Consider the following 72,089-nt stretch of genomic DNA (forward strand, 5'->3'; position numbering starts at 1 on the left):
AGAAGATAGTAAGCAGCACGGGTGGCACTTAAATTTCAATAATCGAGGTTTTGAACATGATCTACTCACATTATTTTACTTGACATAAGCGTATAATTAAATATATTGTGAAGTGTATTGCTAGTGTACATGAAACAACCAAACTACCTTTTTGTATTCTGTAATTTCTTTGCTTTGCAATAAAGAGAACAATCACGACAGAGGTGAAAAGTGTTAGAATAATCCCGAACAATGTGACCAATAGGGAGCTGATGGTAAAACCCCACCGATGAATCCCTGTATAAATGAAAATATACAGTGAATGTTGCAAGCATCTATTGGTTTCATTTACAATAAACATAAACAATTACGTCATGCTTGATGTGTCATTAAAATTTCTTCGTCCAATCACAATTGTTTATTCCTCATTTTAAACATAGAAAAGAATCGACCGTGACTTCAGTGAAACTCACTCTGGTCAGATAACAAAGATATTAAAACTAAGAACACATACTGTTTATTTGTTTGTTTTTGAATTTTGCACAAAGGTACTCGAGACCCACCTACCCCATCTGTCCCTGAATTTGAGGCGATTGACTAGAGGTAAGGCAACTAATAAACAACACCCACAGCCAACTCTTGGGCTACTGTTTATAAACGAATAGTGGGATTTACCGTCACATTAAAACTCAACCGCAGCTAAAACGACGATTATACTCAGGAATGGGCTTTGAACATGTGACTAAGACTGAATGAACTAACCATTAGGCCATGCAAAACTAAGATGTTTATCAACCTTCACCAAATAAAACAATTAACATGTACTCTATGTCATTAAAAACAACAGATTAATAAAAACACTATAACTACAATAGAATGTTCTCCACTGAAAAACACTACATATATAATGATATGCCCTTCACCAAAAAACACTATATCTATGATGGGATACCCCCACTAAAAAAACACTACATCTATGATGGAATGCCCCCACTGAAAAACATTTAATCTCTGATGGGATGCTTCCCACTGAAAAACACTACATATATAATGATATGCCCTTCACCAAAAAACACTATATCTATGATGGGATACCCCCACTAAAAAAACACTACATCTATAATGGGATACCCCCACTAAAAAAACACTACATCTATGATGGGATGTCCCCACTGAAAAACACTACATCTATGATGGGATGTCCCCACTGAAAAACACTACATCTCTGATGGGATGCCCCCCATTGAAAAACACACTTATAATGGGATGCCTTCCACTGGAAAACACTGCATCTTAAAGGAATACATTCCACACGGTGGTTCTTCGGTATGTCTCAAGACTTAAAACACTAAAAATCGGGTTTCGATACCCGCGATGATCAGAGCTACTGTGTAGCTTTGTGCTAAGCTAAAAACAAACAGTCCAATGGGATTCAAATCGTGTTTGAAATGTAAATTTTTGTTTTAAATATAATCTAACTTTTAAAACATACTGTCGTATTTATACACCATATGAAAATACTTGTGCGAATACCAATTCATATTCGTCTGCATACTTTTTCAGCCCTTTATGTAAAAAAAAAACGAAACGAAAGCGTTGAATTATATCCGACTGTTGATGACTAAAACGGACTATATTAAACGCAGATATAACGTATTAAATTTAGTGAACTGCTGTGTAGAGTGACTAGAATTCGGTTTTAAAGAATGCCATGATAAGTCCTAATTTTAATATTTACATGGAAAGTTAAAACTTCGTAAAGATTTGAGATTACTTTGGTTTAATAATATTCGTTGGTATAGTCGGTTAATACTATTCAAACTTGTATTTGTAGGTTCAGGAGAGGTTCATGGACGAATTTAAACCTATCGATGCGAAGCGTTTACCTTACCGGTTCCAATACGTTACTTATTCTCTGGGTTCTATGTAGTTAAATCCAGTTAATATATTAAGTCACTTCGTTCTGTCTCCCCCATTTTAAGGAAATTCGTACTAAAGGGACAATAAACAAAACACACTATTTTGAATAACACTTTTCATATCAACGTTTAGAACACAGTAATATCCATAGATATATAACGTTAAGACACAATTATTTATAATACAGAAACATAATAGAAGTCGACATATTAATATATGTAACTCAAAGGTGTACTTTAACATCAAAGAATTCCTAGAATCAGAAGTTGATTGTTTTGTCTCTTAAAAACAGTTTAATATCTAACTTTATTTTCAACTGTTATTATCACTAATATTAAAGCAGAACCTAATGGTTGATTATTTCAGTTATAGTATTTTCTCCATATATTCGACTAAACTTTGTCCAAAGGTACCGCACTCTCAACATTTATTATGAAATATTCATACATAGTTGTATAAATACGTTAGTGTAGATCTCGTGTGATGTACTCCATTGAAGTTTTTATGACGGTAAACGATTAAAAAATAGTGCAGAGGAATTAGATTAAAGGTTAACTCTTTACTGATAATTTGTTAACCACCATGTTGATATTAATTAATAATTAATGTGCTTCATGTCAGAACAAGTATTCCTGAGTGACGTGTTATCTTTAAGGGAACACTTAATAACGTAGTCTCACGGGTGTCTTCCTCCACTGAAGAAAGAGTCCTAGCCTCCAACACAACAGCAGCGCTATTTCCTTGGGAATTTGACGAGTGGATGGATATCACCAAGAGAGTATCGGCAGGAAGGTGGTCTATGATGAAAACAGGACAATCAAAACTTGTAGAATTTACCAGCAACTGTTGGCCGTTTGTGGTGTATGCTACCAGGTGGTATTTAGTTTCTTCATACCTCGATCCTGGTGAACAAACAACTTTCATTGACTTTAGTGTGAGATTTTCCACACTGCAGTTCTGAACAGGCTCGGGGCTGGCTGTAGTTTCAATAAAAAGTGCAAGCGAGAGTAAATACCCCATTTATTAATACTATAACAAATGAAACTGTTTTCAAATATATTTTAACATATAACAATTAATAAGATCGTTTGAAACTTTAACTTCAATATGAATAAAATATTGATTAATACATTGAAACAAGACTAAGATAAGAACTGATCTACGCAGAGTAAAACTTAAACAATCTGCGTTATGATGTCTTGCAAGTCATTGTTAACATTTCTATTTAAACTTCGTCATCATCTGTTGTTCGTCATTGTTAACAGTTCTATATAAACTTCGTCATCATCTGTTGTTCGTCATTGTTAACAGTTCTATTTAAACTTCGTTATCATCTGTTGTTCGTCATTATTAACAATTCTATTTAAACTTCGTTATCATCTGTTGTTCGTCATTATTAACATTTCTATTTAAACTTCGTTATCATCTGTTGTTCGTAATTGTTAACATTTCTATTTAAACATCGTTAGTTCTATTTAAACTTCGTTATCATCTGTTGTTCGTCATTGTTAACATTTCTATTTAAACTTCGTTAGTTCTATTTAAACTTCGTTATCATCTGTTGTTCGTCATTATTAACAATTCTATTTAAACTTCGTCATCATCTGTTGTTCGTCATTGTTAACAGTTCTATATAAACTTCGTCATCATCTGTTGTTCGTCATTGTTAACAGTTCTATTTAAACTTCGTTATCATCTGTTGTTCGTCATTATTAACAATTCTATTTAAACTTCGTTATCATCTGTTGTTCGTCATTATTAACATTTCTATTTAAACTTCGTTATCATCTGTTGTTCGTCATTGTTAACATTTCTATTTAAACTTCGTTAGTTCTATTTAAACTTCGTTATCATCTGTTGTTCGTCATTGTTAACATTTCTATATAAACTTCGTTACCATCTCTTGGTAACCATTGTTAACAGTTCTACTTATATAAACTTCGTTATCATCTCTTGGTAACCATTGTTAATAGTTTTACTTATATAAACTTCGTTACCATCTCTTGGTAACCATTGTTAATAGTTCTACTTATATAAACTTCGTTACCATCTCTTGGTAACCATTGTTAACAGTTCTACTTATATAAACTTCGTTATCGTCTCTTGGTAACCATTGTTAATAGTTCTACTTATATAAACTTCGTTACCATCTCTTGGTAACCATTGTTAACAGTTCTACTTATATAAACTTCGTTATCATCTCTTGGTAACCATTGTTAACAGTTCTACTTATATAAACTTCGTTACCATCTCTTGGTAACCATTGTTAATAGTTCTACTTATATAAACTTCGTTACCATCTCTTGGTAACCATTGTTAACAGTTCTACTTATATAAACTTCGTTACCATCTCTTGGTAACCATTGTTAATAGTTCTACTTATATAAACTTCGTTACCATCTCTTGGTAACCATTGTTAACAGTTCTACTTATATAAACTTCGTTATCATCTCTTGGTAACCATTGTTAACAGTTCTACTTATATAAACTTCGTTACCATCTCTTGGTAACCATTGTTAATAGTTCTACTTATATAAACTTCGTTACCATCTCTTGGTAACCATTGTTAACAGTTCTACTTATATAAACTTCGTTATCATCTCTTGCTAACCATTGTTAATAGTTCTACTTATATAAACTTCGTTATCATCTCTTGGTAACCATTGTTAACAGTTCTACTTATATAAACTTCGTTATCATCTCTTGGTAACCATTGTTAACAGTTCTACTTATATAAACTTCGTTATCATCTCTTGGTAACCATTGTTAACAGTTCTACTTATATAAACTTCGTTATCATCTCTTGCTAACCATTGTTAATAGTTCTACTTATATAAACTTCGTTATCATCTCTTGGTAACCATTGTTAACAGTTCTACTTATATAAACTTCGTTATCGTCTCTTGGTAACCATTGTTAATAGTTCTACTTATATAAACTTCGTTACCATCTCTTGGTAACCATTGTTAACAGTTCTAGTTATATAAACTTCGTTACCATCTCTTGGTAACCATTGTTAACAGTTCTACTTATATAAACTTCGTTATCATCTCTTGCTAACCATTGTTAATAGTTCTACTTATATAAACTTCGTTACCATCTCTTGGTAACCATTGTTAACAGTTCTACTTATATAAACTTCGTTATCATCTCTTGGTAACCATTGTTAACAGTTCTACTTATATAAACTTCGTTACCATCTCTTGGTAACCATTGTTAACAGTTCTACTTATATAAACTTCGTTACCATCTCTTGGTAACCATTGTTAACAGTTCTACTTATATAAACTTCGTTACCATCTCTTGGTAACCATTGTTAATAGTTCTACTTATATAAACTTCGTTACCATCTCTTGGTAACCATTGTTAACAGTTCTACTTATATAAACTTCGTTATCATCTCTTGGTAACCATTGTTAACAGTTCTACTTATATAAACTTCGTTACCATCTCTTGGTAACCATTGTTAATAGTTCTACTTATATAAACTTCGTTACCATCTCTTGGTAACCATTGTTAACAGTTCTACTTATATAAACTTCGTTATCATCTCTTGCTAACCATTGTTAATAGTTCTACTTATATAAACTTCGTTATCATCTCTTGGTAACCATTGTTAACAGTTCTACTTATATAAACTTCGTTATCATCTCTTGGTAACCATTGTTAACAGTTCTACTTATATAAACTTCGTTATCATCTCTTGGTAACCATTGTTAACAGTTCTACTTATATAAACTTCGTTATCATCTCTTGGTAACCATTGTTAACAGTTCTACTTATATAAACTTCGTTATCATCTCTTGCTAACCATTGTTAATAGTTCTACTTATATAAACTTCGTTATCATCTCTTGGTAACCATTGTTAACAGTTCTACTTATATAAACTTCGTTATCATCTCTTGGTAACCATTGTTAACAGTTCTACTTATATAAACTTCGTTACCATCTCTTGGTAACCATTGTTAATAGTTCTACTTATATAAACTTCGTTACCATCTCTTGGTAACCATTGTTAACAGTTCTACTTATATAAACTTCGTTATCATCTCTTGGTAACCATTGTTAATAGTTCTACTTATATAAACTTCGTTATCATCTCTTGGTAACCATTGTTAACAGTTCTACTTATATAAACTTCGTTATCATCTCTTGGTAACCATTGTTAACAGTTCTACTTATATAAACTTCGTTATCATCTCTTGGTAACCATTGTTAACAGTTCTACTTATATAAACTTCGTTATCATCTCTTGGTAACCATTGTTAAAGTTCTACTTATATAAACTTCGTTATCATCTCTTGGTAACCATTGTTAACAGTTCTACTTATATAAACTTCGTTACCATCTCTTGGTAACCATTGTTAATAGTTCTACTTATATAAACTTCGTTATCATCTCTTGGTAACCATTGTTAACAGTTCTACTTATATAAACTTCGTTATCATCTCTTGGTAACCATTGTTAACAGTTCTACTTATATAAACTTCGTTACCATCTCTTGGTAACCATTGTTAACAGTTCTACTTATATAAACTTCGTTACCATCTCTTGGTAACCATTGTTAACAGTTCTACTTATATAAACTTCGTTATCATCTCTTGGTAACCATTGTTAATAGTTCTACTTATATAAACTTCGTTACCATCTCTTGGTAACCATTGTTAACAGTTCTACTTATATAAACTTCGTTATCATCTCTTGGTAACCATTGTTAACAGTTCTACTTATATAAACTTCGTTACCATCTCTTGGTAACCATTGTTAATAGTTCTACTTATATAAACTTCGTTATCATCTCTTGGTAACCATTGTTAACAGTTCTACTTATATAAACTTCGTTACCATCTCTTGGTAACCATTGTTAACAGTTCTTCTACTTATATAAACTTCGTTCATCTCTTGGTAACCATTGTTAACAGTTCTACTTATATAAACTTCGTTACCATCTCTTGGTAACCATTGTTAACAGTTCTACTTATATAAACTTCGTTATCATCTCTTGGTAACCATTGTTAACAGTTCTACTTATATAAACTTCGTTATCATCTCTTGGTAACCATTGTTAACAGTTCTACTTATATAAACTTCGTTATCATCTCTTGGTAACCATTGTTAACAGTTCTACTTATATAAACTTCGTTATCATCTCTTGGTAACCATTGTTAACAGTTCTACTTATATAAACTTCGTTATCATCTCTTGGTAACCATTGTTAACAGTTCTACTTATATAAACTTCGTTATCATCTCTTGGTAACCATTGTTAACAGTTCTACTTATATAAACTTCGTTATCATCTCTTGGTAACCATTGTTAACAGTTCTACTTATATAAACTTCGTTATCATCTCTTGGTAACCATTGTTAACAGTTCTACTTATATAAACTTCGTTATCATCTCTTGGTAACCATTGTTAACAGTTCTACTTATATAAACTTCGTTATCATCTCTTGGTAACCATTGTTAATAGTTCTACTTATATAAACTTCGTTATCATCTCTTGGTAACCATTGTTAACAGTTCTACTTATATAAACTTCGTTATCATCTCTTGGTAACCATTGTTAACAGTTCTACTTATATAAACTTCGTTACCATCTCTTGGTAACCATTGTTAACAGTTCTACTTATATAAACTTCGTTATCATCTCTTGTAACCATTGTTAACCATTGTTAATAAAGTTCTAGTTCTTATATAAACTTCGTTATCATCTCTTGGTAACCATTGTTAACCAGTTCTACTTATATAAACTTCGTTATCATCTCTTGGTAACCATTGTTAACAGTTCTACTTATATAAACTTCGTTATCATCTCTTGGTAACCATTGTTAACAGTTCTACTTATATAAACTTCGTTATCATCTCTTGGTAACCATTGTTAACAGTTCTACTTATATAAACTTCGTTATCATCTCTTGCTAACCATTGTTAATAGTTCTACTTATATAAACTTCGTTATCATCTCTTGGTAACCATTGTTAACAGTTCTACTTATATAAACTTCGTTATCATCTCTTGGTAACCATTGTTAACAGTTCTACTTATATAAACTTCGTTATCATCTCTTGGTAACCATTGTTAACAGTTCTACTTATATAAACTTCGTTATCATCTCTTGGTAACCATTGTTAACAGTTCTACTTATATAAACTTCGTTACCATCTCTTGGTAACCATTGTTAACAGTTCTACTTATATAAACTTCGTTATCATCTCTTGGTAACCATTGTTAATAGTTCTACTTATATAAACTTCGTTATCATCTCTTGGTAACCATTGTTAACAGTTCTACTTATATAAACTTCGTTATCGTCTCTTGGTAACCATTGTTAATAGTTCTACTTATATAAACTTCGTTACCATCTCTTGGTAACCATTGTTAACAGTTCTAGTTATATAAACTTCGTTACCATCTCTTGGTAACCATTGTTAACAGTTCTACTTATATAAACTTCGTTATCGTCTCTTGGTAACCATTGTTAATAGTGCTACTTATATAAACTTCGTTACCATCTCTTGGTAACCATTGTTAATAGTTCTACTTATATAAACTTCGTTATCATCTCTTGGTAACCATTGTTAACAGTTCTACTTATATAAATTTCATTATCATGTCTTGCTAATCACTTAAATCTAAAAACTAGCGCCTTCTCACCAGAAGAGACACAAGAAGACGTGTTAAATACCAAAAACACGATTAAATGAGATATTATTTCGGTTTTACTCGCTAATGGATCATCAAAACTCTACTTGAGTGACTATGTTTATTTTACCAAGCAGGAATGAGGAAGAAGATATGATAATATTGATTACGTTTTGCTTTTAAACAGAAAGTTAACGGAATCGTATTACAAAAGCTGTTTCCTACTTCGTAATTAATTTTGAACGTAAGGCACACACTGGGGCCAATAGAGCTGATACACAAGTTATTCATGGATATTTTAATGAACAGTATAACATCCAGTTATGGTATTATATTTCATTAATCTAAAAGCTGAAACAAAGACCATGGTAAGTTTTAAGCTAATAGCTTATACACTTAATCCAACGATTCACTTTTACTACACATATTGTTGAAATAGCCACACCACTTGTTCGGCTAATGAAATATTGTTTTATTTAACCTTGGTTCATTAGCAGTAATATACGTTTCAATGAAAAGAGACAATAAAATTTACTTACGCAGTATCACCAAACTGATGTTGTTGCTTCGACTTATTCCAACAATATTTTGAGCTGTACAGTGATATCTCCCTTCTAGTCCCCGTGTTACGTTTTTTAACTTGAGGGACTGTTCCCGGATCTCGATACCAGTAAGTTGATTTGAAGTTAATATTCTGCCATCGACTTTCCACAGCAAATCTCGAATTTGTGGGTTCGCGATTACTCTACAGTCGAGATAAACACATGTTCCTTCTTTGATTCTATGATTTCCGTTACTATTACGTAATGTAAGGGTCAATTTAGGCTTATCTGCAGAGGCATAAAAACAAAACACAGACTCATGTTTATGAATTATGAGTAACTACTAGTCCAAGTAAGCTGTACGCATAATCAGAATCACAATAAATGTTAATATATTAGAACTTCTTGTTTGTTTTGGAATTTCGCACAAAGCTACTCGAGGGCTATCTGTGCTAGCCGTCCCTAATTTAGCAGTGTAAGACTATTAATAAAATAGTAGTCCTAATAAAATAATTAGGTAGTGTAAATTAGAAGTGCTAATAGGCCCGGCATGGCCTAGCGCGTAAGGCGTGCGACTTGTAATCCAAGAGTCGCGGGTTCGCGCCCGCGTCGCGCCAAACATGCTCGCCCTCCCAGCCGTAGGGACGTTATAAAGTGACGGTCAATCCCACTATTCGTTGGTAAAAGAGTAGCCCAAGGGTTGGCGGTGGGTGGTGATGACTAGCTGCCTTCCCTCTAGTCTTACACTGCTAAATTAGGGACGGCTCGGTGCAGTGGGCTAACAACCTATTCACTTACATATTTTGTTAAAGAATCCGCAAGCGATTGCGGCCCTATGTTCCTAGATGGAATCTAATGGTGATAACTAATTATTTTATTACAGCGCCACCTAATGTTTAACCAGACAACGTTTGCCTTTGCACCCTGAAATCGATCCACGAGAGGATGGAATGAGATCTGCTGTTGGCTGACAAAACGTTAGGAGTGGATAATGGCTGTGGTGTATATTATCATGTTCCCCAGATCAACTCGGATTAAGGCCAGCTGACCATGAAAAATAAACTTATTTATTGTAATGATATTTCAATAAAGTATGGACACTATGAGCACAATGGACTGCTGTGTTATAATACTGGAAGAACCCTAGTTATCTATTGAGCCCCGAGATGTGGACAGTAACCTTCAATTCTTACCGATCGGCTTGGACGAGTTATCTCGTCTACGGCCCTGAACAGGTTAAAGAGATCCAGTACAAATTATCTGTTGACTGAGAACCCGGTCATCGCTAAAGAAATAGATTATTTGTAATGCACTTTGATACATTCTCAACCATATCTGTATGTCCTCTTTCTCAGTTTGCCACTAATAGATTGTAGTAGTGGTAACAAATGTGATTCTTCTGGTGATAGATGCTTGTGGACAGCCGGTTCTAGAAGAGAGTTCTAAATAAGACACTCTGGCTGGAGTGGCACTTTCTATAGATCATTGGTTTTACCCTGAGTACTGATACTATGTCTTTTATCTGGAGTTGTGTCAGATAACATTACACTAGCTGCTCAAACAGTGACTTGAATCTTACCACATAAATTGCTGTTTGCAGATACAAATAAATAGATTGTTGTTTAAATATGTGATGTGTGTGGTCCTGTTAATGTGGTAGTTGAGAGTAAAAACATTTGTACTGTTGTTACCTTGCAATCTAAAATAAACGTAATAGCCATATAACACTTGTAATTAATTTTAACTACAGTTATATCTTCACCTCGCGTTTAGAAAACATTATGTATGTGAGTATCCTGAGGGTAGTGAATGTTTTCACTTTGTGTCGTGAAAGTCGATAATGGAAATACTGTATTAAAATAATAGAACTGCTATCTTAAATATTGAAACAAAATAACAGAATCGCTAATGAAGCTATTAAATTAAAATAACAGAATCAATAACGTAATTATTGCATTAAAATAATACAACCAATAACGTAATTATTGCATTAAAATAACAGATACGCTAGATAAACTATTGAATTAAAATAACAAAATTTCTAATGCAAGTATTGAATTAAAATAATATAATCGGTAATGAAAATATTGAAATAAAATATCAGAATCGTTAATGAAAGTATTGAAATAAAGTAACAGAATCGTTAAGGAAACTTTTGAAATAAAATAACAGAATCGATAATGAAACTACTGAATTAAAATATGATCGTTAGTGAAACTATTGAAATAAAATAACAAAATCGATAATAAAACTATTAAATTAAAATAATATAATCGTTAACGGTTTATTTTGAATTTCGCGCAAAGCTACACAAGGGCTATCTGCGCTAGCCGTCCCTAATTTAGCAGTGTAACACTAAAGAGAACGCAGCTAGTCATCACCACCCACCGCCAACTCTTGAGCTACTCTTGTACAAACGAATAATGGAATCGATCGTAACATTATAACGTCCACGCGGCTAAAAGAGTGATTATGTTTGGTGTGATGGAAGTTTCGAAGCGACCGTGGAAGTACCTTAACCACCTGACCAAATCGTTAATGAAACTATTAAATTAAAATAACAGAGTCGTTAATAAAACTTAAATTAAAATAACAGAGTCGGTAATAAAACTTAAATTAAAATAACAGAATCGTTAATGAAAATATTAAATTAAAAACCATCATAATTTCAGTTTGTTTTTTGTCAGAAACAGCAGAATTTACTACACAAGATTAGTTTAAATCAAGCAATTTGTACTTGTCTAACAGAATAGAAATATTATGTTTATCAGGATAAACCTGAAAAATTCACTAAAAGCGATAAAGATAAAACTTTACCCTTGACAACAGAGTGTGGTTTAAGAAAAATTTTGTTTTTTGATTTATTTGCATAGAATTCCATGATAGCATCGATTTATGTTGAGAATATGAAACTGGTATGATTTGAAGAGTAAGCCAATTTTTCGTTATTAGCTACTTTTGGTTAGATATATTAGTAGTTTGATTAACAGTCTCTGTAGTTTCTTTTATCTAAATTAATTAAAATAATTTAGACACGTTTTATGGTCGGTTCTTTGGATTTCAGAGCTAGTGAGCTTGGGCTCGAAGCCGCATGATTCTATTAATTATTTGGCGTACTTTATGTTGCGAGCATATTAAAATAGTATCGGTTAATCCTTTTGAGTTGATGATGGAGACAGGACGATGTTAACTGTTCCCTTCTTTCATGGTCATTAATTAAAAAAAATGGCATCTTTGCTATAAATACCAAAATAGAAAAGAAGATGAAATATGAGAATGAAAAGTATAGTGTCCCTGCTTTGCCTTAAGAAATATAACACTGCAAAGTATAGTGTCCATTCTGATGCCAGAAGAAATATAACACTGCAAAGTATAGTGTCCCTTCTGATGCCAGAAGAAATATAGCAATATAAAGTATAGTGTCCATTCTGATGCCAGAAAAAATATAACACTGCAAAGTATAGTGTCCCTTCTGATGCCAGAAGAAATATAGCAATATAAAGTATAGTGTCCATTCTGATGCCAGAAAAAATATAACACTGCAAAGTATAGTGTCCCTTCTGATGCCAGAAGAAATATAGCAATATAAAGTATAGTGTCCCTGCTTTGCCTTAAGAAATATAACACTGCAAAGCAGTGTCCCTTCTGATGCCAGAATAAATATAACACTGCAAAGTATAGTGTCCCTTCTGATGCCAGAAGAAATATAGCAATATAAAGTATAGTGTCCATTCTGATGCCAGAAGAAATATAGCAATATAAAGTATAGTGTCCCTTCTGATGCCTGAAGAAATGTAATAATACAAAGTATATTGTCCCTTCTGATGCCTGAAGAAATATAAGAATATAAAGTATATTTTCCCTTCTGATGCCAGAAGAAATATAGCAATATAAAGTATAGTGTCCCTTCTGATGCTAGAAGAAATATAGCAATATAAAGTATAGTGACCCTTCTGATGACTGAAGAAATGTAATAATACAAAGTGTATTGTCCCTTCTGATGACTGAAGAAATATAAAAATATAAAGTATATTTTCCCTTCTGATGCTAAAGGAAAGACACATATATATGTGTATATATATATATATAGATAGATAGATATATTCTTACATAGTACATTTAGCTTCCGATTATCTTCCAAAGCTATTTCAGAAGAACGAGGGTTTTTTACCCTACAAGTGAGGTTCTTCCCATTGTCATCACTTCTTGGTGTGAAGGTGACGTAACTACTAGTTAGTCCTGTGTTGTCAGTCAGAGACTTCTGGAATCTTTTCAGCTTTTGACCTTCGAGCCACCAACTTACTTCTGCTGGTGGAAACGATCCTTTAGTCTGACAAACGATCTCCACTTGTTTCCCAGCAAGAAGTGAATCTGTTGTTGATGTGATCCTAACATACTGAGGCCTCACTGGAAAAAAAAAAAAATGCGGTATTAAGTTAGCACAATAATGGTAAAACTGATTGAACAGTTATATTTTCACTTCTACATATATTTATTCCATATTTACGTCTTCAACCTGATTAAAGAGAAAAATTGAACCACGTTACAAATTGTGTTTTTTACTCTATTTTTATTTATTCATAAAAAAAGTTAAACAAAAATTGAATGAAAGACGCGCGCTTGGTAAATGAGTGATTTTCAAGTGATATGGATAATGTGTTTAACTAAATTTCTTTAATCAGAATATTTATAATTAAAATAAGAATATCCGTTACTTACAGTTTAGATCAAGTTTTATGGTTACTGACACTGGGGGGTAAAATTCGGTATTGGAGGCATTGCAAGTTAGTACTGTTTGAGAGTAGTTGCGAGACACGTAAGGGATAGAGTATGTATTCGCAACAATGTTATTGGATACTTTGAAGTCTGTATCGTCCAATAAGGTTGAGCTGCGCCACCATGTGACATCTGGCGATGGGTTTCCTTGGAAAGAAACGACATTTGAGAAAATAATTTTTATAGCGCTAGTTTAATGAACTATTTTAAAAGTGAAAGATATAATTTAGAATAAAACATTAAAGGGTTAAAAATAACCACTGGTTTTTACACTATAACAGATTATTTTACGTTCACATTTGGTTTTAATGAACTCAATTTCAATGCACAGATTATTCTATTTTACACATTAGTTTCGTTTTATCCGTGTTTTCTTCACTTTAAGAGTTGAAGTATTTGTGTTTTCTTTCAGTCAATGAATATTTAAGGTTTAACTCAAATGTTCGCACATCTATTATCTCACCTCCCACAGCTTCACACGTCAAGTTTAAAAAACTCCCCTCGACAATTGGCCCTATGCTACCACGAACATACAAGTAATCCCCATGTCTGATGCGTATGTCCCTCGTAGGCACTAATAAAGATAACAGACGTTCAGTTAGAAAGTTAGAAAAAGATGTAACTTAAAAGAACTTGGAGATATTCTCATACTATTACACACCAATTTAATTTTGTAAATAAAACACATTACATTAAGAATAAAAACTAGTAGCTAGGGTGTATGATTAAGACACATCAACTGAAATACTTAAAGTACTTAGCTTTCTCAAGATCTGTCAGAATATGGCACGTACGTCTACGAGGTTTAGAAAAATAGACACTGGCAAAGTTGAAATGACACAAAAATTAGACATAGCTTGTTGTTTATATTGAACGATGAGTCTCGTGTTTTCTTCACTTTAAGATAACATAAGTGTATGGATTTACAAAGCAAAAATTCGGTGTTTGAAACTAGATAGGAAAATGCTAAAATTGCTATTGGTAGTATGAAATATTCACAATATAGTACTGATAGTATAAATGTGAGAGTAAAACAACAAATAAACGAAGTATTATGAAAATCTTTGAACTCTAACTATGAGTTCAAAGTTTTTTTATTAAATCTTAAGGTTTGTTAAGCAACGTTTATTTCATGCTGTTTTTTTTTTGGATGTTGCCTATCCAACATGCAAAGTAATTTTCATTTTACTATTAAACATGCTTTTATGCATCAGAATATTTTCAAGTTTCAATGCAAAATCCTTATAATGTCCAGAAAATTAAACATTTCTTTAAAAATGTTAGGGTATTTTCACTAACGAATTTTTGTGTAGGTTTTGTCGATTTGACCGATCTCGAAACCACCATAAAAAGTGAGACAAAATACAGATTGTTTTTTTATTATAGAATAACTTCAAGTTATAACATAACTGTTTAAAATAAATAGATTAAATATCATAACATTGTACATTTATATATATTTACTAGTTTTATTATATTGACATTTCAGCCATGCCTGACTAATGGTATAAAAGTTGCAATGATGCGGCACACGTGCACTCATGTTACTATATCCAATAATATAAAACTAATCTTTAATCTTTACAAAGTGACCCTGCCATAGTTTTAGGTTAGCAAACTAGTATTTTGTAATATACAGTCACATTTCCATTATTATACATTATATATATAGACAGATTATTACTATTTAGAAATATGTTAAACTTATTTTTTTAAAAGTAGAACAGTAAATAAAGAAGTAAAGCAAAAATTTATTTCTTTTAGCTAGAACCTTTGTATTTCGTTGCTGCTGAACATTGGTTGCTAAGAGTTGACAAATTTTGCACGTGAAGGATATGAAACGAAAGAATTTTATTTTTTATATATATATTTAAATAACCAAAAATTACTGTATCAGTTCTATGGAATGCTACTATAATTTATCAAACTTACTAACTAAGCTGTATTTCGGTCTTTTCTTTATAAACCGTTATTTGTAACTATTTTAATAACTGTTATTATAAACTATATTATTGTTTGTTTATTGAAATATATTTGTGTTAAGGAAGAAAATTGTGCATATTAATTTTGTTCGTATATATCATAAATTTGATACATATCGACATGTAATTAATTTTTGAATTTGAATTACAAGTTAACTCGATTTCAGGCTATTTAAAACCACAAAACGCAACATAATTGGAAACTTGTTCGAGATAAATTATAATACGTAGTATACTAGATTTAGAAACTTTAAAACTGCTACATTTGCTAACTTACACCATCTACTAATTTTAGGCATTATACGTTTCGTTTATTAAATTTTGTTGTTGATAAATTAGCATGATTATAGAGTCTTGTTTGTTTGTTTGTTTTTAGAATTTCGCACAAAGCTACTCGAGGGCAATCTGTGCTAGCCCTTCCCTAATTTAGCAGTGTAAGACTAGAGGGAAGGCAGCTAGTCATCACCACCCACCGCCAACTCTTGGGCTACTCTTTTACCAACGAATAGTGGGATTGACCGTAACATTATACGCCCCCACGGATGGGAGGGCGAGCATGTTTAGCGCGACGCGGGCGCGAACCCGCGACCCTCGGATTACGAGTCGCACGCCTTACGCGCTCAGCCATGCCAGGCCAATTATAAAGTCTTTGTGACTCAGTAGGTCGCCCAACACGAATTATTGTGTTCTATATGACCTGTTGTTTAAGCTAAAAAGAAATAATACACAGTATGTATGTGAAATCAAGATCAATATAACAGTAAAAATATTGTAACGAAAAGCAAATGTTTGAATTTCGTATAAAGTAAAACTTAGTATTAAGTTTAGAGCTAAAATTTGTAAAAGAATCATTATTGATACAATTATTTTTAAATCGATAGTACATAACTGATGGAATTTGAATGATTTTTTTATTAAAAAGCTAAGCTTCAATTTACATTATGAATATCATGTTAACTAGTATTTTGCGTATGAAACATGTGAAAAAGGTTGTAATTCCTGAAAATAAGGTGTTAACAGAAATGATAACTTTTAAATATTTCACGGACATAGAAGAATTCTGAAGTATTTCCTTCTTGTTAAAAACCTGATGAGGTGTTTATTGGTTTGCTGTTAATCACAAAGATACACAAAGGGCTACCTTTGCTCTGTCCGCTAAGCGTGAAACGTCGGACTTGCCGCTCAGCCACTAGGGCGTTTTAATTAACGTTTTCCATATGTCATATTGCACACTTACTACTACATTACCAAAAACTGGTGAATATTTTATGGTAGTTTGAAGCTAGTTAACATAATTTTCGTCATAATCAGATGATGTTTTTTTGTTTTTGAAATTTCTATTTTATTTTTATCATTTAGATGTTATTAGATTTCAAACATAGTTGCATTAGAATGAATTTTCTTTTCTGTAAAAATTCCTCTTTTTATTTAGGTATCCTCATAATATCCCTTCCCCCCCAAAAAAAATCTCATCAATCTACTTAGATTTTTTTTCTCTTATCTCGATTTTGGCAAAGATGTCAAAACTTAAAAAATATTGTTTTAATGAAAATTCCGGTTTAGTAGTCGAGATATTTTGCTTTTTGTAAATAATCACATCCTTTTATGTGCACAGCATTAATGTGTTCATTTTTCATTAACTAAAATATAAGTTTCTAACAAGAGCTCTTCAAGTCAGATTATACTGATTTCTCTACAAAGTCAGAACTTATCTGTTGCTTACCAATAATATTAACCATATGGTTGCGGCGGACGGTTCGCCCTCTTAGGTAATCCACTCTGCATCTGTATTCACCAGCGTCTTCCTCCTTTACTGGTTCTATAATCAGAAATGCTTTCCTTTCCGTGATGTTTAAAGTGATTCGAGAGGTGTGATTTTCAAGCTCTGCTGAAGTTATGGATTCTTGAAACCTGGCGTCCACAATGAAGACAGGATACCCTGAAGTTCCTTGATACCACAACATAAGCATTACACGGTCGTCTGAAGGGGGGCTGATATCACATGGAAGTATTAATTTTCCTCCTGCTACAAAGCTGTATTCTGTGTATTCTAGAATATTAACAACAGGATAATAAGTGACACGAATGTCATGAAATTAAAATTACATATTTATTGTCTCATCAAGTACTTAAAACTGTATTTAAGCAGTTAAACGACAATTTTACAAACTTCGTGTATCAGATACCTTTCGACGCATTATTTCATATTTAAATTAATTTTATTAGAATAATTCACTTTTGAAAAAGTTTGATTTTCATTTAAAAAGAACGATTTATACTGCTAATATTTCTATAACAATGAAATAAGTTTTATTTTTTAAAACAAATATTATATATACCTTCTTGATCGATGTAATGGTGTACAGGCTTCAACTTAATACTTGGAATCCCTAGAAAATATGCAAGTTTTTATTAATTCTGAATTATTTCGAGTGTCCAGATTGCTTTAAAGGAACAAAAGACAGTAAGGACCAAATACAATCGTCAATAAACTAACTAATGTAATAGTTATCAAGAGTTAACAGTAGCATTGAAATAAATAGTTTTCTTTACAACAAAACACGCCTTTTTTACAGAAAGAAAATTATAGCGTGAACCTCCATTTTTATTCTAACATGTTCTCACTCTAACAATATCCCACATGTCTACAGTCTAATTGTTATTACAGTGAGTTCTCAATCTAACAATATCCCACATATCTACAGTCCAATTGTTATTACAGTGAGTTCTCAATCTAACAATATCCCACATATCTAATGTCCAATTGTTATTACAGTGAGTTATCAATCTAACAATGTCCCACATATCTACAGTCCAATTGTTATTATGGTGAATTCTCAATCTAACAATATCCCACATATCTACAGTCCAATTGTTATTATAGTGAGTTCTCAATCTAACAATGTCCCACATATCTACAGTCCAATTGTTATTATAGTGAGTTCTCAATCTAACAATGTCCCACATTTCTACAGTCCAATTGTTATTATAGTGAGTTCTCAATCTAACAATGTCCCACATATCTACAGTCCAATTGTTATTATAGTGAGTTAGCAATCCAACAATATCCCACATATCTACAGTCCAATTGTTATTATAGTGAGTTCTCAATCTAACAATGTCCCACATATCTACAGTCCAATTGTTATTATAGTGAGTTCTCAATCTAACAATGTCCCACATTTCTACAGTCCAATTGTTATTATAGTGAGTTCTCAATCTAACAATGTCCCACATATCTACAGTCCAATTGTTATTACAATGAGTTATCAATCCAACAATATCCCACATATCTACAGTCCAATTGTTATTACAATGAGTTATCAATCCAACAATATCCCACATATCTACAGTCCAATTGTTATTATAGTGAGTTCTCAATCTAACAATGTCCCACATATCTACAGTCCAATTGTTATTATAGTGAGTTCTCAATCTAACAATGTCCCACATTTCTACAGTCCAATAGTTATTATAGTGAGTTCTCAACCTAACAATATCCCACATATTTACAGTCCAATTGTTATTATGGTGAATTCTCAACCTAACAATATCCCACATATTTACAGTCCAATTGTTATTATGGTGAATTCTCAATCTAACAATGTCCCACATATCTACAGTCCAATTGTTATTATAGTGAGTTCTCAATCTAACAATGTCCCACATTTCTACAGTCCAATTGTTATTATAGTGAGTTCTCAATCTAACAATGTCCCACATATCTACAGTCCAATTGTTATTACAATGAGTTATCAATCTAACAATATCCCACATATCTATAGTCCAATTGTTATTATGGTGAATTCTCAACCTAACAATATCCCACATATTTACAGTCCAATTGTTATTATGGTGAATTCTCAATCTAACAATGTCCCAGATATCTACAGTCCAATTGTTATTATAGTGAGTTCTCAATCTAACAATGTCCCACATTTCTACAGTCCAATTGTTATTACAATGAGTTATCAATCTAACAATATCCCACATATCTATAGTCCAATTGTTATTATGGTGAATTCTCAACCTAACAATATCCCACATATTTACAGTCCAATTGTTATTATGGTGAATTCTCAATCTAACAATGTCCCGCATATCTATAGTCCAATTGTTATTATAGTGAGTTCTCAATCTAACAATGTCCCACATTTCTACAGTCCAATTGTTATTATGGTGAATTCTCAATCTAACAGTGTCCCACATATCTACAGTCCAATTGTTATTATAGTGAGTTAGCAATCCAACAATATCCCACATATCTACAGTCCAATTGTTATTATAGTGAGTTCTCAATCTAACAATGTCCCACATATCTACAGTCCAATTGTTATTATAGTGAGTTCTCAATCTAACAATGTCCCACATATCTACAGTCCAATTGTTATTATAGTGAGTTCTCAATCTAACAATGTCCCACATATCTACAGTCCAATTGTTATTATAGTGAGTTCTCAATCTAACAATGTCCCACATTTCTACAGTCCAATAGTTATTATAGTGAGTTCTCAACCTAACAATATCCCACATATTTACAGTCCAATTGTTATTATGGTGAATTCTCAACCTAACAATATCCCACATATTTACAGTCCAATTGTTATTATGGTGAATTCTCAATCTAACAATGTCCCGCATATCTACAGTCCAATTGTTATTATAGTGAGTTCTCAATCTAACAATGTCCCACATTTCTACAGTCCAATTGTTATTATAGTGAGTTCTCAATCCAACAATGTCCCACATATCTACAGTCCAATTGTTATTACAATGAGTTATCAATCTAACAATATCCCACATATCTATAGTCCAATTGTTATTATGGTGAATTCTCAACCTAACAATATCCCACATATTTACAGTCCAATTGTTATTATGGTGAATTCTCAATCTAACAATGTCCCACATATCTACAGTCCAATTGTTATTATAGTGAGTTCTCAATCCAACAATGTCCCACATTTCTACAGTCCAATTGTTATTACAATGAGTTATCAATCTAACAATATCCCACATATCTATAGTCCAATTGTTATTATGGTGAATTCTCAACCTAACAATATCCCACATATTTACAGTCCAATTGTTATTATGGTGAATTCTCAATCTAACAATGTCCCACATATCTACAGTCCAATTGTTATTATAGTGAGTTCTCAATCTAACAATGTCCCACATTTCTACAGTCCAATTGTTATTATGGTGAATTCTCAATCTAACAGTGTCCCACATATCTACAGTCCAATTGTTATTATAGTGAGTTAGCAATCCAACAATATCCCACATATCTACAGTCCAATTGTTATTATAGTGAGTTCTCAATCTAACAATGTCCCACATATCTACAGTCCAATTGTTATTATAGTGAGTTCTCAATCTAACAATGTCCCACATATCTACAGTCCAATTGTTATTATAGTGAGTTCTCAATCTAACAATGTCCCACATATCTACAGTCCAATTGTTATTATGGTGAGTTCTCAATCTAACAATGTCCCACATATCTACAGTCCAATTGTTATTATGGTGAATTCTCAATCTAACAGTGTCCCACATATCTACAGTCCAATTGTTATTATGGTGAATTCTCAATCTAACAGTGTCCCACATATCTACAGTCCAATTGTTATTATAGTGAGTTCTCAATCTAACAATGTCCCACATTTCTACAGTCCAATAGTTATTATAGTGAGTTCTCAATCCAACATCGCCTCATATTCCTACACCTCAAATGATATCTTACTGGTTCCTAATCTAACAATATCCCACACCCCTACAACATAGTTGCTGTTTATATTGCTTTTTAAACCAACAACGTCTCACAATTGTTAGGGTTAAATCTTTTATGGCAAAAATTTCAGCGCAAGCTAATGCATATGGGCTCATTTCACTTTACTCATCATTTATTCATGAGATAAGTCGTAATTATTAAAATATCATATAAAAATTTACTTCATATTGAACGAAACAAAAAGAACAAAATTATGATGCACGCACCACTAATATTTACATCGACAAAGTAAAGTTTCCAAATGTCAGCCTAATGATAACAAATGTTAATGACTATCTAACATGACGTATAAAGCCGTCTACCTTTTTCTTGTTCCTCTAATTGTACTATACAACAATATTTAAGTTTTATAAATGTTATTCAAGCGAATAAACATTGGACTGGTACTTAAGCCTAAAATATTTTTGAGAAATATATATACAGAAACTATAATTACGTTTGGTAAACACCTTACTTCTTGGAGAATTATGTGCCATGTTGTTCTTAAAACGAAAGTAAATATTAATAAGAATCAAATGACTTCATTTCTTAAACAAATCTTACAACTGGTTAAGTTTCCTGTCAGATAACACCAAACAAAGAGCGTATTTACTTGGGTTACCTATTGTTAACATTTGACATCCAATTTGGAATTACTTGTATTGAAGTTAATTAAGCAAAGGAGATATAAATTTAGTTTTTAATATAATCTCTGAAATAAAACATTAATTTACAAATAGCATATAAGCGTATATAAAAAAAGTATTGGTATGGTTTAAGTGATCTATTATAATGAGTGGTATTTTGATACAGATAAAGGATAGGATACATATCTTCAAGCCCGATATAGCCAGGTGGTTAAGGCACTCAAGTCGTAATCCGAGGGTCGCGGGTTCGAATCACCGTCACACCAAAAATGCTCGCCATTTCAGCCGTGGGGACGTTATAATGTTACGATCAATCCCACTATTCGTTGGTAAAAGAGTAGCCCAAGTGTTGGGAGTAGGTGGTGATGACTAGCTGCCTTCCCTCTTGTCTTACACTGCTAAATTAGGGACGGATTGCGCGAAATTTAAAACAAACAAATCTTTAAAAGCTCATCAGATGGCAGTATTTTGAATGATACAAATTATCAGTTTTTGATGCCCTGATAAAGCTAGATGAAATTGTTGGTTGTGAAACCGAACTACAGACATAAAATAAAACAAAGAAATCAGCTTGTCATCGTCCTTTGGGAACTTAGAAACAAAACTTCACATCTGGACATAAATCTATTATCTCAGACTGTCTTTACTGAGAGTTCACTACTATATGTCAACGTATCTGACTTACAATACGATTGTACGGATATTCAAGAAGAGATTATCCCTCATGCTAAAAATCATAAACCGAAGGATTTTATTCTCAGGGTGCTTTAAGCATCAAACTGGAGTTGAAGTTATGTTTGCTGATGATATTAAATTCTTCAACATATCTGGCTGTATTGAGAATGGCTTGAATTCGTAGTCACTAAACGACATTTATTATAGTAAATACAAGATCATGCATCTTGGTTCTGGATCAGTAGTTTAATAAAAAACGGAAAGTCGCTGAAATTTAATAATTTTATAGTAGTATATAAGCCATTCATGCCATAGTGGCTTTGTTATTGGCAATAAATCTTGTATATTTTTAGGATTTGTTTATGTATACATAGATTACAACTCAAACTATATAACTATACACAACTTATTAAGACTCACTTAAGATATTGTATACAAACTTGTTCCTTCATTCTAAGAATATAAGTTCACTTATTGGAAAATATTCAGTGAAGGATTTATTGGAAAGAGTTCACATAAGGATTTATTGGAAAGGGTACAGAGAAGGATGTACTGGATAGGGTTCAAACGAGGACACACATGAAGGGATTCAGAGGACTATTAGAATAATTCCAAGGAATGTATGGGAATGATTATAATAACTTACTTATTTTTGCGTAAAGAATATTACAAGTAATTATGCTGATTATTGAGAGAATCAATGGGATATTGGTTACTTATTACGTTGTACTATGTCGTGCAGACAATAGGAACATAGCACGAAGACTTAGAAAACACAGGCTATATTTTAGACAAGACAACTGTATGATTCTGAAAGGTTGTTTAGTTTGTGGAATAAAATGCCGTTCGTAATAATAGAAGTTAGAACCTTATATGTATCTGAAAAATGAATTGATAGTTGTTGTTTTCTTCAAAATATAATAATGGTCCTAAATTATTATTTTTTCTCAGGATGGAAATTTAGAGACAATTTTGTGGCAACAAGAGGTTATATAAATGACCCACACATTTTTTTCCTAAACTTGTGGTAAATCTGTCAGAAATTTGATCTAAGTAAGAGATTTTTTCTTCCCTACTTGTAAAAAAATCCTTACATGATTACGAAAAATATTAATTTCGAAATATGTTTAGATCAATTATAGGAAACCCGTTATTAAAACTAAAAAAAATTTATGACATTTAAATTCGCGGGCCTATGTTATTCATGACAGATAGTCAACCTTACTCATACAAAACTTTTGGGGTACACTTTTATCAGTGAAATGTGGGATTGACCGTTACATATATCGCTTCCACCGCTGAAAGGATGACCATAATCGATTGCAGGGTGCAAACCTGTGGCCAGCAAACTGCAATTCAAGTTCTACAACCACTAGGTTATGTCAGGTTTCAGTTTGATGCCAGCATGGAAAATGATGTGTTTATGAATGTCACTCCAACAGTAAAGTAAAGAGTATACCAGCACTGTGGAACAAAACAGACTTTCAGTCAGTTTAGTCTAATATGGAAGTCCATATTTGCTCACAGTTAGAATAAAAATCAATATTATTCAGATTATTAAGAGCACTTCCTCAAAATAGTTTTAACTGTTGTTCTTCACAATCCAAGAATAAATCTACGGTCTAAGAAACAAAATATTTAGTATCTCCTGCAACAAAAGTGTATATTCCACATAGAAAATAGTAATACCAATGTGAACTGAAGTAGAATTAGATATAGTGTTAGAAAAGTAGTAATGCCAGTGTAAATTGGAGTAGAATTAGGTACAGTGTGAGGAAAGTAGTAATACCAGTGTGGACTGGAGTAGAATTAGGTATAGTGTTACGAAAGTAGTAATACTGGTGTGGACTGAAGTAGAGTCTGGGATCGTATGTAGAAAGCAGTAATACCAGTGTGAACTACAGTAGAATTTGGGATCGTGTGAAAGAGAATTATTTTGAAGCCACAGAACAATGGAATATCTTCAGTGATATTCTCTCGGTAAGAGTAAGATGAGGAAAAGTTGGGATAGATACTACCAAAACGTATCCTTTATATTTTTAGATAAAAAGTATTTGATGTGCTTTGCATTATTCTGTGTTTGCAAGAAGTTGCTTACATTTTTAATGTTAAGTATATTACTCTCCTGTAGATAAGGCACAAGAGATCACTTTACTTCGGGATTTCACTAACGAAAAACGTGCCATGACAAGTTAGGATGCCTGCTAAAGTAAGGATCGCTTCTTGAGAACATACACTAACGAGGAGTGTTCAATGACTAGTTTAGAAAGCAGAATAAGGATTGCTGTTTTAAAGCTAAATAATACAACTGGGACGAATTCGAAGGAGATGGTTTCCAAAATTTCCAGGGTTCTAAGTTCAGTGACCTAAACGTAGATCTATAATTTTGAATATTTTTGATCAACCAGTTATCAGTCGTCATGAAACTTCTATTGTCATAGGGACAGTTAATGAAGAAGATATTCGGTGGTGTTAATACAACACATGATAACAGCTGGTGGTGTTAATAAAGCCATCTGAATAGTGAACCTCTTTGAATTCAGAATAATATGTATGTATATATTTTATCAGAAGAATAAAATAACCTTAAAAATAACTTATCATAGAAGAAGACATTGATAGCCGTGTGTTTCATTCAGGATTAATCATAGATAGAGAACCTTAAAAATAACTTATCATAGAAGAAGACATTGATAGCCGTGTGTTTCATTCAGGATTGATCATAGATAGAGAACCTTAAAAACAACTTATCATAGAAGAAGACATTGATAGCCGTGTGTTTCATTCAGGATTAATCATAGATAGAGAACCTTAAAAACAACTTATCATAGAAGAAGACATTGATAGCCGTGTGTTTCATTCAGGATTAGTCATAGATAGAGAACCTTAAAAATAACTTTGCATAGAAGAAGACATTGATAGCCGTGTGTTTCATTCAGGATTGATCATAGATAGATAACCTTAAAAATAACTTATCATAGAAGAAGACATTGATAGCCGTGTGTTTCATTCAGGATTGATCATACATAGATAACCTTAAAAATAACTTATCATAGAAGAAGACATTGATAGCCGTGTGTTTCATTCAGGATTGATCATAGATAGATAACCTTAAAAATAACTTATCATAGAAGAAGACATTGATAGCCGTGTGTTTCATTCAGGATTGATCATAGATAGATAACCTTAAGAATAACTTATCATAGAAGAAGACATTGATAGCCGTGTGTTTCATTCAAGATTGATCATAGATAGATAACTTTAAAAATAACTTATCATAGAAGAAGACATTGATAGCCGTATGTTTCATTCAGGATTTAGCATAGATAGAGGTATTGAAAACCCTTATCATACTATTCACACAATTCTCTCTTCTACCAAACTATTTACAAAGTACTGAAGGGGAGAAAAACACAACTAACCAACAAGCAAGGAACTACCAAAGTAACTGATGCTTATTTAGGTTAGTGTTTTGGATAACTAACTTACATAAGAAAAGCACAACTAACCAACAAGCAAGGAACTGCCAAAGTAACTGATGCTTATTTAGGTTAGTGTTTTGGATAACTAACTTACATAAGAAAAGCACAACTAACCAACAAGCAAGGAACTGCCAAAGTAACTGATGCTTATTTAAGTTAGTGTTTTGGATAACTAACTTACATAAGAAAAGCACAACTAACCAACAAGCAAGGAACTGCCAAAGTAACTGATGCTTATTTAGGTTAGTGTTTTGAATAACTAACTTACATAAGAAAAGCACAACTAACCAACAAGCAAGGAACTGCCAAAGTAACTGATGCTTATTTAGGTTAGTGTTTTGGATAACTAACTTACATAAGAAAAGCACAACTAACCAACAAGCAAGGAACTGCCAAAGTAACTGATGCTTATTTAGGTTAGTGTTTTGGATAACTAACTTACATAAGAAAAGCACAACTAACCAACAAGCAAGGAACTGCCAAAGTAACTGATGCTTATTTAGGTTAGTGTTTTGGATAACTAACTTACATAAGAAAAGCACAACTAACCAACAAGCAAGAAACTGCCAAAGTAACTGATGCTTATTTAGGTTAGTGTTTTGGATAACTAACTTACATAAGAAAAGCACAACTTATCAACAAGCAAGGAACTGCCAAAGTAACTGATGCTTATTTAGGTTAGTGTTTTGGATAACTAACTTACATAAGAAAAGCACAACTTATCAAGAAGCAAGGAACTGCCAAAGTAACTGATGCTTATTTAGGTTAGTGTTTTGGATAACTAACTTACATAAGAAAAGCACAACTTATCAAGAAGCAAGGAACTGCCAAAGTAACTGATGCTTATTTAGGCTAGTGTTTTGGATAACTAACTTACATAAGAAAAGCACAACTTATCAAGAAGCAAGGAACTGCCAAAGTAACTGGTGCTTATTTAGGTTAGTGTTTTGGATAACTAACTTATATAACACGAATATAGGATCAGTGGGAAGATTGTGGAGTGCAAAATGTCATATTGGGGAACTGATTATCGCGAGTTTCTCAGCTGTGTCTCTGATAAACAGTTTTTGTGAAAGAGACAATCAAATTTAGTCAGCTGTTGAATTTTGGAGATGTAAGTTATACATATACAATACAGCACCATCTTTGCTATGTTTCTTTATAACCTCTTATATTGTCATGTGTGATTATAACATCATATTGTTTTGAAAAGTTAGTTCTTCAATGCATCTAATTAAACTCAGTTTTGTTGACTATATGAACATAACCGCCAATTATTTAAATATCTAATAATTACATCATTAAGATTTTATCAATTTATTTTGACAAAATAAGGATGCAGCATACTTAAATTGGTTAACATAATCTGATACGTACATTTAAAGTGTATTTTATATTGTGCGTAATCTGGCCTTCACCTTCCAAAATAATAATGTAAGAGGTAATACTAAAACATCTGTGCTGTATAAATAGTAAATACCTGAAAACACATTTCATGAACTAGTAAAATTTCTAGTGAAAGTGAAATAGAAAGTGGCTTCTGTTAAAGTACAGTTGAATATATATTGCTGTGGTTTGTATCACTACGCGAGAACAGTAAACAAATATCAGTTTAATGAAAACATTTACAGCCTCCAAGTTTCCTTGAAATTGGTTTCTCAGACTTGTCGCTACCTGCTGAGAGTTTGATGCAACGTCACAGCATTTCTTTACACAAGCTAACCCAAAATTGAACTTTCATTGTGAAGTTCATTTATTTATAATATAAGAGAGTTTGGACTACAAAATGCTTATTTAGTTTTGTTTCCTTTATAAGCATGCTTGTCGAACTCTTTAACATCGTAGCTGTTCATGGAAATATCTATCTCAGGAGTTTCAGTTAAAAAAGAAACATAAGCATTTTATTTATAACTCATTGTCGTATGAAGTGGTAAACGTTTACTATATTTATCTTAACCATATAATGTACAAGTTGATTGTAAAATTGTTTATGATTTTATATATATGATTTAACACTAGATGGCTTCACTAAAGTTTTTACAGAATATTCGAAAGCAAAATTAGATGCAGTCTCAGAGAACTACAGAGGATGAAAGAAGTGCTAATAAACTACACAGATTTAGCATATCTAAAGAAATAATGTAGACGTCATTCTGATTAAAAGTAAATGTTAACTGTATGGGGGTGGGGAAACACTATATGTAGGTTATGTTGTTATTACGACTATGTGCAAGTGAGGGGAAGAATACACTCTACACTGTTGCTGTCTTGACTGCATGCAAAGATACACGCTATAAAGTAGTATACATTAACGTTTTGAATGTTTACCAGTCTACGGTAATATCAAATGAAACTGAGCACTTCGGTACTTCATACACTGATGGCTTTGTAAAGTTTCTGTTATTGAAATATTCATGAATTCTTAAACTTATAAGAAGAAAGTTAAACAATTCTTGACGCTGTCAAACCCTTTATTAGAAAATTTATAAAGAATGGCTATTTTGATGAACTAATACAACAATTAAGTTTTCCTTGAACATATAACTCGTAATGGTATGCAGCTAAGAATGTAAGTTTGTGATGTCGCTGACATTTAACAGTAAATTTTACTTTGTTGTGCTCGCTTGTTGAGTACTTCAAAATTTAATAGAAATGTTTAACATGCTTCGACTTTCCCTATATATGTGATCAGACAGATTCTACAGAAAATGTATTTATCAAGAAAAATCTAGATTCCCTGAGTCTTAAATGAGTTTGAAGAAAGAAAGAAACTGCACACAGTGTGCAACAGAATTATATAATCTTTATTTAATTAGCAATTAAGAACAAGATAAGTGAACGAAAGACAGCATCTTCAATTTCCGTTTTAAACCGATAAAATATGGTATTACAGAGATGCCAACTATTTCAAATGACTGAGCGTAATGATTGTAGACGGAGCCCTTTATCATTTGCGGCTACTAGGCCTGAACGATGTCTTTAAGCTGTAGTTTTGGTTCTAGCACAGCCATATTTTTTCGCTGTATCAGAGTCTGGGAACAATTTTCTGAATAGGCGTCCTGCATGATCGGCTACAGCTAGCACTTCTGCATTTATGGTTTCATATTCTGAATTCTTGCTCAGAATATTGTTATCTGCATCGTTTTTGTCTTCGCCTCAGCCTTTTGTTGGTGAGATGCCAATTTTGTATGTCCGGAACAATCGTTTATCCCGCCATGCGCCACAGAAAAATCGATGTGACAAACTGTACGAAACGCATGACTGTCACTGACTTTTGATGCAATGACTGGATAGTTTGCACTATACTCTTTCCTTAATTTTTGACTCAGAGTTTTAGTTCTACTAAATTTGCCAGAAACAAGACAATTCTGGTGAACGAGGCCTCTTTTTTTCCAATTGTGTACAATCGCATTGGTGTTTCTATGCCGCTTAGAAAACGAGAAATACCCATCTACGCGAGCGCTGATTGGCTGACAAGCACTGATGACGTAACTATGGATTCCCCTATGTGCCCAGTATGGAAAAGCACCGCACTCAAATTATTGGTAGACGTCGGAGATACAAATATTTTTTATTATTTCAAGTACAAACATGATTATCGCAAGTAGCCATTTGGACTATGTCTTTTATTTATTATCAAAATTATTTGTATCTCACTAGAAATTTTCTTTTCACCCCTTTCAAGCTCTGGGGAAACAATTTATCACTTTATTTTGTAGGCCTATATAATATATAATAATTTGGGAGTTGTACCAAGTCGTAATATTTGTCTGTATGAGCGTATTCGTAATGTATACACGAAAATCGTAATGGTTACGCTCAAATCGTAGTGGTTGGCATCTCTGGTATTGTTTGCACGAAACAACGATTTTTCCCTCTCAGGATGCGTGCGCAACCCTACGTGATTAATAAAAAGTTTATATGATTCCACAGATAGATGATCCAGGACAATGGATAGCTGGAGCAAAGAGAACTTAACGAATTTTATTAATGAGGTATTCGATATTAAACTGCATACATCTGAATATATTATAATAAAAAGAGAAATAAGGAGGTAAAAACATACTATACTTACACATCACACATGAAAAATTCACAAAAACAGTAAACACGATTTCCACATATCTCCTATAACACAGATGATTAAGTGTGTTATATCATAACAATTTTAAATATATAGAACTGCATGTGGTCACAACCTGATTTTCACGTTTTTTGGCGTTACGTAGTTGTGTAATTCTGCTGAAAATTTTTCGCTATTCATGATTTGTTACAGCTCTTTCTCACGTAAAATACTTTCAGAATATAGATATCTGCATAGATCAGTAACTTATAATTTCTAAGATGGGGTTATCCATTGTATTTCATTGTACTTTAAAGTATGAAGCTCAGTGGTCATGAAAACTATTGGTAACTATTTGAAATTATCGAGATGCATGTTTTGTCACACACAAAACTAGAGAAGCACGTATCAGTGAATGTTTTAAATGTCTGAGCAAAGACAGATAACAAACAGCTCCTTTGTCAGATGTTATGTTTGCCAAGTGTGAATTTAAGGATTTAACGTATTAACAGTATAAATACATACTATGTTGTTGTTATCCTTCTACAGTAAGTTTATACGACTTGTTGGCATTAAATTCAATGATAAATGAACAGCATACAGTTCACTCATTTCAAAATAATATATACATTCAAATGTACTATAACGTATGTACAGCATTTTTTTTACACTATAGCGAGCGATCACAGGAAGATCATAAACATTGTGTGGTTGTCTTCTTCTTGTCAAAAGCCCGCTTAAGCCTAGTCAATTACTTTAAAATTTCAGTTGACAAGCCAAACTAACTTTCTCTATTTATTTCTCACTAGTATAATGTAAATAATTCACTTACAAATGACATGAGTTACCACAGTCTAACATTTATCTTCCAATAATTGTTTAGTCTTCTTTTTTTCAAAATATCCTCTGTTTTGTCAAATTCCACTCAGACTTATTCAAATACTTTAAAACCAAGCTTTGAAGGAATACATTATTATTCTTAACTCCTTTTCTGCGATTAGTCTTATTCTAACACATTAAACGTTAGGCCTATCTCTTTTATCCAGTTAACTTCAAGCCGAACTTTTCTATAGCCTTACATTTCCTTTTCGCTTCTATTCTACTATTTATATGTATATTACCATATCGTCTGCTGACTATATTCTCGACATCAAATAGTTACAAATACAACTTTTAATAATCGCCTGCCATTAACTTGTTATAAAATTAACCAATATTAAAATATTAACTCACAAAATAAATTAACATAATCCACATCAAATAGTTTGTTTTATAAAAATATATTTTGTTCAGTCATAGACAAAATTCCATAGACGAGCCAAATAAATTATTGCTTATACTGCAGTTCGATAAATGATATAAAAATGTTTGGTTGAGCGGATACTTTTGGATATTCACGCAAAGATATAAAAGGGCTATCTGCGCTAGATGTGTTTAAGTTTTTAACTGATAGATTACGGAGTGTTAACTATTCAATTACTCGAGTCAAATAGTGGGATTTTGAATGCCACTCTGATTAGGTACGCATAACCTCAAATCCGCAATTTCATTTTTTTTTTCACAAACGGGACTCGAATTAGGGATATTCAGATTCACAATATGATAAATTAAACATTAGGTCACCACTGGCCGTATAAACATATATTATGTATTACATTTCACACTGACTGAATTTAGAAAACGAAAATAAAACAATGATCTTTACCCAGTAGAAACTACAAGAATTATTAAGCACGGTAGTTCTTAATATTAAATAACTCATGAGCCGAAAACCACCCCTACTGAATTACTAAGCGAAAGATTGACCATTCAAAGTATTGGTTATGATATATTTCGTGCACACTAATAATAAGCTTTAAAAATCACTAATATTTCGTTATAAGAACCCAAACAATTTTTAAAACGGCAGCTTTTTCATATACTACTGGCTATTTGATCCCCTAGGCAGCTAAGACTATCGCTGCAAGATTTCTTCAGCTTTCGAAACTGGTCTGTGGGTATTCACTTATGATATTGCGATAAACAGGTACATGTTTATTTTGTGGTATACATATCACGCACCTACTTAAATATCTTTTCAACCTAATTTAACACAACAGATGGCGCTACATTTTGACGGATAGACAAACGATTTTTCTAAAAATAAAGTATGTATTTCCTTCTGGTGTAAAATAAAAAATAAACAAACACAAATATTAAAAATTATGAATTTTGAAATACATTAAGTATCCTGCTACTTAAAGTATTGAAACAAGTCAAAAGAACAAATTTATGAAATTTCATTTCTACTTTAGCAACTTTATACACTTACCTGTACCTCGAATTAGGGATTAAATTGTATAAAGTTGTGATTCTGGTTTTATTTATTATGAAAGTTATAGCTACTGGCGATATCACTATATTGAAAATTTATGGATGTTGTGTCCATTCCATAAATTTTAAAGTGATTTTCAATCTCTATGCTTTATGAGGATTGAAAATCACTTAAAAATCTATCCAACTAGTATAACTTTACTTGTACTTTTTGTTGTAGCGTTTATTTTGTTTTGATTAATTATTACAGAAATTCTACAAATAACCAACGATCCATATTTTCCATTAAAACCTTAAGTTATTTTCTAATTGGTAATAACGTACTGTGACAGGCCATTTCTTAAAACCCAGTTCTCTCTAAAGGATCGTCATGTAGGAAATTATAACATAAAATATAAACTAATATAAAAAAGTATATCTTTTTGCACCATAAAAACTGCTTGTAGTTGATTATTTTTAACATTACATATTAAATTTATAATTTATTGTAGAAGATACATTATCAAGTCACCATGACAAGATATAAAAACAGAGGATTATCTTTTCACTTTATTTTAATTAAATGTTAGATTAAAGTTCTTTGGCTAGCCTTCATAATTTAGGAGTGTAAGACTAGAGGGAAGGCAGCTAGTCATCACCATCCACCGCCAACTCTTGGGCTACTTTTTTACCAACGAATAGTGGGATTGACTGTCATCTTATAATGCTCACACGGCTGAAAGGCGAGCATGTTTGGTGTGACGGGGATTCAAACCCACGACACTCAGATTACGAATCGAACACCTTAACCCTCCTGGCCATGTCGGACCCTATAATGGAATAGTCGTGAGTTATAGTGTGGTTACAAACACACTTTTGTGTATTTAAGTAAAACCCTTTACCCCAAACGCTTCAATTTATCTAGTTGTTAGTTAAGAGTTAACCTGATAAATATGTAGTTGTTAGTTAAGAGTTAACCTGATAAATATGTAGTTGTTAGTTAAGAGTTAACCTGATAAATATCTAGTTGTTAGTTAAGAGTTAACCTGATAAATATCTAGTTGTTAGTTAAGAGTTAACCTGATAAATACCTAGTTGTTAGTTAAGAGTTAACCTGAATTTCACCAAGGAGATAGAATGGCTTAAGAACTTACAAAATTTATCTTAACAATAGTGATTGCTTGACACGTAATTGTACATTGCTGGCCAAAATCTTAAGACCAATGAACATAAAGAAAAAATATGCATTTTGTGTTGTTAGACTGAATCGTTTATTTAAGTAGAGCTTCGGAAGATAAAAATAGGAAAAGGGAAAATAAAAAAGAAACTTATTTAGCATTTAATATGGAAAATGTAAACACTGTGAAATTAGCATAAATACTAGCTGGTCAAAAGTTTAAGACCATACCAAAAAAGAAATCCTAAACAGGGTAAGAAATGCCCAACAAGAGGTCTCAGTAGTGAGTTGTACGGCCGTCATTGCGAATAACTTCAAACATTCGCTTTGGCATAGTCGATATAAGCGTTTGCAGAAGGCTGACTGGATTGGTCCATTTCTATATACTTCCATTGCCATTTACCCCTAAACATTTTCAATGGGGTTCAGTCATTTCCAAACAAGCGAGGGCCTTCAGTCACTAAGGATGCTCTCTCCATCATGCCAATGTAGTCAGCTGCTGTTTGACGCCCCTGTATAACCCGATGTTTCTTTGTTCCATGGAAGGAGAAAACACCCCAGATCATGATGGAATCTTCTCCACTGTTTCGTGTAGAAAATGTTTTGGTGGGATATCCTTGTCGTGCCAGTAACGTTGAAAGCCCTCTGGACCATCCAGGTTAAATTTTTTCTCATCAGAAAACAAAACCTTCATCCGCTTTTCTGCGTCTCATGCTTGGTGCTTCTCAGCAAAGTTTAACCTAGCTATTTCGTGATGTGGAAGGAAATTTGGCCTTTGAAGACGTTTACGGTTTTTAAAGCTTTTCTCTCAAAGATGCCGTCTTATTGTTTTTGAGCTGCATTGTGCGTCTGTGAGGGATTTAAGCTGGCTGGACGATTGGCTGATGTCTTGCTGGACAACCCGTTGAATCCTACTGCTCAATGCCGGCGAAATTTTCTTGGGCCGACCACTTGAAATTCTCGTTCCGTATCCCTCCGTGTCTTTTAAAAAAATTGCAACATCAGTTTTACTACACCCAATCTCACCAGTGTGACACGTTGAGAGAGACCTTGCTTTTACAGCTCGATAATTCTGCCATGTTCAAACTCTGTCAACTTTTTAACCTTTGCCATGTTTTCACCCAATGTAACACAGGAGATGTCAGTGAGAGATGTTGACAACGCTAATGCTTGAACACAAATGACCAAATTTCGTTACGTGTTTACTGATTAACGCTTCGTTTCAGTATGGTTTTAAATTTTGACTAACTAGTATTTAGGATAATTTCATAGTGTTCACATTTTCCCTATTAAATGTTAAAAAAGTTTGTTTTTATTTTCCCTATTTTTATTTTCATCTGTCGAAGCTCTACTTAAATAAGTGGTTGAGTCTAATAACGCAAAATCCATATTTTTTCTTTGTGTTCATTGGCCTTAAGATTTTGGCCAGCAGTTTATATGTTCAAGATAGAATTTTGACAGTACCCACCAAAAGGTGGCTCTAATTGGCATTTTGTGCCAACGCAAAATTAGTTTAATAAGCATGACACTTGTATCTATGTTACGGTTAGTAGCCTGTATCATCAATGTGTAATCCTTAATTGGAAAATATCTTTTTATTAGTAGAAGCTACTTACTACGTTTCGGAGGCTGATTTATTGCTGCCTCTAGAAAAATCCTAAGAACGATTATTTCTGTGTTGGATATGGTAAAAATTCGATCCTTGCTCTTCTATATGGGCTGGGTTTACCCCATAATTATTTGGATCAACTAATGTATGTGGTTGCTTTTAAAAACAGTATTCTTGTTTTACTGACCTTTCCGCTACACATGTTATAATTTATGTGAGTAGAAAACTTCTTTCCATTTGCTCTTCTCGTTTGTTTCATATCCTCTTATTTTAGTGTTATTTAATGTCTTATTCACAGGCTTTCCTCTCACATGGTGGAATAATCCAAGCAGTAAAAAGGTTTTAACATATTTTTGTTGATCCTTTTGTTTTTTCCAGTTTATTCATAGATTAAGAGTGAATTGTGTTTCCATTTTCTGTTGGGTTTTTGTGTTCCAAATTTGATCGTATAGTGTTATGGTTTCTGCATATTGTCCGATTCTATGCTGTCTACGTATCATATGTATGACCTTTGACACTGGAGAACTAGCTGTGTGTTAGATATTACATTTCTGTTTTTTCTTAATGTTTGTCTTCTTTATTAAGTATTTCTGGTGCCTATTTTTAAAGATGGTGGAGGTGATTTGATTTGGTTATTTGTTCTTATCTCTTCTTTAGTTGTCTATCTCTTGATTGTTCTGATATATAGGTCATGTGCGATGCCTGTTTTGGGGTGGTTTGAGTTAGAGTTGAACTATTTATCCGAGTTCGTGGGTTTCCTGTAGTATATAAGTTGTGTGTTTTGGTAACTATCACGTCAAGGACTCGGTGTTTGTTACCTTTCTCTCTTTACATTATGATCTGTAGTTTGAGACATGCGGCCCGGAATGGCCAGATGGCTAAGGTACTCGATTCATAATCTGAAGGTCGCGGGTTCAAATCTTTTTCATACCAAACACGCTCTTCTTTTCAGCCTATTTGTTAGTGAAAGAGTAGCCCAAAAGTTGGTAGTGAGGGGTGATGACTAGTTGCCTTCCCTCCAGTCAAACCTACTAAATTAAGGACGGCTAGTGTAAATAGCCTTCATGTAGCTTTGTGCGAAATTAAAAAGAAACCAAACCAATTTCGAGATATTGTCATTTCGTGAATATTGTCTGCAGTCTGTGGTCGTTCTACAGATGTGTCGCCAACTCTATTTTTGCCCCTTTTATGCATCCTGAAACGAACGGACAAAACTCTGTAGTGTTTATTTTTTATCAGATCTAATCCAACTGTATTCTGTTTATAAACAAATATTTGTTTTAAATACTTATCGTGACGGCCCTGAACGAAGTATTTCACGTCATTGTAAATCGAGCAACTAGTGTCATAGAAGTTTCTGGATCAATACCTAACACGAGTGATGTAGATATATATAAACTGTTGCTTATTTTTATTCTTAAGATATCAAAAGTCGGATCTGATAAAGTGCTTTCCCTATGAAACATTTCATATCGGAATAATCTATTCCAGATTTAATGCTTGAGATTGTCATGCTATTATATGTTTTTCCTTTACAACAACGAATTTTTATACAACTTTAAAATTACTGAAGGTTGCAGTCTACAGAGATTCGTGGGCTCTGATAGTATTGGTGTCTCACATCTGGAGGGTATGTGACAAGAGTGAGGACTACATCCCACTATTGGATCAGACAAAAACAGCCCAATAATTGACGGCGGTTGTAAATTCATTAGCTGCTTTTCTCAAATTAATCAGTTCTTGTGTAACTTTACGCACAATTCGGAATTCAATAAATTATTGGGCCAAACGGAGCCTAATGGTTATGGAATTACTGCTCTGCAGATCTAAAAATACGCGGTTCGAGTTGCTATACCACTGAACTTTCACCTTTGTGCTTGTCGTTCAAGTGGCAGTATTGTTATTTTGTATAAATATTTTATCTAAGCCCTTGTGGTAGCATTTTTGATGATTACCGCTCTTTAGAGGTCTCTGTCATGGCCGTTTATCTCACGTGTCAAGAGGTGTATGTCTTTGAGGTTAAACACTTAAACTCCTACTCACAAGTGAGAGTTTTAATTCTGGTAACTTTTGTCGATCAGAGGTTAATGATGGAAACAAAACAACCAATTTAGGCAATGTTTCTATAACATATGCCAAGAGATGCCCCCCGTTAGTGCAGCGGTATGTCTCCGGATTTACAACGCTAAAATCAGGGTTTCGATTCCCCTCGGTGGGCTGAGCAGATAGCCCTTTGTGGCTTTGCTATACGAAAAACACAAACACACGCCAAGAGGTGTGTGCTGAAAATGGACTTCCATCTGTATAGAATGCATGAAGACAAGATTAGATTATTCGTCCATTATTCATATAGTTAACGTTTGTATCAACTGACAAACACTTTCTGCAACCATGTTAACAGTAACTTATGTTTACTCTCCATGTTTGTTGAAAACAACGAAATTCCTACCGCGGTTTTACAACTGTTTTTCAATGGAATATTTTAATGATGTAAGTAAGTTAAGCTAAGGGTGCGATCTGGAAGTTTTGACTTATATAACAGATTAATTCACATAATCATGTAACACGATCTGGAAGTTTTGACTTATATAACAGATTAATTCACATAATCATGTAACACGATCTGGAAGTTTTGACTTATATAACAGATGAATTCACATAATCATGTAACATATATTAATTGAAATATTTAACCTTCATGTTTAAGCTAACAACTCACCTTAAGCTCACGACTATATAAAAGAAACAATTTTTTTATATTAAATTACTTTTTCAAATGTACTAAATACGATATTTAGGACCACCACTGAGCGGTATGTTTGGGGGCTTATAAAACTTAGTTTCGGGAATCGATCCCTGCTGTGGCTACAACACAGATATTCCTCTGTGCAGATCTTTACATAACATTAAACATAAATTCATAATTATATGCAAGTGTTAATGTTCAAACTACGTCTTAATACCTGACTGTTTAAACCAACTTGTTCTAAAGTTTATTGTTCTTAATTAAAACACCTGTTTTAAACAGTGTTTTTCATTATGTATTTAAGTTCAATTTCTTTTAGTTCTCGCATCAGGAATTACTTCTTCATTCTCTAAAATGTTGGATTTGCACAGGCTGTGTTTTGTTTTTAATTTCACACAAAGCTACTCACGCTATTCGTCTCTAAATTTGAAGCGATAGATTAGAAGGTTTGGTTTGTTTGAATTTCGCGCAAAGCTACTCGAAGGCTACCTGCGCTACCCGTCCCTAATTTAGTAGTGTAAGGCTAAAGGGAAGGCAGCTAGTCATCACTACCCATCGCCAACTCTTGGACTACTCATTACCAACGAATAGTGGGATTGATTATACATTATAATGCACCCACAGTTGAAAGGGTGAGCGTGTTTGGTAAGACAGGGATTCGATCCCGTCACACTCAGATTGCGGGTCAAGCACTCTAACCACCTGGCCATACCAGACTACCCTGTGTAATATCTTACTTAAATATGAGGAAATAAACGATATAAAGAATTTGAATTAATTATTAGGAAAATAATTCCAGATTTGATAGTTTGGATTTTTTTAGTTTTACGTATTTTGATTAAAACGCTTCTTTTAAGCCTACTCTGTATTAGATACTGCAATGATATTTCGGGTAATGAATAAAATGGGTCTATAAAAGAAACTACAGACTTTAATGTCTGTTGACAACAAAGACGGTCTTTTTTGAGGTGACGCTGTTAATTTCACAAATATCTGGTTGTTAAAGATAGTAATAAGTTAAAGCGAAAAAACGAACATTTGTTGTTACGTAAAGCTTGCTAGAGATGGCTTAACGCATGAGGTGAGTTGCTAACTGCTAAATAAAATCTCACACTTAGATTTTGGCTATAGTGGTCAAGTGAAACTGACCACTGAAACGGACAAATTTTCAATATTAAATACGTACTAAACACCACACACACATAAATATAAAATTACACAATACTTCTGTTTTTTTTAACAAAGAAATGTGTACTTCAGTCAACGGTAATTAATTAAACAGGAACGTACCCGAGAAAACGTGCTGTGCCCACAACAACAGGAATACACAGCTGTACAAACATGATGCCATCGTTTGATTATTCTTCAGCTAGTGCACTGTGTGGTCGGATATCTTTATATAGCGAAACAGTTTCGATGTTGGGAGGTGGTCTGAACGGAAACGCGCTTGTGGTTCAACTGCTACCTGCTGCACGTAACAGCATTCTGATGACTAGAGTACAAGTGATATATTTTAATGCTCTGTGGAGTGATATCGAATACTAGTTGGGGGCGCAATACCTCACTGACCAAGGACGTCTTTGTTTGAAGCATGTGTTTAGTCTACCTATATTTTATCAGTTGCGTGAATTAGTTCGGAGAAAATTAATCATTTTCTTCTCATGTTAGTTGGTTTCATAAAATAATTTTTAGACTAAATTGTATTTTCAATGTACCATCAAATAAAATATTTTTAAAACGCAGTTCGTATAACTGTTTGGGAAGAGCAAGTGTTGATATACAAAACTGTAGATTTAGGCCTAACTTCACAACATAATGTACTCAAAGATTGTTTGGAGTACGGATACAATAATGAACAGATAATTAATAAAAATCTTATCATTGTGTATAGTAAAGTAAACTTCACATTAATTACACTTATGTATGTGCATAATAATGTTCTACATACACAATACATATACACCTCAAAATTGTATATACACATAATAATGTGCTACATACACAATACATACACACCTTAAAATTGTATATACACATAATAATGTGCTACATACAAAACATAAATACACTTTAAACTTGTATACGCATGTAATAATGCATTATACAGAATATATGTGTATATAAAACTTGTATATACACATAACAATGTGTATATACAAAATATATATACACTTTAAACAAGCATGAACACATAATAATGTGTTACGTACAAAATATATATACACATATAATAATGTGTTACATACAAAATATTTATACACTTTAAACTTGCATATACACATAATAACGTGTTACATATAAAACATAGGTATACTTTAAACATGTATACACACATGATAATGTGTTACATACAAAACATATATACACATAATAAAGTGTTACATACAAAATATATATATACACCTTAAATTTGTATACACACATAATAAATTGTCACAGAAAAATACACATATATGTACCTTAAACTTGTATATACTCATAATAACGTGTTACATATAAAATATATAAATATGTACCTTAAACATGAGTATAGACATAATAATGTGCTACATACAAAATACACACACATATATGTATATATACTTAAAACTTGTACATGCACATAATAATGTCCCAGATACAAAATATATAGCTAGTTTAAATTTGTATATCAACAAAATAATAGGTTACCTACAAAATATATAGATAGTTTAAATCTGTATATACACAAAATAATGTGTTACGTATATAATATATAGATAGTTTAAACCTGTATATACACATAATAATGTGTTACGTATATAATATATAGATAGTTTAAACCTGTATATACATATAATAATGTGTTACTAGATAGTTTAAACCTGTATATACACATAATAATGTGTTACTAGATAGTTTAAACCTGTATATACACATAATAATGTGTTACTAGATAGTTTAAACCTGTATATACACATCATAATGTATTACGTATATAATATACAGATAGTTTAAACTTGTATGTAACAAAAACTGATGCAATATTATCTTAAATAAATATAATACATTTTAAAATAAGTGGAACAAGAGACGTTTAAATTAGGCTTAGCGTAAGTTCGCTATTTGTTATGTTAACTCTTAGTTGGGGTTCACGAGGAATGTATATGGAAAGAAAATATGTGAAACCAGCTACGTTGCTTCAAATCCTAATCCTGCAGACGTTCATGTACATACATAACCTTAGATGAAACCATTAATTCTGATTACATCGATGACGTAAATGTCTCTATTGTTTCTTTTCTGAACACATGTTGTTGTTTTTTTAAATACATAATCCTTGTAGGTTTATGACTTTCCTGATTATGAGGTATCAAATAATCGATTCATGAAAATGAGCTTCAACAAAAATACCACACATGTAATTACTGTTGGAGTCTCTACAAACCCCTAATTAGTTACAATAGAAAACTAATGATTTCGTCTTGCATTTGATCATATGACACCGCGTGTTGAAACAGGAAAAAAACACAAAATTGTACAATCTACAACAATCTGCTGTATCATAGCGAAATAAAGTTAGTATAAAATCCATCCGTTTGTGTATTTCCTGCAATTATTGTATTATTAGTCCAGTTCGAAGTGGCAGGAAAGCTGGTGATCATTTTAAAGATGTCTTTGTTACTAGTGGCGACTACACTAGTGAAGGTGAAGAAGATCGTCATCTGTTGATGGAAAATGATCGTAGAAATGATGATGATACGTGTGAAGCTTTTAAAGTATAACTGAGAGAAGTCTGAAGAACTTGGAATAAGCCAATGAAAAGGTCACAGCTGATGAAAAGTAGTTATTGTACTGAGTAATAAGAATTACATTTTGACGTTTCAAAAATTGTAAGATTACCGAAACGTGAAGAAAAGTAGGAAACATTTGTTTGTTTTGAATTTCGCGCAAAGCTGCACGAGGGCTATCTGTGCTAGTCGTCCCTAATCTAGCAGTGTAAGACTAGAGGAAAAGCAGTTAGTCATACCACCCACCGCCAACTCTTGGGCTACTCTTTTACCAACGAATAGTGGGATTGACCGTAACATTGTATCGCCTCCACGGCTGAAAAGACGAGCATGTCTGGTGCGACGGGAATTCGAACCTGCGACCCTCAGATTACGAGTCGAAAGCCTTAACCCACCTGGAAATGTCGGGCCAGTAGGTAAAATATCTTTCCAATGTAACATGTTCACACACTCACGTGTTAGTTACGTTCAGACTGACGACTATTGAACCGAAAGATTATGACGTATCAACCATCTGAAAAGTTAGTAGTGGGGTACCAGCTACCACCAGGAAGTGAGGGTTAGAGAAGGGAGGACGAACTCTAAAATTTTGAAATTTCTATTTTTTCCTGAGATAACTAAACTCAAGTTTGATATAATTACTTATTTTTTCACACGTTATATCAGAGAAAACTTCTATTTAAATCTATCAAATCGGAGTAAGGCGAAGCCTTTCCTTGAAGGTTAAATATAACGTATAATAATTTAAAATTATGACCCACTGAGATGCCCCTCGTTAGTACAGAGTATGTCTCCGGATTTACAACGCTGAAATCAGGTGTTCGATTTCCCTCGGTGGGCTCAGCAAATAGCTTGATGTGGCTTTGCTATAAGAAAACACACACACCGACTGTGATTTCTGTTTATTTACTCAAAAACATTAATCACTGAACGTTTAGGAACACTCACTTCTTTTTCTTTACTATTCCATTGCAGTGCTGCGTTATCGGTGTAACAGTTAGTACCGCGTGTTAGGCTTAGTATCCGGCAGGTCAATGCTACATTACAGATTTAAAAGCTAAACTCCAGGGTTTGATTCTTCTATTCGTTAAACATAGCGCACATAACAGTTTGTGTAGCTTTGCGATAAAACAACAACAACAATTTAGCTGTTCTACCAATAGCGAGCTCAGCCTTTTATCAATGAAGGCGTTATAAAGTCGCAGTCAATCCCAATGTTCTTTTGTAAGGAGTAGCCAAAGCGTTGGCGGCGTCCTGAGTTGATGTCAAGTCTGTCATGTAAAGATTAGAGACGGATAATGCAGATAACCGTCGAGTAGATTTGTGGGAAAAGTCAGAAATGAAATAACAATCATTAGGATTGTGAATTTCCTTTTGAATTAATATAATAATCCTACATTCAATGATATTGACAAATAAAAAAACCATAAAATAACGTCTGGAACCTATTATAACAACATAAAAGAAAGTTTCTATCTGTGTGTCTAGGGGCATATTGTAACGTCTGAAACCTATCATAACAACATAAAAAAAGGTTTCTATTTGTGAGTCCAGGGGCATATTGTAACGTAGCACCTATCATAACAACATAAAAGAAGGTTTCTATCTGCGTGTTCAGGGGCATATTGTAACGTTTGGAACCTATCATAACAACATAACAGAAGGTTTCTATCTGCGTGTCTAGGGGCATATTGTAACGTCTGGAACCTATCATAACAACATAAAAGAAGGTTTCTATCTGTGTGTCCAGGGGCATATTGTAACGTCTGGAACCTATCATAACAACATAAAAGAAGGTTTCTATCTGTGTGTCCAGGGGCATATTGTAACGTCTAGAACCTATCATAACAACATAAAAGAAAGTTTCTATCTGCGTGTCTAGGGGCATATTGTAACGTTAGGAACCTATCATAACAACATAAAAGAAGGTTTCTATCTGCGTGTCTAGGGGCATATGGTAACGTGGAACCTATCATAACAACATAAAAGAAAGTTTCTATCTGCGTGTCTAGGGGCATATTGTAACGTGGAACCTATCATAACAACATAAAAGAAGGTTTCTATCTGCGTGTCTAGGGGCATATGGTAACGTGGAACCTATCATAACAACATGAAAGAAAGTTTCTATCTGTGTGTCTAGGGGCATATTGCAACGTCTGGAACCTATCATAACAACATAAAAGAAAGTTTCTATCTGCGTGTCTAGGGGCATATTGTAACGTGGAACCTATCATAACAACATAAAAGAAGGTTTCTATCTACGTGTTCAAGGGCATATTGTAACGTAGAACCTATCATAACAACATAAAAGAAGGTTTCTATCTGCGTGTCTAGGGGCATATGGTAACGTGGAACCTATTATAACAACATAAAAGAAAGTTTCTATCTGTGTGTCTAGGGGCATATTGCAACGTCTGGAACCTATCATAACAACATAAAAGAAAGTTTCTATCTGCGTGTCTAGGGGCATATTGTAACGTGGAATCTATCATAACAACATAAAAGAAGGTTTCTATCTACGTGTTCAGGGGCATATTGTAACGTAGAACCTATCATAACAACATAAAAGAAGGTTTCTATCTGCGTGTCTAGGGGCATATTGTAACGTGGAACCTATCATAACAACATAAAAGAAGGTTTCTATTTGCGTGTCTAGGGGCATATTGTAACGTCTGGAACCTATCATAACAACATAAAAGAAGGTTTCTATCTGCGTGTCTAGGGGCATATTGTAACGTCTGTAACCTATCATAACAACATAAAAGAAGGTTTCTATCTGTGTATCCAGGGGCATATCGTAACGTCTGGAATCTATCATAACAACATAAAAGAAGGTTTCTATCTGCGTGTTCAGGGGCATATTGTAACGTTTGGAACCTATCATAACAACATAACAGAAGGTTTCTATCTGCGTGTCTAGGGGCATATTGTAACGTCTGGAACCTATCATAACAACATAAAAGAAGGTTTATATCTGTGTGTCCAGGGGCATATTGTAACGTCTGGAACCTATCATAACAACATAAAAGAAGGTTTCTATCTGCGTGTCTAGGGGCATATTGTAACGTCTAGAACCTATCATAACAACATAAAAGAAAGTTTCTATCTGCGTGTCTAGGGGCATATTGTAACGTTAGGAACCTATCATAACAACATAAAAGAAGGTTTCTATCTGCGTGTCTAGGGGCATATTGTAACGTTAGGAACCTATCATAACAACATAAAAGAAGGTTTCTATCTGCGTGTCTAGGGGCATATGATAACGTGGAACTTATTATATCAACATAAAAGAAAGTTTCTATCTGCGTGTCTAGGGGCATATTGTAACGTGGAACCTATCATAACAACATGAAAGAAAGTTTCTATCTGTGTGTCTAGGGGCATATTGCAACGTCTGGAACCTATCATAACAACATAAAAGAAAGTTTCTATCTGCGTGTCTAGGGGCATATGGTAACGTGGAACCTATCATAACAACATAAAAGAAGGTTTCTATCTGTGTGTCCAGGGGCATATTGTAACGTCTGGAACCTATCATAACAACATAAAAGAAGGTTTCTATCTGTGTGTCCAGGGGCATATTGTAACGTCTAGAACCTATCATAACAACATAAAAGAAGGTTTCTATCTGCGTGTCTAGGGGCATATGGTAACGTGGAACTTATTATATCAACATAAAAGAAAGTTTCTATCTGCGTGTCTAGGGGCATATTGTAACGTGGAACCTATCATAACAACATAAAAGAAGGTTTCTATCTGCGTGTCTAGGGGCATATGGTAACGTGGAACCTATCATAACAACATGAAAGAAAGTTTCTATCTGTGTGTCTAGGGGCATATTGCAACGTCTGGAACCTATCATAACAACATAAAAGAAAGTTTCTATCTGCGTGTCTAGGGGCATATTGTAACGTGGAACCTATCATAACAACATAAAAGAAGGTTTCTATCTACGTGTTCAGGGGCATATTGTAACGTAGAACCTATCATAACAACATAAAAGAAGGTTTCTATCTGCGTGTCTAGGGGCATATGGTAACGTGGAACCTATTATAACAACATAAAAGAAAGTTTCTATCTGTGTGTCTAGGGGCATATTGCAACGTCTGGAACCTATCATAACAACATAAAAGAAAGTTTCTATCTGCGTGTCTAGGGGCATATTGTAACGTGGAACCTATCATAACAACATAAAAGAAGGTTTCTATCTACGTGTTCAGGGGCATATTGTAACGTAGAACCTATCATAACAACATAAAAGAAGGTTTCTATCTGCGTGTCTAGGGGCATATTGTAACGTGGAACCTATCATAACAACATAAAAGAAGGTTTCTATCTGCGTCTCTTGGGGCATATTGTAACGTCTGGAACCTATCATAACAACATAAAAGAAGGTTTCTATCTGCGTGTCTAGGGGCATATTGTAACGTCTGTAACCTATCATAACAACATAAAAGAAGGTTTCTATCTGTGTGTCTAGGGGCATATTGTAACGTCTGGAACCTATCATAACAACATAAAAGAAGGTTTCTATCTGTGTGTCCAGGGGCATATTGTAACGTCTAGAACCTATCATAACAACATAAAAGAAGGTTTCTATCTGCGTGTCTAGGGGCATATGGTAACGTGGAACTTATTATATCAACATAAAAGAAAGTTTCTATCTGCGTGTCTAGGGGCATATTGTAACGTGGAACCTATCATAACAACATAAAAGAAGGTTTCTATCTGCGTGTCTAGGGGCATATGGTAACGTGGAACCTATCATAACAACATGAAAGAAAGTTTCTATCTGTGTGTCTAGGGGCATATTGCAACGTCTGGAACCTATCATAACAACATAAAAGAAAGTTTCTATCTGCGTGTCTAGGGGCATATTGTAACGTGGAACCTATCATAACAACATAAAAGAAGGTTTCTATCTACGTGTTCAGGGGCATATTGTAACGTAGAACCTATCATAACAACATAAAAGAAGGTTTCTATCTGCGTGTCTAGGGGCATATGGTAACGTGGAACCTATTATAACAACATAAAAGAAAGTTTCTATCTGTGTGTCTAGGGGCATATTGCAACGTCTGGAACCTATCATAACAACATAAAAGAAAGTTTCTATCTGCGTGTCTAGGGGCATATTGTAACGTGGAACCTATCATAACAACATAAAAGAAGGTTTCTATCTACGTGTTCAGGGGCATATTGTAACGTAGAACCTATCATAACAACATAAAAGAAGGTTTCTATCTGCGTGTCTAGGGGCATATTGTAACGTGGAACCTATCATAACAACATAAAAGAAGGTTTCTATCTGCGTCTCTTGGGGCATATTGTAACGTCTGGAATCTGTCATAACAACATAAAAGAAGGTTTCTATCTACGTGTCTAGGGGCATATGGTAACGTGGAACCTATCATAACAACATAAAGAAGGTTTCTATCTGTGTGTCTAGGGGCATATGGTAACGTGGAACCTATTATAACAACATAAAAGAAGGTTTCTATCTACGTGTTAGGGGCATATTGTAACGTGGAACCTATCATAACAACATAAAAGAAAGTTTCTATCTGCGTGTCAAGGGGCATATGGTAACGTGGAACCTATCATAACAACATAAAAGAAGGTTTCTATCTGCGTGTCTAGGGGCATATTGTAACGTCTGTAACCTATCATAACAACATAAAAGAAGGTTTCTATCTGTGTATCCAGGGGCATATCGTAACGTCTGGAATCTATCATAACAACATAAAAGAAGGTTTCTATCTACGTGTTCAGGGGCATATTGTAACGTTTGGAACCTATCATAACAACATAAAAGAAGTTTTCTATCTGCGTGTCTAGGGGCATATTGTAACGTCTGGAACCTATCATAACAACATAAAAGAAGGTTTTTATCTGTGTGTCCAGGGGCATATTGTAACGTCTGGAACCTATCATAGCAACATAAAAGAAGGTTTTTATCTGTGTGTCCAGGGGCATATTGTAACGTCTGGAACCTATCATAGCAACATAAAAGAAGGTTTCTATCTGCGTGTCTAGGGGCATATTGTAACGTGGAACCTATCATAACAACATAAAAGAAGGTTTCTATCTGCGTGTCTAGGGGCATATTGTAACGTCTGGAACCTATCATAACAACATAAAAGAAGGTTTCTATCTGCGTGTCTAGGGGCATATTGTAACGTCTGTAACCTATCATAACAACATAAAAGAAGGTTTCTATCTGTGTATCCAGGGGCATATCGTAACGTCTGGAATCTATCATAACAACATAAAAGAAGGTTTCTATCTACGTGTTCAGGGGCATATTGTAACGTTTGGAACCTATCATAACAACATAAAAGAAGGTTTCTATCTGCGTGTCTAGGGGCATATTGTAACGTCTGGAACCTATCATAACAACATAAAAGAAGGTTTTTATCTGTGTGTCCAGGGGCATATTGTAACGTCTGGAACCTATCATAGCAACATAAAAGAAGGTTTTATCTGTGTGTCCAGGGGCATATTGTAACGTCTGGAACCTATCATAGCAACATAAAAGAAGGTTTCTATCTGCGTGTTCAGGGGCATATTGTAACGTTTGGAACCTATCATAACAACATAACAGAAGGTTTCTATCTGCGTGTCTAGGGGCATATTGTAACGTCTAGAACCTATCATAACAACATAAAAGAAAGTTTCTATCTGCGTGTCTAGGGGCATATTGTAACGTTAGGAACCTATCATAACAACATAAAAGAAGGTTTCTATCTGCGTGTCTAGGGGCATATGGTAACGTGGAACCTATCATAACAACATAAAAGAAGGTTTCTATCTGTGTGTCCAGGGGCATATTGTAACGTCTGGAACCTATCATAACAACATAAAAGAAGGTTTCTATCTGTGTGTCCAGGGGCATATTGTAACGTCTAGAACCTATCATAACAACATAAAAGAAGGTTTCTATCTGCGTGTCTAGGGGCATATGGTAACGTGGAACCTATCATAACAACATGAAAGAAAGTTTCTATCTGTGTGTCTAGGGGCATATTGCAACGTCTGGAACCTATTATAACAACATAAAAGAAAGTTTCTATCTGTGTGTCTAGGGGCATATTGCAACGTCTGGAACCTATCATAACAACATAAAAGAAAGTTTCTATCTGCGTGTCTAGGGGCATATTGTAACGTGGAACCTATCATAACAACATAAAAGAAGGTTTCTATCTACGTGTTCAGGGGCATATTGTAACGTAGAACCTATCATAACAACATAAAAGAAGGTTTCTATCTGCGTGTCTAGGGGCATATTGTAACGTGGAACCTATCATAACAACATAAAAGAAGGTTTCTATCTGCGTCTCTTGGGGCATATTGTAACGTCTGGAACCTATCATAACAACATAAAAGAAGGTTTCTATCTGCGTGTCTAGGGGCATATTGTAACGTCTGTAACCTATCATAACAACATAAAAGAAGGTTTCTATCTGTGTATCCAGGGGCATATCGTAACGTCTGGAATCTGTCATAACAACATAAAAGAAGGTTTCTATCTACGTGTCTAGGGGCATATGGTAACGTGGAACCTATCATAACAACATAAAGAAGGTTTCTATCTGTGTGTCTAGGGGCATATGGTAACGTGGAACCTATTATAACAACATAAAAGAAGGTTTCTATCTACGTGTTCAGGGGCATATTGTAACGTGGAACCTATCATAACAACATAAAAGAAAGTTTCTATCTGCGTGTCAAGGGGCATATGGTAACGTGGAACCTATCATAACAACATAAAAGAAGGTTTCTATCTGCGTGTCTAGGGGCATATTGTAACGTCTGTAACCTATCATAACAACATAAAAGAAGGTTTCTATCTGTGTATCCAGGGGCATATCGTAACGTCTGGAATCTATCATAACAACATAAAAGAAGGTTTCTATCTACGTGTTCAGGGGCATATTGTAACGTTTGGAACCTATCATAACAACATAAAAGAAGGTTTCTATCTGCGTGTCTAGGGGCATATTGTAACGTCTGGAACCTATCATAACAACATAAAAGAAGGTTTTATCTGTGTGTCCAGGGGCATATTGTAACGTCTGGAACCTATCATAGCAACATAAAAGAAGGTTTTTATCTGTGTGTCCAGGGGCATATTGTAACGTCTGGAACCTATCATAGCAACATAAAAGAAGGTTTCTATCTGCGTGTCTAGGGGCATATTGTAACGTGGAACCTATCATAACAACATAAAAGAAGGTTTCTATCTGCGTGTCTAGGGGCATATTGTAACGTGGAACCTATCATAACAACATAAAAGAAGGTTTCTATCTGCGTGTCTAGGGGCATATTGTAACGTCTGTAACCTATCATAACAACATAAAAGAAGGTTTCTATCTGTGTATCCAGGGGCATATCGTAACGTCTGGAATCTATCATAACAACATAAAAGAAGGTTTCTATCTACGTGTTCAGGGGCATATTGTAACGTTTGGAACCTATCATAACAACATAAAAGAAGGTTTCTATCTGCGTGTCTAGGGGCATATTGTAACGTCTGGAACCTATCATAACAACATAAAAGAAGGTTTTATCTGTGTGTCCAGGGGCATATTGTAACGTCTGGAACCTATCATAGCAACATAAAAGAAGGTTTTTATCTGTGTGTCCAGGGGCATATTGTAACGTCTGGAACCTATCATAGCAACATAAAAGAAGGTTTCTATCTGCGTGTCTAGGAGCATATTGTAACGTTTGGAACCTATCATAACAACATAAAAGAATGTTTCTATCTACGTGTTTAGGGACATATTGTAACGTGGAACCTATCATAACAATATAAAAGAAGGTTTCTGTCTGTGAGTCCAGGGGCATATTGTATCGTCAAATAGCACATTATCCTGCAGATTTTTCGTAGTTAAGATAGGATTTATCGTCATCTGAATGATTTAGAAAATACTTGAATTGTGCACGTGGAGTACGTGTCAATGTTTTATCAACGACAAATTGGATTTTAATGGTGAGATATAAATATAATGAGAAAATAAGTATTTATTCTAAGTCTGTGGTGATTGGATAGCAACTTTAATTGTTAGTGTTAGAGGGCTATTACGTCACCTTAGATTAATTACTATTTGTTGTTTAGTTCACTGGTCACTGAATATTAATGACCTTAATGAATGAACCACACACTGCATATGGTAGCAGAACTCGAACCTCTGGTTTATTGTTAGAAACACAACTGTGCTATAGAGCTTATTTAATTATTAGTTACCCTTAGATATCCGTTTTAGCTATTACTTATTGTAGTTCAACTTCAAAGAAAAGAAATCTAATAACTAGTAAAATATAATGTCCCTGATGTTTTCACATTACAAAAATATAAAGCTTACTGATTTATTGTTGGCCAAACAGTTTTTAGATAGTTGTGAACATTTATTCAAAATATTCTACAAACGACAGAACTTTCAAGAACAAAACATGAGGAGTGGTGTGTCAGTTTGACTCATAACGACCCACATTATCTGATTACCAAAACCCATTTCATTAGAGAAATATCAAAAACTGTGAAAATTTCTATCAGAATTTGATAAAATTGTCTCGTTACATGTAACGAATCCCAGTATAACTACATTTTACTTTTAGACAGAAGTGTCTTGAAAATTTGTGACTGATTCAAGGTATTAGAACCGTTGTTTTTCCTGTCGATTTTGATTTTATCTAAAATATTTTTACCCTGGGTCATTATTCCATATTTATAAACATAAAGAAAGCGCTTAAAACTTCACAAAACGAAACTTATTATTCTTATCTTAACATATTAATACTAGGCCTATTATTTTGTTAACACTGCATTATTTGGCCAACTCTCTTGGGATTTTTAAGAAGATAGTGTTGTTATAACACTACTGTTATATTTTACTCTAATTCCTCAGAACTCAAAGGAAGTACAAAGTGAAATGTTCAAAATATACAGTAGGTCTAATAGTAATGTTTATTGATAAATATGGTGTATTATAATCATGCTTACAAAAAATTAAATTGTATGTTCTAAACTATGTTTCTGAACTAATTGAATTTACTTTTTGTTGAGACTAGATGTTTTACAATACTCGAGTTTCAAACACGTTAATTCATATTCTACTAGATTAATTTCAAATTAGTTTCATTTGTGAATATGTTCCCGTCAGTAAACACAAAATACAGATCGTACAATATGTAGATTTCCATAAAGAAAACAATAATTAAATATAAACCATATTATAAACAGAAAACAATAATTAAATATTAACCATATTATAAACAGAAAACAATAATTAAATATTAACCATATTATAAACAGAAAACAATAATTAAGTATAAACCATATTATAAACATAAAACAATAAAACAATAATATTAACCATATTATAAACAGAAAACAATAATTAAATATTAACCATATTATAAACAGAAAACAATAATTAAATATTAACCATATTATAAACAGAAAACAATAATTAAGTATAAACCATATTATAAACAAAAAAACAATAATTAAATATTAACCATATTATAAACAGAAAACAATAATTAAATATTAACCATATTATAAACAGAAAACAATAATTAAATATTAACCATATTATAAACAGAAAACAATAATTAAGTATAAACCATATTATAAACATAAAACAATAATTAAATATTAACCATATTATAAACAGAAAACAATAATTAAATATTAACCATATTATAAACAGAAAACAATAATTAAATATTAACCATATTATAAACAGAAAACAATAATTAAGTATAAACCATATTATAAACATAAAACAATAATTAAATATTAACCATATTATAAACAGAAAACAATAACTAAATATTAACCATATTATAAACAGAAAATAATAATTAAGTATAAACCATATTATAAACAGAAAACAATAATTAAATATTAACCATATTATAAACAGAAAACAATAATTAAATATTAACCATATTATAAACTAACAAATGAATATATTTTTAGAAAACAATAACAATGATTGTCCTTTATATTTATACTGTCTTTTGCGTTGAAACTTTGATACAATAAGCGAGTTTTATTAAATATGCACGTTAAATATACTTAAATCATTAAACAAGATATTTAATTCAAAGCTCAGCTTCGCCTTATAAATAAATAACAATCTAAACGTGTTGATAATAGAACAGCTAGACTTAGTTTCTCGTCTCGTTCTATTTATTTAATTATTTAGATAACATAATATACTTTGTGAGTGTTGCTGTACTTCAAATTTATTATTGTAAAGATGAAAAAACTTCTCAGTCATAAGATAAGCTAACATGTACTTTAAATCAATTCAAAGAACTCTAATACTAAATAATGTTTCGGTAGATATGGTCACAAAACTATTATGTACTATTATTAACTTCACAAATAACACTATGTAACACATAGTTCCTGAATAGTATGTGTTATTTCTTTATTGCTTGCTTTGCAAAAGTTCAGAAAATAACCATTATTCCCTTCAAACTTTGCTATTGTGACCTTTATAATGAAATTTAGAAATTAACATATTTTATGTGTAAAAACGGGCAGATTTGCACGTTTTCATTTGGATAAGGTCTGAGTAAAACAACATATGAATCAATATTTACATGTATTTATACTAAAGTTATACAAAAATGTTTAAAAGTGAGCAGTTTTTTGAGATTTGCCACTGTAATGTAAATCACTCTCATGTATAAGCCTCGATATATGGTCTCCCATCATGTTTTCGTTACATGCTCCCAGGTCACAAAAGCAAAGTTTGAAAAGAAAAATAGATCTTTTACATTTACTTTAGGGATAAGCAACTGGGAAATAACACTTTCTGTCCAGGAACAAGAAAAAGTAAAAATTTTGTTACATAGTTTGTTACATACGGACGTGGTCTGGCATGGCCTAGCGCGTTAAGGCGTGCGCTTTGTAATCAGAGGGTCGTGGGTTCGAGCCCGAGTCTCGCCATACATGCTCGCCCTTCCAGCCGTGGGGGTGTATAATGTGACGGTAAAAGAGTAGCCCAAGAGTTGGCGATGGGTAGTGATGACTAGCTGCCTTCCGTCTAGTTTTACACTGCTAAATTAGGGACGGCTAGCACAGATAGCCCTCGAGTAGCTTTGTGCGAAATTCCTAAAACAAACAAACATACGGCCTTAACTACAAAACATTTGCCCTCATCTTAAAACGTATGGGTCACATCTATTTATTCCCTTTGTTGTCAGTTTTTAAGTTTAGCAGACTCTTTATGTCCCCTCCCCACTGTTTCTGTAACAATAACAAGAAATTCGAATTGTTTATGCCAGTTATACACAGCACAAGTTACAAAATTCAGAAGAAATATTTTTATAGAAGTAGTGCTATACATACATCAAGAATTGACGCCACAAGTTTGTATTATACAGCCAGTCATTGACCTCACGTTCTATGGTACAGTCACACGTTGTATGGTACAAGCACTTCAAGTAAAGACTATTAATAACACACGAAGACTGGTGTGCTAGGGATTAAACTCTGGATGTTCTTTTATATGTATGTATATATCTATGTATCTGTACGGATAAGTCTGGGACGTAGCTGACAGAAACGAATAAGTTATATCTATGTATGTTTACGGATAAGTCTGGGACGTAGCTGACACAAACAACTTGGCAGTTTGGATTCGTTTGTGTTCTTTTTTGTTTATTTTTGTGGAACAGTGGAATGTCTATGCACTTATAGCTAGAAATCGGATTTCGATACCCGTGGTAGGCAGAGTACAGGTAGCCTATTGTGTAGCTTTGTGCTTAATTACAAACAATAATGATCAAATCATGATCTGCAGTTCAATAGTATGTAATGTTTACAAATAACCTCTGCTTTAGATCTCAAATCATGATTTGTAGTTCAATAGTACGTGATGTTTACAAATAACCTCTGCTTCAGATCTCAAATCATGATCTGTAGTTCAATAGTACGTGATGTTTACAAATAACCTCTGCTTTAGATCTCAAATCATGATCTGTAGTTCAATAGTACGTAATGTTTACAAATAACCTCTGCTTTAGATCTCAAATCATGATTTGTAGTTCAATAGTACGTGATGTTTACAAATAACCTCTGCTTCAGATCTCAAATCATGATCTGTAGCTCAATTGTACGTAATGTTTACAAATAACCTCTGCTTTAGATCTCAAATCATGATCTGTAGTTCAATTGTACGTAATGTTTACAAATAACCTCTGCTTTAGATCTCAAATCATGATCTGTAATTCAATAGTACGTAATGTTTATAAATAACCTCTAGTTTAGATCTCAAATAATGATCTGTAGTTCAATTGTACGTAATGTTTACAAATAACCCCTGCTTTAGATCTCAAATCATGATCTGTAGTTCAATTGTACGTAATGTTTACAAATAACCTCTGCTTTAGATCTCAAATCATGATCTGTAGTTCAATAGTACGTAATGTTTACAAATAACCCCTGCTTTAGATTTCAAATCATGATCTGTAGTTCAATAGTACGTAATGTTTACAAATAACCTCTGCTTTAGATCTCAAATCATGATCTGTAGTTCAATAGTACGTAATGTTTACAAATAACCCCTGCTTTAGATCTCAAATCATGATCTGTAGTTCAATAGTACGTAATGTTTACAAATAACCCCTGCTTTAGATCTCAAATCATGATCTGTAGTTCAATAGTACGTAATGTTTACAAATAACCTCTGCTTTAGATCTCAAATCATGATCTGTAGTTCAATTGTACGTAATGTTTACAAATAACCTTTGCTTTAGATCTCAAATCATGATCTGTAGTTCAATAGTACGTAATGTTTACAAATAACCCCTGCTTTAGATCTCAAATCATGATCTGTAGTTCAATAGTACGTAATGTTTACAAATAACCTCTGCTTTAGATCTCAAATCATGATCTGTAGTTCAATAGTACGTAATGTTTACAAATAACCTCTGCTTTAGATCTCAAATCATGATCTGTAGTTCAATAGTACGTAATGTTTACAAATAAACCCTGCTTTAGATCTCAAATCATGATCTGTAGTTCAATAGTACGTAATGTTTACAAATAACCTCTGCTTTAGATCTCAAATCATAATCTGTAGTTCAATAGTACGTAATGTTTACAAATAACCCCTGCTTTAGATCTCAAATCACGATCTGTAGTTTAATAGTACGTAATGTTTACAAATAACCTCTGCTTTAGATCTCAAATCATGATCTAACAATGTATTTCTAACAACTATATCAATAACTAAATACTTTCTCGTGCCATGATACACAAATTTCTCAAGATACCTTTAAGATTAGCTGCACTCAGTCCACCGGAGAAAATCAAACCCCGGATTTTAATCGTGTAAGTCTTTAAACATACCTGTAAATGAAGAAGCAGACAGATGACCATGGTATTGATCGGTCGCCGCTATCGTACCGAGAGTTGTTAAGGGCAGTGTCATATATATATGTATGGTGAAACGCACTTGATATATATATAACTAATAATCCAAATCTGGTGTACAGAATTTTGTCCATACTTTAACACTTAATTTGAATGAATAAAAACAGTGTTTTTCAGTTCGTGTTTATGATCTGAGAGAGTGCCAAATACGTTTATCACGATTCTACTATTTTATTCATTTATTTGAAAATTACATTTTTTCACTTCTACTGATTACATCGGCATCTTAATAAACGAACTGCTTACTTATCTGTTAAAACATTGTTTATTTCAGTCTGATTCGTTGTTGTTAAGCGCAATGTTACTTAATGACTTTTGTGCAATGCCCACCACAGGTATCAGAAACTGATTTCAGTGTTATTATCCATCAGAATCACCGCAAAGTTATGTACATATATTTTTTGGACAGATGAATCTTCGCTATATAAAGGCATTTCACCCTTCCTTGTTTTTGTATGTTTTCTGTTTTCTATAAATAAAATAATTTTTTGTGTAGCCTGCCCTACAAATACTTGAATAACACATTTTTCTTTGCTTGAAATATTGATTTGATAAAGGTAGGTCTTAAAGTTAGATTAAAAGTAAAAAGCAACAAACTCTACGTATATTCTATATATTAACACAAATATTCCTGTCCCAGAATTTGATTGAAATACGGATTAGTATACTGTTATTTTTATACCGTATGAAAGACCATGGATGTGTAGGATATTCAGTTAGTAATTACGTTCCGGAAAACGTCTTATCATCAGTTCAATATTGTTGCTAAACATATGTTGGTTCGTGAGGACCTTTGCCTCATATGTTTTCTTTACTTCTGCAAAGTTAATCATAATATGTGCTTCACGTATTAATATAACGTATGGCAGTAATCAGTTGTCGTTTCTGTTAGATTAAAAACAACAATAAACATGTAAGACCAAAAGGAAGAGATTCTAAATGGATGTTCATCTTCCTAACGAAACGAATGGGATAAATAATAATAAAACTACAAATATCCAGTCGAGTAAAGACAGCAAATATATCATTAGTGTATATTAAACTTTGCACGTATTTTTTAAAAGATCAGGCGTTTAAAGATCTTTTAGTGGTTTACAAACATTTAGTTTTATAAGTTTAAAATATTGGTGGTTTGTGAGCTTTGACTATACGGTAAAGCTAGCTAAACAACTTATACATTTATCTGTTAAATTTAAGGATTTTTACTGGGTTCGTTCAATGCTACTACAGAAATAATACAATGATGTAATATATTCGATGCTATATTTTGAATTTTTAATATCATATTGTGAAGGACAGATAGAAAATTTAATAACGAACTTGTTTCGTTATATTACGGCTCACATAACCTATTATTATATATGTTTACTATTACAACTATGATCTATTTGTAGGTATAATCATGTCTCTATATACAACACATATAACCGCCAAACGAATAAATGATAGATTTTCTAGTATTATGGTTACTCTTTAAACTCTCCAAGTAATTTAACAATGTGGAGTTTCTATTATCAGAAGTTTCGTCGATATAGCAACGCCAACCGCTAGTACAGCGGTATGTCTCCTGATTACAATGCTACAATCAGGGTTCGATTCCCTTCGGTGGGCTCAGCAGATAGCCCGATGTGACTTTGCTATAAGGAAAACACCCTCGATATATTATACATTCATTTTATAGAATGAGTTGACAGCTTATTTGTAACTGCAATGTTATCTGATTCTACAGTAATTAAAGATGATTATATATGCAAAAACGGCTCGTTTAGGTTGAGAAAATATTTTACGTAGAAGAGCGAACAACGTTTCGACTTTCTTCGGTCATCGTCAGGTTCACAGGTTTTTTTAATTGTTTTTTTTGTGAACCTGACGATGACCAAATAAGGTAGAAACGTTGTTCGCTCTTCTGCGTAAAATATTTTCTCAACCCAAACGAGCCATTTTTACATATATATTTCTCTACAAGTGGGTTTTCTCGACATCACTAAAGATGATTAATTTGAATCCTAAATGATGACCAATAGGGGGCACCATGTGTAACAGTTACGTAATAAAAAACAGTTCATTCAATTAAACACATCTTAAGTCAAACAATGTGTGAATGAAAATGTACTGAGTACAACAGCAATAAAGAAATTAAGAATTCTCTCAACAGGGGGCACAGTTGTCGCCATGGAACATCTCAAAAAGAGAAAACGTCAGTAAGGTTTACATGTTGTGCAACCCTCGTATTTTTACTTTCGTGCTGCAATAGTAGTAGTTTTGTCGTAATATAATCTTTCATGGCTTATGTTTATGAATTAAAGAGAAACTAACAGATGTTCGTGATATTTAGCGCTAAACTATACGATAACTTTACCTGCACTTTACCCAACACGGGTATCGGAACTCGTCCTTCGTGTATGAACGTTAAAGTTGAACTAATGGGGACAATACAGGGATACATTTGTTCATGTGACTTTTAAAAATTTTGATACTGTACCGAAAATAACATTTAGTATTGTTTGTTTGATTTGGCGCAAAGCTACACAATAGATTATTTGCGATATGTTTACAATGGGAAATCGAACCCCAGATTCTTGAAACTTAAATCAAATATAGATCATGCAGACATATTGACACTAAAGATGTAACTTCAGTTTAGCGATTCAGTAGTTGTAGAAAGTTAGTGTAAAAGCATAACAACTGGAAATAGTTGAGATTATTGTTTTGAGTAACTTGGGCAGTCGATTTTTTTTCATTTTTTACAACGATGTGACCTACTGAGTATTTTGATTTTTGGTCTAAAATTCGTTTAACATAGAAGGCACCTAGATAACATAGTAAATAAGAATTAATACCAATAATACCTAGTTAACGTAGATAAAACAACAAAAGATAACACCAACAATATTTGGAGCTACCTCGTTAATGTAGATAAAACAACAAAAAATAACACCAACAATATTTGGAGCTACCTGGTTAATGTAGATAAAAAAAAAAAAAACTAGCACCAACAACATCTGGAGCTACCTAGTTAACGTAGATAAAACAACAAAAGATAACGCCAACAATATTTGGAGCTACCTCGTTAATGTAGATAAAAAAACAAAAAATAACACCAACAATATTTGGAGCTACCTGGTTAATGTAGATAAAAAAAACAAGAAATTAACACCAACAATATCTGGAGCTACCTGGTTAACGTAGATAAAACAACAACAAGTTAATTCCAACAATAATTGGAGTTACTTGGTTAACGTAGATAAAACAACAACAAGATAACACCAACATTATTTCGAGTTACCTGGTTAACGTAGATAAAACAACAACAAGTTAATTCCAACAATAATTGGAGTTACTTGGTTAACGTAGATAAAACAACAACAAGATAACACCAACATTATTTCGAGTTACCTGGTTAACGTACATAAAACAACAAAAGATAACACCAACAATATCTGGAGCTACCTGGTTAACGTAGATAAAACAACAACAAGATAACACCAACAATATTTGTAGCTACCTGGTTAACATAGATAAAACAACAAGTTAATTCCAACAATATTTGTAGCTACCTGGTTAACGTAGATAATACAACAACAAGGTAATGCCAAAATTATTTGAAATTTCTAACAAAAGGTAAACGAGGGCTATCTGCGCTAGCAGTTCCTAATTTATCAGCTAAAAAGTGGAGAGAAGCCATCTAGTCATAACCAACTAAAATATGTTATATATATTTTAGAAATTAAAAATATTCCATGTTTTCCACAAGTTATCAATTTGTTCTGCTTGAATGTTTCTATTGTGTTTGAATAACAGTAGTATATTAGATCGCAAGCACTATCTTGCAGAGTAAATATAATTAATTACATTCTTATTTGTTTTAACGTGAAGCTACACGACAGACCACTTGTGTTCTACCTACCGTGGATTTTCAAAAGGTAAATGTGTAAACTTACCACTGGGAGACATTTGAACACTTAAAAACATTTTTGGTAGACTCTTTTGAACTCTCTAACAACCCGTACCGATGATGGTAGGTTTAATTTCTGGGTATAATTTGTGCGTGTTTATGTGAACATCCAACATCCTATAGCTTGAGGACTGATTAGCTTTGTAACCGGGCTAAAAATAAATGAAAATTAAAAACCTGAAACGGCAAAAACTTGTTTACATGGCTTAGAAAAGTATTTAGTTTAGATTCTTCATTTGTAGATATGTAGGGGACTTCCTTGCCATGCTATGTTAGAAGAGAATAGTGAACCTCGTGTTAGGTAAATATTCACTTCCTCATGGGACGACAGATACATATTCTAATTCTGTGTTGGTGGTTTTTCGATTTAAAACAAAGATTAAGCCAGAAACGTGCCAATAAAACAAAGCGATGAGTTGAACATAATTTAAACATACTTTTAAATACGTTTTTATATGGTCACCAAACAAAAATATTTTGAAATAAAATATTCCCTTTCGTTACATAGTTTATTACTTTCATTGTGTTGCAGTGGTCAGTTAATTACGAATGGGGTCATATACTCTCGTGGTTAAGACTCTGATGTATTGCTATACTACTCTCAACCAGCCAAATCCAATGGCACCTGTGTGCACACACCAAGATAAATTTATATGTCGCGAAACAGGCGACATCTGTTGTACAAACATGTTACAAAAAACGTTAGAAATCCTGCTGAAGTAGATAAGGTTTGTTTGTTTTGGAATTTCGCGCAAAGCCACACGAGGGCTATCTGCGCTAGCCGTCCCTAATTTAGCAGTGTAAGACTAGAAGGAAGGCAGCTAGTCATCAGCACCCACCGCCAACTCTTGGGCTACTCTTTTACCAAATAATAATGGGATTGACCGTCACATTATAACGCCCCCACGGCTGAAAGAGCGAGCATGTTTGGCGCGACGGGGATGCTAACCCGCGACCCTCAGATTACGAGTCGCACGCCTTAACACGCTTGGCTAATAAGAAATAGTTTAAGGACAATTTCTATTATTTCATCTCGCGGAATGTCCTAGATGTCATGAATACGTTTAGCAACACTTGATGTTGTTTCATCTTGCAGAATGTCCGGGATGTTAAGAGCACTTGTTGTTTCATCTAACGGAATGTCCTAGATGTCATGAACATATTAAAAACTATTCTTGTATCTTAAATCAAGATTCGACGGTGCGACGGGGATTCGAACCCGCGACCCTCGGATTACGAGTCGAACGCCTTAACCCATCTGGCCATGCCGGATCAAATAGATAAGAACTGTCGAAAATAATTCTGTGTTTCATAAGATATTATGATATTTGATTTATTACTTATTAAAACGTATGATAAACAAGATATTTAAGAAGACGTGTTGAAACTTAGTTGCTACTGTTTTGATTGAGGAAACCTCAGTTGAAAATACCCACAGAATCTTTTAATATCTATAGTAGAATAATATTTTTTGGTACATAGAAACAAACTAATTAATAGCATAACAAATAAAAGCAAATTTATTACATCATAAATATAAACAAAACAATAACATTATGAATTCAATCTAACAATATCATAAATACAAGAACGTGCTTGGATAAACATGTTTTTTTATAATATTGAACGTACATCAGTTTAATTGTTTATAATGTCTTAACGTAAAATAAGTGGTACAATATTTAAGCATTTTGACAAAGAATTCGTTCCAACGTATTATCTTTAGTTCAAAACGTAGTGAAATAGTAGAACCTGATAAGCATTGTTTAGATCTTTTATAAGTTTGTTTATCAGCTATTAAAAACAAGAAAGGAGTTGATTTTATTTTCAACATGCAGATGATAAAGTAGTCATAACTGGCTAAAGCACATAATGATTGACGGATGGTAAAATGGTCATCACTGGCTAAAGCACATAATGATTGATGGATGGTAAAGTAGTCATAACTGGCTAAAGCACATAATCTGTTTATGTTTGTTTCCCTACTTAGTATCTGTATATCTCCTATGGATATGTTGTGTTTATTTGATTACCAATATAGAGGTCGTGGCAATTGTTGCATTGTATTTTACAAATAATGTTGGTGTTGTGTTTGTCAATGTAGTTTTTACATAGTATGGACTTTAGTTTTGTACCTGGTTTTGAATAAATTAGGTGTTTAGTGGAATGCTGTGTTTTGTTATAAATATTGTCAAATGCTGGTTATTTTTATAGCATACAATGTGATAACTGCCACGACTTTTAAGTTGGGGAAACAAGCCGTAAAATGGAAACCAGATTCAAAGAACATAAAAAGTCACCTTCACACGTTTTCTAACACTAAAAATCAAATAAACACAACATAACCATAAAAACACTCAAATACTAAATAAAGAAACAAACATAAACAAACGCAAAATTAAAAAAGCCTTACTTATACAACAACTCAAACCAATATAAATAAAACACCTTTATACCTGTACTAATTAATAGCCTTACCTGTACTTCCACGCCCGCTACAATCTCGTAATGTTTATACTCTCGACCCTAAAACATACAGTTAGTTGCAAATTTTTCTTGTGAACCTGAAGATGACCTGAAAAGATGGAAATGTTGTTCTCTACTTTATTTTAATAAATGTTTCAATACGTACACCAGCTGTCTTGAGATACATCAATGCAAGTTGTCGCTACTCTAACCTCAGCTCACTTTACCTACTTTGTTTGATTTAGGTTTGTGAAAAGCTTCAAACACTTTGCTTATTTTATTTGAGATAAACTTCTCATCGAAAAATTTCCCGAAAAAAAAAAAGTACATTTTTCTTTTCCAGCGAACAATTCAGTCTATATTTTTTTTCCAGTGAACAGTTCAGTCTATATTTTTCTTTTCCAGCGAACAGTTCAGTCTATATCTTTCTTTTCCAGCGAACAGTTCAGTCTATATTTTTTTCCAGCGAACAGTTCAGTTTATATTTTTCTTTTCCAGCGAACAGTTCAGTCTATATTTTTTTCCAGCGAACAGTTCAGTTTATATTTTTCTTTTCCAGCGAACAGTTCAGTCTATATTTTTTTTCCAGCGAACAGTTCAGTCTATATTTTTTTTTCCAGCGAACAGTTCAGTCTATATTTTTCTTTTCAAGCAAACAGTTCAGTCTATATTTTTTTTTCCAGCGAACAATTCAGTCTATATTTTTTTTCCAGTGAACAGTTCAGTCTATATTTTTCTTTTCCAGCGAACAGTTCAGTCTATATTTTTTTTTCCAGCGAACAGTTCAGTCTATATCTTTCTTTTCCAGCAAACAGTTCAGTCTATATCTTTCTTTTCCAGCGAACAGTTCAGTCTATATTTTTCTTTTCCAGCGAACAGTTCAGTCTATATTTTTTTTTCCAGCGAACAGTTCAGTCTATATTTTTCTTTTCCAGCGAACAGTTCAGTCTATATTTTTCTTTTCCAGCGAACAGTTCAGTCTATATTTTTTCCAGCGAACAATTCAGTTTATATTTTTCTTTTCCAGCGAACAGTTCAATCTATTATTTTTTTCCAGCGAACAGTTCAGTCTATATTTTTTTTCCAGCGAACAGTTCAGTCTATTTTTTTTTTTCCAGCGAACAGTTCAGTCTATATTTTTCTTTTCAAGCAAACAGTTCAGTCTATATTTCTTTTCCAGCGAACAATTCAGTCTATATTTTTTTTCCAGTGAACAGTTCAGTCTATATTTTTCTTTTCCAGCGAACAGTTCAGTCTATATTTTTTTTCCAGCGAACAGTTCAGTCTATATCTTTCTTTTCCAGCAAACAGTTCAGTCTATATCTTTCTTTTCCAGCGAACAGTTCAGTCTATATTTTTCTTTTCCAGCGAACAGTTCAGTCTATATTTTTTTTCCAGCGAACAGTTCAGTCTATATTTTTCTTTTCCAGCGAACAGTTCAGTCTATATTTTTCTTTTCCAGCAAACAGTTCAGTCTATATTTTTCTTTTCCAGCGAACAGTTCAGTCTATATTTTATTTTCCAGCGAACAGTTCAGTCTATATTTTTCTTTTCCAGCGAACAGTTCAGTCTATATTTTTTTTCCAGCGAACAGTTCAGTCTATATAGTTTTTTCCAGCGAACAGTTCAGTCTATATTTTTCTTTCCAGCGAACACTTCAGTCTATATTTTTTTTTCCAGCGAACAATTCAGTTTATATATTTTTCCAGTGAACAGTTCAGTCTATATTTTTCTTTTCCAGCGAACAGTTCAGTCTATATATTTTTTCCAGCGAACAGTTCAGTCTATATCTTTCTTTTCCAGCGAACAGTTCAGTCTATATTTTTTTCCAGCGAACAGTTCAGTTTATATTTTTCTTTTCCAGCGAACAGTTCAATCTATTATTTTTTTCCAGCGAACAGTTCAGTCTATATTTTTTTTTCCAGCGAACAGTTCAGTCTATTTTTTTTTTCCAGCGAACAGTTCAGTCTATATTTTTCTTTTCAAGCAAACAGTTCAGTCTATATTTCTTTTCCAGCGAACAGTTCAGTCTATATTTTTTTTCCAGCGAACAGTTCAGTCTATATTTTTCTTTTCCAGCGAACAGTTCAGTCTATATATTTTTTTCCAGCGAACAGTTCAGTCTATATATTTTTTTCCAGCGAACAGTTCAGTCTATATTTTTCTTTCCAGCGAACACTTCAGTCTATATTTTTTTTTCCAGCGAACAGTTCAGTCCATATCTTTCTTTTCCAGCGAACAGTTCAGTCTATATTTTTTTTCCAGCGAACAGTTCAGTCTATATTTTTCTTTTCCAGCGAACAGTTCAGTCTATATTTTTCTTTTCCAGCGAACAGTTCAGTCTATATTTTTTTTCCAGCGAACAGTTCAGTCTATATTTTTCTTTTCCAGCGAACAGTTCAGTCTATATTTTTTTTCCAGCGAACAGTTCAGTCTATATAGTTTTTTCCAGCGAACAGTTCAGTCTATATTTTTCTTTCCAGCGAACACTTCAGTCTATATTTTTTTTCCAGCGAACAGTTCAGTCTATATTTTTTTTTCCAGCGAACAGTTCAGTCTATATTTTTCTTTTCCAGCGAACAGTTCAGTCTATATTTTTTTTCCAGCGAACAGTTCAGTCTCTATATTTTTTCCAGCGAACAGTTCAGTCTATATTTTTTTCCAGCGAACAGTTCAGTCTATATTTTTTTTCCAGCGAACAGTTCAGTCTATATTTTTTTTCCAGCAAACAGTTCAGTCTATATTTTTTTTCCAGCGAACAGTTCAGTCTATATTTTTTTTTCCAGCGAACAGTTCAGTCTATATTTTTCTTTCCAGCGAACACTTCAGTCTATATTTTTTTTTCCAGCGAACAATTCAGTTTATATATATTTTCCAGTGAACAGTTCAGTCTATATTTTTCTTTTCCAGCGAACAGTTCAGTCTATATATTTTTTCCAGCGAACAGTTCAGTCTATATCTTTTTTTCCAGCGAACAGTTCAGTCTATATTTTTTTTCCAGCGAACAGTTCAGTCTATATTTTTTTTTCCAGCGAACAGTTCAGTCCATATTTTTTTCCAGCGAACAGTTCAGTCTATATTTTTTTTCCAGCGAACAGTTCAGTCTATATTTTTTTTCCAGCGAACAGTTCAGTCTATATTTTTCTTTTCCAGCAAACAGTTCAGTCTATATTTTTCTTTTCCAGCGAACAGTTCAGTCTATATTTCTTTTCCAGCGAACAGTTCAGTCTATATTTTTTTTTCCAGCGAACAGTTCAGTCTATATATTTTTCCAGCGAACAGTTCAGTCTATATTTTTCTTTCCAGCGAACACTTCAGTCTATATTTTTTTCCAGCGAACAGTTCAGTCTATATTTTTTTTCCAGCGAACAGTTCAGTCTATATTTTTCTTTTCCAGCGAACAGTTCAGTCTATATTTTTTTTCCAGCGAACAGTTCAGTCTCTATATTTTTTTCCAGCGAACAGTTCAGTCTATATTTTTTTTCCAGCGAACACTTCAGTCTATATTTTTTTCCAGCGAACAGTTCAGTCTATATTTTTTTTTCCAGCGAACAGTTCAGTCTATATTTTTCTTTTCCAGCGAACAGTTCAGTCTATATTTTTTTTCCAGCGAACAGTTCAGTCTATATTTTTCTTTCCAGCGAACAGTTCAGTCTATATATTTTTTTCCAGCGAACAGTTCAGTCTATATTTTTCTTTCCAGCGAACACTTCAGTCTATATTTTTTTTTCCAGCGAACAGTTCAGTCTATATTTTTTTTCCAGCGAACAGTTCAGTCTATATTTTTCTTTTCCAGCGAACAGTTCAGTCTATACTTTTTTTCCAGCGAACAGTTCAGTCTATATAGTTTTTTCCAGCGAACAGTTCAGTCTATATTTTTCTTTCCAGCGAACACTTCAGTCTATATTTTTTTTTCCAGCGAACAGTTCAGTCTATATTTTTCTTTTCCAGCGAACAGTTCAGTCTATATTTTTTTTTCCAGCGAACAGTTCAGTCTATATATTTTTTCCAGCGAACAGTTCAGTCTATATTTTTTTCCAGCGAACAGTTCAGTCTATATTTTTTTCCAGCGAACAGTTCAGTCTATATATTTTTTCCAGCGAACAGTTCAGTCTATATTTTTTTTCCAGCAAACAGTTCAGTCTATATTTTTTTTCCAGCGAACAGTTCAGTCTATATTTTTTTCCAGCGAACAGTTCAGTCTATATTTTTTTTCCAGCAAACAGTTCAGTCTATATTTTTTTTCCAGCGAACAGTTCAGTCTATATTTCGTGCGTGACAACGTATTACTTTGTAACAAACAAATTGATTACCTATCTGCTCAGGATATCAATTATCTCTCTGAGTGTTTTATCACTTTACTGAATATCCTGTGTAGTTGGTATGGTCATATACAGTAACCATAATAGCTGTCAAATTTTCTGATGTTTACCTTAGCTAATGTAAGATTTACATTCTGAGTTTAGTTTCTCAGAGATTCCTGATAAGGAAGTCATCCATTACACATGACTGTCATTATATAATATTTTCAGTTATTTTTAGCGTCTTGCCTGAGATGTGAGGTGAGATAAAACAGTTTTCAATATTAGTTTCAGAAAACATTAGCTTTATTTTTCTAAATGATAATAACAGTAAAGATATTTTATTTTAAACTTTCGCTCCCTCGTTGGGTCTGTGGAACTCTGGAATGAGATGTGGAACGCCAGATTTGAATCTATGGTGATATAAAACATTACCCACACTTTTAGCTGTGGGTACGTTATAGTAGTGACAGTAATTCTCTTAGTATGGGGGAGGTGAAGGGTTACTAATGATAGTGTGTCCTTCGGAGGTGAAGGGCCACTAATGATAGTGTGTCCTTCGGAGTGAAGGGTTACTAATGATTGTGTGTCCTTCGGAGGAGAAGGGCCACAAATGATTGTGTGTCCTTCTTCTGTTCAGTACCTCAAAATTGGGGACAGCACTAAATCGAATTAGTAATTTTACTATAAATACATAAAAGAAACAAGCAAACTTTTACGAAAAGAGGCCCGGCATGGTCGCGGGTTCGAATCTTGGTCGCACCAAACATGCTTGCCCTTTCAACAATGGGGACGTTATAATGTTACGGTCAATCTAACTATTCGTTGATAAAAGAGAAGCCCAAGAGTTGGCGGTGGTGGTGGTGACTAGCTGCCTTCCCTTTAGTCTTACACTGTTAAATTAGGGACGGCTAGCGCAGATAGCCCTAGAGGAGCTTTGCGTGAAATTAAAAAAGTAACAAATAACAAATCTTTCGAACAGAGATGTAAACATTTATTTGTCCGATATTGGCAGGGAATAGTTGCTTTTCTTTACAACAGATGACACTAGTAACAGATTAAACTTTCATCCTCACATTAGTTGTAAAATTAATAGTACGTAATTTACGAATTACTAATAAAATGATGTTAGTTGTTGTTTCCTAGTGCAAATATAAACAGTTGTCTTTGTACGTTTGCTTTGTCTACCGTGGAGAATCGAACCCCAGATTGTGAAATCTAATGTTCGTCGTTTCAGTAAAGCTGTCGCAAAAACACGCTCCGCACCTTGGCACCATGGATATGCTATACAAGTCACAGTCAAATCCCCTCTATTCAATAACATGAGATTGAGAGAAAACGCAGCGTTGGCGGTGGGTGTTATTGACTGTCTACTTTTCCTCTAGTCAGATGTTACAATGATATTTATCAACGTCAGAGACAATGTATCCAAAAGGAAACAACGTGTTTAATATAAAACATGTGATATTACACTGATGTCAGTAAGTTTTTGTGTTTTTTTTATATCAAGGAGTTTTCTGAAAATATGAGAAAAGAAACAACCGAAACGTCGGATAAAATTATATTACTACTTAGTTATATATAAAATAGATATTAATAAATAATTGGACTTAGATTCTTATTTATTGCTGTTAACTTTCATAACGACAGAGATTCAATTACCACAATCTTACCTTAAGCTTGAGGCGTGGATTTAAAAACAATTAATTGCTACAAAAGAGGACGAATTATGAAAAGAGGACAACTTATAAATAAGGAACACATAGTTGACATCTAATACAAGATAGGCTTAGTATGGCTAGGTGATTACAGGGCTCGACTCGTAGTGTGAAGGTCGCTGGTTCGAATCTCCGTCTCACCAAACATTCTTGCATTTTTAGCCATAGCGGTGATATAAAGTAACGGTCAATCCCATTATTCGTTGGTAAAAGAGAAGCATAAGAGTTGGCGGTGGGTGGTGATGACTATTTGTCTTCTCTCCAAATTTACACTACTAAATCAAGGACCGTTAGCGCAGATAATCCTCGTGTAGCTTTTCGCGAATTTCAAAAACAAACAGATAAAAAAAAACTTAACATAAACTTAGATACACTCAGTTGGTCCAACATTTCATTATATTTTACCTTGTCCAGTTGGTTCTACATTTCATTATGTTTTACCTTGTTCAGTTGGTCCTACATTTCGTTATGTTTTAACTTGTTCAGTTTATCCTACATTTTGTTATGTTTTACCTTGTCCAGTTGGTCATACATTTCGGTGTGTTTACCTTGTTCTGTTGGTCCTACATTTTGGTGTGCTTACCTTGTCCAGTTGATCCTACATTTTGTTATGTTTTCCTTGTTCAGTTGGTCCTACATTTTGTTATGTTTTACCTTGTTCTGTTGGTCCTACATTTCGTTATGTTTTACCTTCTTCAGTTGGTCCTACATTTCGTTATGCTTTACCTTGTTCTGTAGGTCCTACATTTCGTTATGTTTTACCTTGTTCAGTTGATCCTACATTTCGTTATGTTTTACCTTGTTCAGTTGGTCCTACATTTTGTTATGTTTTACCTTGTTCTGTTGGTCCTACATTTCGTTATGTTTTACCTTCTTCAGTTGGTCCTACATTTCGTTATGTTTTACCTTGTTCAGTTGGTCCTACATTTCGTTAGTTTTACCTTCTTCAGTTTATCCTACATTTCGTTAAGTTTTACATTGTTCAGTTGGTCTTACATTTCGTAATGTTTCACCTTGTCCAGTTGGTCCTACATTTCGTTATGTTTTACCTTGTTCAGTTGGTCCTACATTTCGTTAGTTTTACCTTCTTCAGTTTAATTTACATTTCGTTATGTTTTACCTTGTTCAGTTGGTCCTACATTTCGTTATGTTTTACCTTGTTCAGTTGGTCCTACATTTCGTTATGTTTCACATTGTTCAGTTGGTCCTACATTTCGTTATGTTTTACATTGTTCAGTTGGTCCTACATTTCGTTATGTTTTACCTTGTTCAGTTGGTCCTACATTTCGTTGTGTTTTACCTTGTTCAGTTGGTCCTACATTTCGTTATGTTTTACCTTGTTCAGTTGGCCCTACATTTCGTTATGTTTTACATTGTTCAGTTGGTCCTACATTTCGTTATGTTTTACATTGCTCAGTTGGTCCTACATTTCGTTATGTTTTACCTTGTTCAGTTGGTCCTACATTTCGTTATGTTTTACATTGTTCAGTTGGTCCTACATTTCGTTATGTTTTACATTGTTCAGTTGGTCCTACATTTCGTTATGTTTTACATTGTTCAGTTGGTGCTACATTTCGTTATGTTTTACATTGTTCAGTTGGTCCTACAATTCGTTATGTTTTACATTGTTCAGTTGGTCCTACATTTCGTTATGTTTTACATACATTCGGTCTAACTCTTATTAATAACAAATTATACAAAATATATTCCCTCTTCTGAAAAGGGGAAGTTAAACATATTTTGCAGTTCGCACGATACACTCATCAAATCTAATGAACAACAAAATGAGATAAAGCGAGATTCCATAATATCATGGTTGACGCCTAATCTATTGTGTAGCGAGGGAAGAGGCAGTGAAACAGCTAACTAAATCTATCATGGCTCGCTTGAAATGAAATCACTCGGTTAGCTGATTTCACGACAATAACTCGTTGATTAGGACGACGAGCCAGCTGTCTTTTGTTACCCAGTGACGTCAGTTGAAAACTGTGTACATATTTTTTAACATCAAAAGTCCTGGAAGATATAAGTGTAATATTTTAGTTATTCTATTTCTCCTTTCACTCATGTACTCCTATAACTTACAGTGAAACGTTTTACTAAAAATTCGTCATAACAACAGAAGATGCATTTTGATAGAAGTTCTCAAGGAAGGTATGGTGTGTTGTGATGTGCCTTAATCACCTTGTTACATTACATTAAATCATCGAGAAATCAATTTCTCTTGTATATGCCATCAACAAAGAACGAAAACACACACGGGATGGTGAGAAGATTAGATTACTTTCGCATGCTTTATTGTACATACATATATATATATATATACACACATTAGATACTAACATTTCGAGTTAAAGGATATTAAAGAAAACAATTGATGACGAAAATAAGTATGTACGTCAGATGGAAGAGATTAAATGTGTACACTAGCCAAAGACATTGTAATGACATATCTCAACGTAAGTTCTGAAATAATGGTAAGAAAGCATTTTAGAAACTCAAAAAGAAAATTTTAAACTGTTAAATCACATTACAAACTATGGAAAACCGTTAATAGAGTAAAAATATAATAATAATATAACGTTTCCGAGAATCTAATAAAATGTGAAAAATGTTAACCTTTGTCTTGACAAAATGGATAAAAACAGATAAAATGTGTTTCGTAAGACTACAAAATCTCTAACCTTGACTTATTTAAGAAACATTTTTAAACGTATTGGTTCTCCGGCGACACAGATACAATGGAATCTCTCGAAATATCTGGAAACGAAGAAAAATCTTTCATTGAAAACAGAACTGAAGGTAAAAAATATGTTCAGATTGAATCTCGCAAAAGCCAGACGAGGATTTTGAATTTCGCGCAAAGTTACACGAGGGATATCTGCGCTAGCCGTTCTTAAGTTAGTAGTACACCACTTTACTTATTTAAATTATTTATTTTTGTGACTCTACCACCACGTGTCTTCCTTCTTACATAAATTAGTTATTTTTGTGTGTCTGTCATTATGTGTCTTCCTTCTTACATAAAGTATTTATTTTTGTGTGTCTGTTATTATGTGTTTTAATTCTACATGAATATTTTTATTTTTGTGTGTCTTAATTATGTATCTTCTTTCTCACATAATGTATTT

The 72,089-nt window shown here is 33.3% G+C and overlaps 1 protein-coding gene across 2 annotated transcripts; it reads right to left on the minus strand.

Moving 5' to 3' along the window:
* Positions 1 to 2,466: 2,466 nt before the first annotated feature.
* LOC143235170 (synaptogenesis protein syg-2-like) lies at positions 2,467 to 39,752 on the minus strand. 2 transcript variants are annotated; one of them, XM_076473061.1, is made up of 8 exons: positions 39,599 to 39,752; positions 18,184 to 18,234; positions 17,568 to 17,894; positions 14,326 to 14,436; positions 13,806 to 14,009; positions 13,197 to 13,493; positions 9,084 to 9,374; positions 2,467 to 2,876 (listed from the first exon to the last, which is right to left on the minus strand). In XM_076473061.1, the coding sequence occupies exons 1-8, from the start codon at positions 39,657 to 39,659 to the stop codon at positions 2,512 to 2,514; spliced, it is 1,707 nt and encodes a 568-aa protein (XP_076329176.1). In that variant the 5' UTR covers positions 39,660 to 39,752; the 3' UTR covers positions 2,467 to 2,511. The 2 variants fall into 2 exon arrangements, with proteins under 2 accessions (XP_076329176.1, XP_076329177.1); XM_076473062.1 differs by lacking the exon at positions 9,084 to 9,374.
* Positions 39,753 to 72,089: the final 32,337 nt, after the last annotated feature.

This window comes from Tachypleus tridentatus, chromosome 12 (genome assembly GCF_004210375.1).
Source record: "Tachypleus tridentatus isolate NWPU-2018 chromosome 12, ASM421037v1, whole genome shotgun sequence".
Taxonomy (NCBI): Eukaryota; Metazoa; Arthropoda; class Merostomata; order Xiphosura; family Limulidae; genus Tachypleus; species Tachypleus tridentatus.

Coding starts and splice junctions, on each gene's coding strand:
- LOC143235170 (XM_076473061.1), bottom strand. CDS start 39,659: ATGGCATCATGTTTGTACAGCTGTGTATTCCTGTTGTTGTGGGCACAG. Junction 14,437..17,567: donor CCATATGGTTAATATTATTG/GTAAGCAACAGA, acceptor TATCTTTATTAG/TGCCTACGAGGGACATACGC. Junction 13,494..13,805: donor CATAAAACTTGATCTAAACT/GTAAGTAACGGA, acceptor TTTTTTTTCCAG/TGAGGCCTCAGTATGTTAGG.